Genomic DNA, 72,089 nt, shown 5'->3' with positions numbered 1-72,089 from the left:
AAACTATTCATAACATTACTGTTATGTGGCTAATAAGAACTTCCATTTGAAACTTAGCAGAAGCTTAAAAAAGGGTTTTATAAATCAAAAAACAAACAAAAGCAAGACTTCTTGGTAGCAGCATTTTTCTCGGTTGGACTCTGTTTTGTTAGATCCCAGAAGAGATTTGCAAGGCTCTTTTAAGGGACTCAGCATAAGCAACCAAGAAAAAAACAAAACAAAACAAAACAAACAAACAAACAAACAAAAAAAACGCATGGCTTTTTAAGAAACTCTGTTAACAATTTATTGGTGTGTATCAGAGCTGGCAATGGCAACTACCACATACTGCTGGTTGGCAGCACAAACCAAGACAGCGAGCACAACTCTCAGGTGCCTGCCGACATCTTAGCAGCTAACAGAGATATGACTTTCATTTTAGCAATGTTGTTGTTTACCTGATAAAAGACTTGTGGCTACAAAAGATAAAGATTTACAGTAAAGACAGATTCACGTTAAGAAAACCTCTAAAGGTTTACAGTGAGTTTTAAAATATGCATAGGCTTGGGAGAGAAAAAGAATAAAATGATTTTTAAAAAGACAGTGAGGAGCTGGTGTGGTGGCACATACCTTTAATTCCAGCATGGGGGAGACAGAGGCAAGCAGATCTCTGATTTCAAAGTAAACCTGGTATACAGAGTGAATTCTAAGACAGATAAAAGTTACAAAGAGAAACTCTGTCTCAAAAAATGAAAAAATAAAAAGTAAAAAAAAAAAAAAAAAAAACAGAGTAATAAAAAAGCCACATAAAGATGAAAGCACAGAACTGTGGATACTATATGCTATTCTGTTGTCTTTATATTGTTTGACTGCTGACAAAATACCAACAACTGATAAAGGAAATGTTGCTGGATTAATTCAATTTATATTTTTAAAAATACTTTGACTGCAAAATTTAAGTCGAAGGACAAGTTACTGGGGAAAAGGATTTCTAATTTTGTTTCCACAGAAAATGAAAAGCTTCCAGACTAACGTGACTAGAGCAAGCCAGACCCCCTGAAGCAGTGTCCCAGTTGATCCAACATTCAAAACAGCTTGGAGAAAGCAGCCTTGCAGACTACAGCAAGGATTTCTGCAACTTCTTAGGATCCACCCTGACAGCGCCCTTTACCAGCAGGAAGTAGTTTGGAAAGAACAACACCCAAATTCCCAAATATTGTTTATAAATGTTATCATTTAAATGGGGTTGGTTACAAATGGTTAATGATCACAACTAATATCTTTTAAAGGTAAAAAGGGAATTATGGTAAGATATGAATACTTTGTGTTGGAATGGATTTTCATTTATTGATACAATTTAAGTCAATTTTGTTATATGTATATTTCTCCTCTTGTTTAGGTATTGTGTTTATATAGCTCATTTAAAAATGTAATGTATAATGTAGTACAGATTATAAATAATTACATATGATAGTCAAAGCTTAGAGTTAAGTTCAAGATACATAGAGATGTATTTGAGATAGATAGGCATTCTTCAAACCTTACAAAGGCCTACAGAATATGGCATTTAAAATGGTTTAGAGTTTTTCTTGACATTGAGACATAAATGCTTATGGCAATACCACCTGCATCAGAAAAGAAGATGGACATCGAAGATATGGGTTATGAAGTTTGCATTCAATATGGTAAGACTAGCCATTTGGACAAGATACTGCTCTTGTCTGGACTGTTTGACTTTATGCTGCATAAACTGGACATGCAGGACCCACAGGAAATTGACTACTGATACAAGATTGACATTGCTACAGAGTTCCTGCTTCATGGAAGAGTCTGCCAGACAGTATACAGGACACAGAGAAAAGTGACTGACAAACTGCCAATAGAGGTAGACAGTTTAGTTTCCTCCTTTGCTGAGGAGTGTGCTAGACACACTACAGCCTATAAGCTAAAGATGGAACATTACAGAAGAACTTTGGGTGACTGACCAGGCGAGTTGTCCCTGTCATTTCTAGAGTTTATATATTATCCTTCTGTGGTCTTTGATGGAGTTGAAGACAAATAGTTATGGGTATAGTCTTCCTTAATTAGGATTAAAGATAAGTTACATATAGGACTTTAGACTCAAAAAGATAGGATAGATGATGAAATATTTTCTTTAAATTTTGCTAAATGTTAATGGACTAAAATTGTTAACTGTGATTCCTTTTTGATAACTGCTGTGTGATTTATTTTGCTATGTTAAGGTTAAAACCCTTCTTTTTATTTAGACAGAAAAGAGGAGATGATGGGAGATGTCATTCTTTAAATAAGTTTCTCAAACTGGGTAATGAATAAATCACTGTTGACCAATAGGAAAGCAAGATAGGTGGACTAGAAGACAAGGAGGATTCCAGGAAGTAGTGAGGAGGAGTCAATATGTAGAGACTGGAGGGAGCACGACACCAGCCCTACTCTCCAGTAAGATGAGACCACATGGAAATACTTAGATTAATAAAAATAGGTTAATATTTAAGACAGAGCTAGCTGTTATGAAACTAGTAACTGGCCAACAGCATAATATCAAATATAGAATCTGTGTGTATTATTTGGGACATGTGCCGTGGTGGGTCCAGACCGCCAGAAAAATCCATACTTGTAACACAAGAAAAGCATAATCAACACAGCACGAGGGTAAATGTATGCATTTTCTTCAATTTTAAATTTGTTAATAACATTCATGAATGCTTAATATTATTTTAGTACATCTAACCAGAGCAAATGCATAGTGTGTATCTTAGAGAATACCCTCACCATCATAAACATAGACTGATACTTACATTGAACTATGCTCAATAAATATTCACAAAATATAAATGGGAAAACCATAGAAAATTTGGAGATTTAGGTTCATTATTCATGATACTTACTATGCGAATGGATCCTCTTGTTTTGTTAAATACTCAAAAGAAATACCAAGTGATAAACTTGCATATTCTTTATTACATAAGTTTTTTTTTTTTTGTTTTTTTGTTTTTTTTTGTTATTTGTGCCAGGGAAGTATTCATGGCTTTTCACTATACTGTGTCACATCAAAAAGGCTAAAAGACACTTAAGAAAATGCTCCACATCTTTAGCTATGAGGGAAATGCAAATCAAAACAACTTTGAGATACCATCTTACCTCTGCCAGAATGGCTAAAATTAGAAACACCAATGATGACTTATGTTGGAGAGGATGTGGAGAAAGGGGGACACTCCTTCACTGCTGGTGGGAGTGCAAACTCATACAGCCATTTTGGAGATCAGTATGGCAGTTCCTCAGGAAAATGGGAATTAGTTTACCGCAGGACCTGGCAATCCCGCTGTTAGGCATATACCCAAAGGATTCACATCCTTGCACCAAAGACATTTGTTCAACTATGTTCATAGCAGCACTATTTGTAGTAGCAAGAACTTGGAAGCAACCTAGATGCCCTTCAATTGAAGAATGGTTAATGAAGATGTGGCACATCTACACAATGGAATACTATCCTCACCTAAATTTTTGTTTCAATTTTACATTAGTAATTCTCTTCAAAGATGGAGAAAATGTAATTGAAATATACAAAATTAAATAACACCATATAACATTTTCCTTCCTTGGAAGATCCCTCTTTTCCTTTGGGAACTTACTAAGTACCTAACCTCTCAGGTTATTTAAATTGTAGCACATATGTAAAACTTAAAAATTGGCACACACGAGAGGAAAAAAGCAGTGTGTGTGTGTGTGTGTGTGTGTGTGTGTGTGTGTGTGTGTGTGTGTATGTGTGTGTGTGTTTAATGTATCTGGTTGCCTCACTTAGGATGATTGTTTCTAGTTTTGCTCATTTACTTGAAATTTGATAATTTTACTTTCTTTTATAGTTGAATAATATTCTATTATGTGAATGTACCACAATTGCCTTATCTTTTTTTATTGGTTAATAAATTTCTAGATTGTTTCCACATTATGGCTGGAGGAGCTGATCATCACATCAGCTGTCTCCATGTTTTATAAATATTTGTTTGTTTTTCTTTTTGTTTTGTGTTATTTTTTTCAGGGGAAGCATGAAATTAGGAGAACTAGGATCCTGGGAGGAGATGGGGAAGAAGAAATTATATTGTATGCAAAAAAATTGAAATAAAAAATTTAAAAGGAAACTAAATAAAGAAAACTAAGAAAAGTATTTCAAACTTATTTTTAAAAGTAATTTCAAGGAAAAATACTAAGGGGAGTCAAAAATGAAATAGCACTATATGAAGTGGTTTATCTTTTCATAGAAAATTCACTATATTTTTTTAGAATTTAGATTATAACTAAATCGTATCATCTGTCCCTTTCCTTCCTCCGGACTCTCTCATATACTCCTTCTTCATTTTGTTTTAAATTCATGACCTTTTTTATTTTTAATTTTTAATACATATATGTAAATGAGTAAACACATATATTCCTAAGTACAGCCACCTGAATTTGAATAATGTTATTGTTTGTTTGTTTTCAGGGTTGAACTCTTGGTATTGGAAACTCTTATCTTGGAACAATATATTACTATTTCTTATGCTCTAGCATTCTATTGCCTTATTGCCTTTAGTGGCCTATAGTTAAGGCTTCCTGGACTTTCTTCAGTCTATACTTTAGCATGTCTATTGTTGTTCTTGCTCAGCAAAAATCATAGTCAAATTGGTGAGACTATGTGTGTGTGTGGGTAAATGATATAAAATCTTGCAAATGACTTTTAACAATTGAAAGTACTTTTCATTTAAATGTATTTAAAATAAAAAATAAATTTCTAAAGTCAATTGTTAATTATTTTTTTTTTACAAAAGACACATACAGTTTCAAAAAGTTTACTAAATTAGTAAACAGGAAAAAGACATGTCAGTACCAATAAATCGTGACATAAATGTGAGGGAAAACAAAGTGACTTACAGTTATACCAATATGTTAATACTATCTTCTAGGATTAAACCACATTAATGCAAATTGTACCGTTCAAATTGGCAAATTTATACCTAGTGTTCCATCATTGGGAAGGATATCAACTTGTAGATTGGATGACAATTCATGGTCCTTTATCATATTTTCTAATCACAATCTTTACATTTCTGTAAATTAATAACAGATTTTCACAGTTATCTAATATTTTCTTCTAGTACTTTGTTAATATAAGTTCCTGTATATTCAATGTGGGAATAGGGAACCAAATAGGGCAGTCATTGATGGGAAACTCAACCAATGACTAGGTGGGCCACTAAATTGTGAGATCTGAATACAATTGGTACTAAGAATTGGGAATCCTAGCCAATAAGTGGTAGTCCATCGGGACTGTAAATTTAGAAATCAGTCTTCCCTTTTGCTGTAGATGTATAACTAGTTTTGCTGATTTATTGTTATTTGCAATTCTACATCCTTTCCTGGGTCTAATCATTTAGAAAGGAACATGGGCAGCTGTATATTCATTTATTTATTTAGCAGTTTAGGTAAAATTGCCCATCCTTGTCATTATATTTTTGAATGAAAGACTTGTTGAACAGGTGAAAATGTTCTTGGCAAAAAGAAGATTCTAACCTTCTCTAAGACAGTGCACACTTTCAGTTATGTTAAAGTGTCATAACATATATGAAATGCATACTTATGGATGTGGTGGAAACCACTATGAATACATAGGCAGATTGATCAGGGCAAGATTTTTGTCATTTAGTGGTCCCTTCCCTCAATACATAACAAAAACTGACAATATGTATAAGTTGTTAATTTAATTTGAGGTTCTTGTTACACTAACTATATGACTGAAAGGAAAGAAAAGAAGGTTCTCTACAATTACAAGTTAACATGGGAAAGGAGTTGACCCTAGGGTAGAGAACATTCCTTCCTAAGTAGAATAATGTGTTATGACAGGAGAATATATTTATGAAGGTGTTTGACCTCTGTTTCAAACAAAGGGAAATTCTTCAGCTTAGAAGTTATCATTTACAATTTTATGTCAATAAAGCAAGGTAAGAATTATAATTTACTTAATTCCAAACACCATAGCGTACACTTAACTATTAACAAATTGTATTCCTATATCTTTTTATATTTTTAATATCAGCATTTGGATGCAATTACGAAAATAAATTAAAAGAAAATTTGAATTATTATTTTTGGTTAAGTTTTAAACACTATTGCATTTTATCATTTTTCTACTTTTTCTGTCATTTGGTGATATAAGATACAGAGAAAACATCATACACAATAATTTTATTATGAGAGACTAATTCACTAAAGAACATAGTAATCCCATGGTATGTGCTAAGTTATATTACATTATTACTTATTGTTAAGCATGTGTTTAAATGTTTCAGTACCACAAATTCAATACTACAAATGTAATACTACAAATGACATCTATAAAACACATATAATAAAACCCAACTATCTACAATAGAGAATGAAAATGTTATTTCTTACGAGAAAATATCTATTTTAAGGAAATTTCTTTGGTCAAATTTCTTTTCATTTCTCATTTTTAATGTGGATTTTGTTTATGATCTTTATGCTTTTGTTGCTTGCTTTTCCACATATCTATTGATGTGTGTACTTGTAGAAGTCAGATTTTGATGTCAGAAATAATTACTTAACTAGCTTACTTGTGGTCTCCGAAACAGTCCCAGAACTCAGGGAGATGACTAGTCTAGATATCAGATGGCTATAGATCCTGTCTGTGTCTTTAAAGAGTGTACTCATACTAGGGCTTCCATAACCACTGAACATTATCCTCAGTTTTGGGAGATGTGAATTCTGGTCTTCATGGGAACAAGGTACAAACTGAAAGCTGCAAGGATATAACCATGGATGCATCTTTCGTTGTACACATCATCACAACCTGTGGATTTCACAATGAAAGTCTTAAAATTTCCTTTGAATGAGGATTAAAGAAAAGCTTCAAATAAAAATCTAAGGATTTAAATACTTTATATTGAGAAAAATGAAGGAAATTTAACATACAACAACATAGAAAAAGTTTGTAGTGGAATCTCACTTTCTTTTTCTTTCTTTCTTTCTTTTTTTTTTTTTTTTTTTTTTTTTTTTTTTTTAGATTCTTTATTCCCACTTCCCTCTCCCTCCCTTCCTTTTACCCTTTCTTCCCCCTCACCTGCATCCTGACCACCCTCCCCTCACATCCCCCTGCCCCAATTCCACATGTAGGGTGATGCTATCCAAGGTGGGGTCATGTAAATCTGTCAAGTCGTTTGAAGTATGGTCTCAGTTTCAAAAGCAAAGTACAAAGATAAAATTTCCCTACAGTGTTCCAATGTTAATAATGCATGTATCTCAAAATTCTGCTGAAATATAGCTGAATCTAGTAAAAATAAATCTTGTTATGTGTTTATTTTAACCACATTCAAACACATACCAATACTCTTTTACGCTAACAATTTCATGTTGTTCATAGGTGTGTGAGTTAATATCAAGGTTTTTCAATTAAATTCCATTGCTCTTTCTGTCAATTTTTGAGCCAATACCAAGCTGTTTTCAGGACTATAGCTCTATAAAAGTGCATGAAGTCAGGGATGGTGATACCACCCTAAATTCCTTTATTGTACACGGTTGTTTTGGCTATCTTGGGTCTTTTGTTTTTCCATATAAATCTGAGTATTGTTTTTTGCAAGATCTGTGAAGAATTGTGCTGTGATTTTGATGGGGATTGCACTGAATCTGTAGATTGCTTTTGGCAAGGTTGCCACTTTTACTATCTTGATCCTACCTATCCAAGAGCATGGAAGAAGTTATGGTAAATTACTATTTAAAATAACATAAATATACTCATTCATATCATCCAACCAACATAAGAAACTTGTGGACTTAAAAATGTAAATGGATCAAACATATGGAATTTGTTTTATCTATAGATGAAGAGCAAAGTAAAACAGAAAATTCAAATATTACAATTACAAAATTTATTCTCTTAGGATTTTCTAATGTCTCCCATCTCCAGTGGATGCTGTTTGGGATATTTTTGCTCATGTATTTGACTATTCTGATCTGCAATAGCATTATAATGCTAATAACGAGAACTGATCCTGCTCTACAGACTCCTATGTATTTATTTTCTGAGCAATTTTTCTTTTGTGGAAATCTGCTATGTAACAGTCACCATCCCAAGGATGCTCCTAGACCTTTGCACACAAAAAGGGACTATTGCATTTTTTTCCTGTGCTATACAACTCTGTTTTGTCATCATGCTTGGAGGAATGGAGTTCCTACTACTGACAGTAATGGCCTATGACCGTTATGTGGCCATTTGCAATCCTCTGCACTATCCTCTGGTCATGAACAACAAGGTCTGTGTGCAAATTGTGGCTGCTTGCTGGATCAGTATTGTTCCAGTTGTGACTGGACAAACTTATCAAATTTTCTCTTTGCATTATTGCAGGTCTAACAAAATTAATCACTATTTTTGTGACATCTCCCCTCATATAGCAAGATTATCTGCAAAATTCTAAAACTGTCATCAGCTGGAGGAAGGTCAAAAGCCTTCTCCACATGTTCATCTCATCTTATAATTGTGGTTTTATTCAATGGAACAACTATTGTCACATATGCACAACCAAAGTCAAATCAATCAGATAGCATGGGGAAGATGCTCTCGCTTTTCTATACCATTTTGATCCCGCTGCTGAATCCCATTATTTATGCACTGAGGAATAAGGACATCATGGTAGCACTGAGAAAATTACAAAATAAGTTATTAATATATGGTAACATTTAAATTACACAAATACAAATCGTTCCTTTATATGTTTTGTATTTTATATAGCACAGCAGACTTGTTAATTTTATTTTTGCAATGTCCAATTAAAATAATTTATAATATATTTCATGTCAAGTGAATATTCTTTGATGAACTTCAGTTAAGTGGACCTATAGAAATCCAGAAAGAAATTAAAACAGCCTTTAATTTCAAGAGTCAACATTTTATGCAAGAAAATATTGGATAATGCACCCCCTAACTTAGAAGATTTTCCAAGTTGATATGTGCATGAAGAGAGAAAATCAGTTTTCTTTAAGGATATATTGACCCTTGGTGGTTCCACCCAGGCTACAGTGGATGCTCCTTTTCCAAAGAGCACAAATTTGGTATAAAGTAACAGAATAGTTCTAAGTATTAGAGGAGTTATGGTTGGAATTAAGTATAAAATTTTCAAATGTTCATGTAAAAATAATTTTCATGTATGCATTTATGCTGTATTTCTGAGTCATAGTTTACTTCTCAAACTCATATGTAATAAAAAATAGTCAACAAAGGACAATGTGCTATCAAAAAATAAAATTAGTGAATTTATTATGGTGAGAATCACAATTTATTATAAAATGCAAAGTTTCAAACCATGGAAGAGTTTCAATAGGTAAAAGCAACCATGGCATGTCATCAAGTACCCAATGTAGAAACATCCAATTCATGGTACAATGAAAAAAAAAATAAGTATTCCAAAACAATGTTTACAAACATTGTTCTTCTAAAAAAAACTTCCCTTTTAGTAGACTATTTCTACTTAATATGGAAAAATTGATGCAAAATAAGGTACAGAAGAAGGATTAGTTGGCAATGTCTTGATCCAATCACCAAGAAGATTAAGGGAGGAGGCTCAAAAACTCAAGACCAGATTTGGAATTTTATTGTAAGTTTGTGGGCAGTCTGGTATAGAGAAAACATTGTCTCCAAATTAAAATAAATAAACAGCTAAATAAATACAAAATAAATACAAAATACAATTTTAAGCAGTAAAGAAAACATGAAAGAATTACTCCCTTTCATATAATTTCCCTTCAATCTAAATACAGTAAGTTTATAGGTCACAAAATTGAGTGTATAGGATGAACATTTTCTGATATTGTTGAGGGCCATGGAAGTACACAGCAGGTGAAAACTCTTGTTCAGATGACAAGCTACCAGAGGAATGATTCCTCTGATGAAAGACAATTCCATCCAAGCAGCTTCTGCAGCAAAGTATTGCATCTGTCTGTAAATTCACATTCACTAAAGCAGATATGATGTCTCCCCAAACCTGCACTGTAGTGTGTGTGTGTGTGTGTGTGTCTGTGTGTGTGTGTGTATACATATACATATAAATATATATGTATATGTATGATTGCATCTCAATCTTATGAGCACATATATCCACGGATGACCAGTAATATGACTTCTCATTAGCCTTATAATTTTGCTATACAGAAAATGTACTAGGATATGCTTCATAACTAGATCTTTTGTCCCACAAGAACTGTAAGACAATTAATAGCCTATTTTGTTCCTTTATTCAGACTGTATTAGAAAACAACAACTTTCTCAGCCAAGGAAAACTACAGACAATTAGCTACTTCATATAATGTCAGTGTCCCAGGTGACTAACCAAGGCTGTTAACACAAAGCAGCCTTAAAAAAATAAAATTCTTGCAAAGTCAGCTGATAAAATAAATATGTCTCACAGTTTGTCTCACTGGGCCCTGTGCCCCTGGGAACTGGTCACAGTCTTACACAAGAAACTGTGAAAATGTGTATTGCTATGGTAAATAATTTTGCCCTAATTGCTTACCCAAGGAAAGTGCTACAGCCAATGAAATTTTATTCTTGTAACTATTTTTTACCACCCTAAACCTTTTGCAAAAATGTTTTTAAACAAGGTGGACAGAAAATCAGAAAGAATTTAAACAAAGGAGAACTAAAAAGGATTAGAAGATAATTAGAGAACAGAAAAAAAAGAAGATATAAGAGAATGACTGCAAAAGCACATGAGTAAGTTATTCTGTAAACACTCAAGTTAGAGATATTTTAGGTTCCTTTCACTATGCTATGACTTCTGACAAGAATTATGGAGGTATCTTAGGAGACTGACTCAGAAGATATTGTTATAATATAATGTATGTTATCTTCATTAAATTAGTATGAGGAAACATTTTTACTGAAATGACTTGGTAAGTCCATTATAACTTGGCCACAAACTTGAACCCAACAAGTTTTTATTTATATGTACTACTGATACACAATTTCCAGATAACATGTACTAACACAAAAGAAATGTTGATTCAAATATTATTAGCCCACATCATTATATATATATATATACGTATATATATATATATATATATACGTATATATATATATATATGTATATATACACACACACACACACACACACACACACACACACATACACACACACACAAGTTTTTTTTCTTAGTTCACATATTGATCCCAGTTTCCTGTCCCTCACTCTCTCCCATGCCCACTGACTCTCACAAATCCCATTCCCACAACCCACTCCACAAGGAAGGTGATACCTTCCAGGAGAGATTATCAAAATCTGTCAAGTCATTTGGAGTAGGATCTATACTCTCCCTCCTGCCTCTATGTTAAGGGAGTATCCTTCAATGGGGAATGTGTTCCCAAAAACCTTTCATGCACCAGAGATTCATCCTGGTTCAACTGTCAGAGGGCCCTTAGACTGCCCAGGACTTCTGAGACCCAAGTTCAGGGGGTCTGAGTTGGTACAATGCTGGTTTCCCAGCTATCAATCTGGGGGTCCATTATCTCCCCTTGTTCAGGATTCTGTAGCCTGGTCTTGCCCCCAGTTTTTATCATTCCTCCCTCTCTGCAACTGGATTCCAGGAGTTCTGCTCAGTGTTTAACTGTGCATGTCATCTTCTATTTCCATCAGCTACTAGATGAGGGCTCTATGATGGTGTATACACAGTTATCAATCTCATTTTCAGTGAAGGGCATATAAGGTAGCCTTTCCACTGTTTCTCAGATCGTTATTTTGGGTTATCCTTGTAGGTCTCTGAACATTTCTCTAGAGTCAGTTTTCTCTTCAAACCTATAATGGCTCCCTCTATAATGGTTTATAATAGTAACTCTTTTTTTTTTTTTGCTCTTATCTATTCATTCCCCTACTCAATCTTCCTGTCCCACATGTTCCATGTTCTCCTCTCCTCCCTTTCTATTTTTCCTAACCCCTTCTCCACACATTGCCTCCCCACCCACTCCCAATATTCTCAGGAGGTTTTGTTCCTTTCCCCTTCTGTGAGGGACTTTGTATGAATCTATTAGTTCATACTCTCCTTTTGAATGAGTCACTCTAATGTAGCCTTGGATGGACTTGAACTCACAAAGATCCATTTGCCTTCATTTCCTGAGTCCTGGGATCAAAGATGTGTGTCACCACCACTTTTAGCTAACTAGTGTGGTTAGCTTTGCATTTTGAACCTCAGGAACTTTTTTAGATAAAGAACATATCACCACAAATTTACCTCAATACCTAATTATACCACTCTTGGGTATATACCTAAGGATTATCAATCGTATTCCAAGGATGCTTGTTGAACAATGCTCACAGCAGCATTATTTGTAATAGCGAGTACCTGAAAAGAACCTAGATACTCCTCAACTGAAGACCAAGTAAAGAAAATATATCAATACATAGTGGAGTAATACTGTGCTGAAAAAAAAAAAAAAGCATCATTTAATTTGCAGGAAAATGAATGAGTAGAACTAGAAAAAACAAACAAACAAACAAAACCATCTTGAGTGAGGTAACCCATATTCAGAAATACATAGTATGTACTTACTCATATATAGATATGAGGATTAAAAAAAAAACTAACAATAATCCATAACTCCAGAGAAGATATGTGACAAGGAGGACTTTAAGGAGGACACATGGTTTGCTCTGAGAAGGGAAATTAGTTGAGAACTTCTGGGTAAACTGAGGGAAAGGGGAGTGATTAAGGGGAAAGGATGGTGGAAAATAACCCGAAGGAATGGAATGGTCATATAGAGACAGAGTGGAAGAGCAATGAAAGAAATATCTTGATGGAGCAAGCCATTACTGTGGTTAGGGAGTAAACTGGTGCTAGGGAAATTTCCAGGAATCTACTTGGATGAACCCAGCTAAGAATCTGAGTTATAGAGGAGAGGGTGTCTAAACAGGCCTTCCCTTATAATTAGATTGATGAATACCCCAACTGTCATTATAGAGCCTTCATCCAGTAATTGATGGAAAAAAATGCAAAGATCTAGAAATGAGCACCAGGCTGAGTTCCTGGAATCCATTTAAAGAGAGAAAGGAGGGAATATATGTAGTGAGATAGTCCTTCTGTAGCACTGACTACGCCCATTGGGGGGTGGAGCCATGGGCAGAAGTGACCTGTGGAAGGAGGTCGGAGGGGGCCAGGAAAGGCTCTCTTTCTGGCGTGACTCGGACAGGAGAGGATCGGGTTGAATTTCCTGGTTCATCTGTCTAGGTTGTAAGTTATTTCTCCCTGAATAAACATCTATTCGGCCTATTTGTTTATCCTGATCCTTATTTACCGCGATATCTGGTGTCAGAAGCAGATTTACCTGGGTTTTGCCCCCAGGCTGCAGAAGCCGCCCCCCTCCCCCACCTTCCCCAACGGGCAGGGTTTAACCAGGTGGACTCACCACAGCTTTGGAACATTTGCCTCTTCCTTACTGCAAAGGAGATCTTTGCCACTAAAGCAGACCTGAGAAGGCACTTACCGCTTAACATGTTTTGCCCATTTCTGCACGGGACTTTGCATTTGCACGGAGCCTCTCGGCGGCACCCGCCCTGCAGCACCCGCCGGCTTGCACGCTTTTCGTCTTGTGTTACAAAACTCCAAAAGTCCCCTTTTAACAAAATTCTGCTTGTCATAGTTTGTTAAGAACTATTTTACAGGAACCGGGATCAGAAGGATCATCTGCTGCCGGACAAGCCCCCCTTCGGTGCAAACCCGGGGCTCAGGCGCTAGGGCGCTATTTGGTGAAACACCTCCAGGCATAGCTACCACAAACTGAGATATACAACTAAAAGCATCAAAGTTCCAGGACAGCAGAATTACACCTAAGGTAATTGTAACATCCTTTGCAATTTAAACTGATATAAAATCTGAGATAAATTGTTCCATAACTATGGCAGATAATTTTACTATGCAGAACTTTAGGAATTATTTTACTTCATATGTAGAAGGGATTTTAGCAGAAGAAACTTATGACTGGACCAATATATACTTTTATTTTGTAATAGCAATGGGTTTCATCATTAACATGATATTCTTAAAGTAATGGTTTGAGATTACAGCAAACAATAAGGAACTTGTACAAACCATAGGAGACTTAGTAACAAAGATTCGAAACATTGAAAATGATAGAATTCAAAACATAGAGACAAGGGTTCAAAACATTGAAAATGATAGAATTCAAAGCATAGAGACAAGGATTCAAAACATTGAAAATGATAGAATTCAAAGCATAGAGACAAGGATTCAAAACATTGAAAATAATAGAATTCAAAACATAGAGAAAAAGATACGAAACATTGAAAATGATAGAATTCAAAGCATAGAAAATATAGAAAGAAAGGTTCAGAATATTGAAGATGGAGTTGGCGAGCTGAAAGGTACAATTTGTTTAATGTCAGATACCTCAATAACCAGAACAGAAACAATGCAATGCATTAACAAACTAGCAGAAACAGCCCACTCCTGGTCGGAGGAAGCTACTAATAAGTTTAAAAAACTGGAACATTAGATAGAAAGACTAGATGACAGAATCTCTTCCATGTCTGAGGATAATGGCAAGCTAGCAGATAGAACATTGTTTCTGGAAGGCAGTTTACACGCCATTCAGATAATATCTAAGGATGATAAGATTAAAAACATGAAATCATTTGTAGTTGGAGAAAGTAAGAAACTGACTGATGCAATGAAGTCTCTAGAAAGTTATTTGATTCAAGAAGTTCAGACACTCAAAGAAACAATGGTGAATAGGTTTCAGGCTTTAGAAGACCTTCAGTCTGATACATCAGAAGAAGAACTACAGGTAACAGGGCATGAAAAAGATTTAAAATTTTCCACACCATTTAGGGTCAGGGGAGCTTTCCCTGTATCTATTCATGAAAAGCCAGCAACGAAGAAACATCCAAAAGGTGTCGTTGCATATCAGTGGGAACCAATACGTATGAAAGATTTAAAAGGTATAAAGGAAGCAGTAGTCTCTTATGGCATGCACTCACCATATGTGAAGCAATTAGTAGAATCATGGGCATGGAATAACAAGGTAACCCCTAAGGATTGGGATCAATTAATATCAGCTGTCCTTGAAAGCTCCTCTCAATTAGAATGGAGGGCTTTATGGAGAGAGGAAGCAAAAACTCTTGAACTTCAGGGCTTAAAGAAAGGTTATAAAGCTCCCCAAGATAAAATTCTTGGTGAGGGTCTCTATGCTGACCCAGAAACCCAAGCTGCCTATGATGAACACATCTTGTCTCTATGCAGTACAGCAGCTCTGAATGCTTAGGATAAGGTTCATGAATTAGGAGAGAGGATAGAACCCTATACCAAGATAAAGCAAGGACCTAGAGAACGTTTTAGTATCTTTCTAGAAAGATTATCTAGGGCAGTACAATTAGAGATAGCAGACATAGATGCTAGGCGAATACTCATAGAATCTTTAGCTTATGAGAATGCGAATCCTCAATGCAAACAGGTGCTTTGGCCTTCAAAAATGCGATCAGCACCCTTGGATGAATGGGTCCTATATACAGGCAACATTGAGTATAATGACAATAAGACTGAAGCATGGATAGGAGAAGCCATATCTAAAGGTCAGAGAAGATATCAAGATAACAGAGTTCCTTACTATGGTGACTTAGAAGCTTGGGTAGGAGAAGCCATCCCCAAAGGTTTGAAGAGATATCAACATGTCAGATGTTATAACTGTGGTAAGATAGGACATCTAAAAAGAAATTGTAGGCAAAGCTTCCCTAGAAATAACACCCCCAGGAATGAATCAAACAGAAGGCCTCAGCCTCCTGGGTTATGTAGAAGGTGTGGCAAAGGCAGACACTGGACAAATGAGTGTAGATCCACCAGAGACAAGCAAGGAAACCCTTTACCATCGGGAAACTCCTTGGGGGCCTCTGGAAGGCCCCCACATCACAGGTGGTTCGAACATTCCCAGTCACAGTGGAAGACAATCTCCCACAGGACAATTAGAAAATTCTGTGCCTATTATAAAAACTCATACTGCTCTGGATGACAAACTAGTGACGGAAGTTGAATCAAACATGACAGAAGGAAATGAAAAACGTATATTTTGGCAAACTGCTATAAATAGTCATAGGCCTAGATTAATAGTTAAGATGAATAATAGACTGTTTGAGGGTCTCCTGGACACAGGAGCTGATGTAACTATCATATCTAATAAATCTTGGCCTCAAAGATGGCCCCTGCATGAGGTAAATGTTCAATTCTTAGGGATTGGAACCCTGTCTCAGGTAAAACAATGCATGAGATGGATTGAATGTATAGGACCAGAAGGACAGAGAGGGAGGTTGAGACCATATGTGGCTGATGTAGTGATAAATTTATGGGGTCGTGATCTATTACAGCAATGGAATACACAGATTAACATTCCTCCTGTATTAGATAGGAACCATAGACGACCTCATGATTGTGGAAAGAATACTGTTAAGTACTATACAAGACAGAGACCAAATATCCAGGCAGTACAAAAACAAAATACAAATGCTGAACAAACAGAGGAACCAAAAGCCCTACCTTTAAAATGGCTAACAGAGGAACCTGTCTGGGTAGGACAATGGCCTATGACCTCTGAGAAGTTAGAAGCTTTAGAAAGCCTGGTTCAGGAACAGCTAAATGCTGGACATATTGAGGAATCAACCAGCCCTTGGAATTCTCCTGTATTTGTGATCAAAAAGAAATCTGGTAAATGGAGAATGCTTACAGACCTGAGAGCCATCAATAAAGTTATCCAGCCAATGGGCTCTCTACAGCCTGGAATGCCCTTGCCTTCTTTGATACCCAAAGAATGGCCCATTATAGTTATTGATTTAAAGGATTGCTTCTTCACTATACCTTTACAAGAACAAGATAAAGAGAAATTTGCCTTCACGGTACCTAATTATAATAATTCTCAACCGGTAAAGAGATATCAATGGAAGGTTTTGCCACAGGGAATGCTAAATAGCCCCACCCTGTGCCAATATTTCATACAAAAACCATTAGAAATAATTTGTAAACAGTTTCCACAATCCATAATCTATCATTACATGGATGATATATTGTTAGCTGACTCTAAAGGAGAAATATTAGAAAAAATGTTTGAGAAAGTAAAGGAAGTTTTACCTCGCTGGGGATTACAAATTGCACCTGAAAAAATACAAAAAGGAGAGTCTATCAACTACTTAGGATATAAAATAGGTCTACAGAAAATTAGACCACAAAATGTACAGATCAGAAGAGATCGCTACCAGACTCTTAATGATCTTCAAAAATTACTAGGAGAGATTTCTCAACTGCAAACCATAATTGGAGTAGAAGGGCATGATTTGAAAAATTTGAAAATGGCCCTAAAAGGAGATAAGGACTTGAATAGTCCATGAATACTATCTGCTGAAGCTGAGAAGGAATTAGAATGGGTAGAAAAGAGGATACTAGAAGCACATGTGGACCGTGTGGATCCAAACCTAGACTGTATTCTGGTTATATTACCATCTAGAGAATATCCTTCAGGGATTTTGATGCAGAGAGAAGATATCATATTAGAATGGATATTCCTACCACATAAACAGAATAAAAAACTAAAAACATATATAGAAAAGATCTCTGACTTGATTATAAAAGGTAAATTAAGACTTTGTCAGCTAATAGGAAGGGACCCAGCAGAAATTATAGTACCTTTAACTAATGAGGAAATTTCTTCCTTATGGAAAGATAACGAATATTGGCAGAGAGCTTGCAGTAACTTTTTGGGAACAATTAGCAACAACTATCCCAAAACTGAGAGAATGAAATCTAAAAAAAAAATATTTTGGTTTCTTCCACGCATTGTAAGAAAAACACCTATTTCTGGAGTTCATACATTCTACACTTGATGAGAGATGTCATTCTGTATATGTTTCTCATACTGGTTAATAATAAAGCACTGTTGGCCAATAGGAAAGGAAGATAGGAGGGACTAGGAGACAAGGAGGAAATAGGAAGTAGTAAGGAGGAGTCAAGATGGAGAGTCTGAAGAAAGCAGCTTGCCGCCGGCTCCCGGTAAGAGAAATACATAGATCAGCAGAAATGGGTTAATAATTAAGGCAGAGCTAGCCGATAAGAAACAAGTAACCGGGCCAACAGTATTGTATCAAATACAGAGTCTCAGTGTGTTATTTGGGGCTGGCTTGGTGGCGGAACAAGAGCAGGTGGCGGGCAGGAAACCGTACACCTTACAAATGGCGCCGCAAAAAAAACCGCACAGCTTTTAAATAACTCTGCTAACAGTTTATTGATGTGTATGAGAGATGGCAATGGCAGTGACCACATCTCCAAGCCGGCAGCATGCTTTCTGGGTGGCAGCGCAGACCAAGGCGGTGAGCACAGCTTTCCGTGCTGTCAGTAAAAGTACCCGCCACCATCTTTGGTAAACCGCGGCTGACACAGCTATGACTTTCATTTTAGCAATGTTGTTGTTTAACAGATAAAGACTCATGGCCAGAAAAAGATAAAGATTTACAGTAGAGACAGATTCACATTAAGAAAAGGTACTAAAAGTTTACAAGTGTATTAAAAAAACATAGGTTGGAAAAAACAAACAAACATAGCAAAACATGGCAAAAACAAAAAAAAAAAACCCTTGGTTTTAAAAAGACAAAGAACAGCTGGGTGTGGCAGCACAGGCCTTTAATCCCAGCACTCAGGAGACAGAGGCAAGCAGATCTCTGTGATTTGCAAAGTAAACCTGGTATGCAGAGTAAATTCCAGGACAGATAAGAGTTACAAAGTGAAACCCTATGTCAAAAAATAAAAAAAAATAAATAAAATTAAAATAAACAAAACAATAATAAAGCCATGTAAAGATGAAAAACTCAGAGAGAATCTGGTTACTGTATGCTGTTGTGTTGTCTCTGCATTGTTTGACTGCTGAGAAAATAACAACAACTGATAAAGGAAATGCTGCTAAATTAATTCAATTTATATATTTTAAAAATGCTTTGACTCCAACATTTAAGTTCAAGGACAAGTTACTGGGGAAAAGGATTTCTATTTTTGTTTCCACAGAAATTGAAAAGCTGTGGATTCCTTCCAGACTAATGTGGTTTGATCAAGCCAGGCCCCCTGAAACAGAGTTCCTGGTGATCCAACATTCAAAACAGCTTGGACAAGGCAGCCTTACAGACTACAGCCAAGATTTCTACAACTTCTTAGGATCCCCATGACAGCGCCCCCTATCAGCAGGAAGTAGTTTGGAAAGAACGACGCCCAAATTCCCAAATATTGTTTATAAATGTTTGTTTTCATTTAAATGGACTTGGTTATAAATGGGTAATGATCACAGCCAGTTCTTTTTAAAGGTAAAAAGGGAATTATGGTATAGATATGATTACTTTGTTTTGGAATGGATTTTCATTTATTGATACAATTTAAGGTCAATGTTGTGATATGTATATTTCTCTTCTTGTTTAGGTATTGTGTTTATATAGCTCATTTAGAAATGTAATGTATAATTTAGTACAGATTTTAGATAGTTACCTATGATAGTCAAAACTTAGAGCTTGGTAAGTTAGGTTTTCTAGATATGCAGAGATGTATTTGAGATAGATAAGCATTCTTCAAACCTTTCAAAGACCTACAGAATATGGCATTTAAAATGGTTTAGGGTTTTTCTCGACAATGAGACATAAATGCTCCTGGTAACACCACCTGCATCAAAAAGGAAGATGAAGATGGACATTGAAGAAACTCGTGATGGAGTTTACGTCCAATATGGCAAGACTAGCCATTTGGACAAAGATACTGCTCTTGTCTGGAATGTTTGACTTTGTGCTGTATAAACTGGACATGCAGGACTCACAGAAAAGTGACTGCTGATTCAAGATGGACATTGCTACAGAGTTCCTGCTTCATGGAAGAGTCTGCCAGACAGTATGCAGGACACAGAGAAAAGTGACTGTCAAACTGCCAATACAAAAAGACAGTTTAAAGTTTCCTGCGTTGCTGAAGAGTCAGCTAGACACACTATGGCCTATGGGCTGAAGATGGAAGATTACAAAAGAACTTCGGGTGACCAGGCAGTGAGTTGTCTCTGTCATTTCTAGAGTTTATATACTATCCTTCTGTGGTCTTTGATGGAGTTGAAGACAAATAGTTATGGTTATAGTTTTCCTTAGTTTGGTTTAAAGATAAGATACATATAAGACTTTAAATTCACAAATATAGGATAGATGATAGAATAGTTTCCTTTAATCTTGCTAAATGTTAATGGACTAAATATTGTTAATTGTGATTCTTATTGGATAACTGTTGTGTTATATATTTTGCTATGTTAAGGTTAAACCCCTTCTTTTTATTTAAACAGAAAAGAGGAGATGATGAGAGATGTCATTCTGTATATGTTTCTCATACTGGTTAATAATAAAGCACTGTTGGCCAATAGGAAAGGAAGATAGGAGGGACTAGGAGACAAGGAGGAAATAGGAAGTAGTAAGGAGGAGTCAAGATGGAGAGTCTGAAGAAAGCAGTATGCCGCCGGCTCCCCGGTAAGAGAAATACATAGATCAGCAGAAATGGGTTAATAATTAAGGCAGAGCTAGCCGATAAGAAACAAGTAACCGGGCCAACAGTATTGTATCAAATACAGAGTCTCAGTGTGTTATTTGGGGCTGGCTTGGTGGCGGAACAAGAGCAGGTGGCGGGCAGGAAACCGTACACCTTACAATGAAATTCATAAAGAAAACGATTTGGATTCTTCCATGTATTGTAAGAAAAACACCTATTTCTGGAGTTCATACATTCTACACTGATGCAAATAAATCAGGTAAGGCAGGATATAAATCAGGAAAAATTAGCAAAGTGGTTCAAAGCCCTTACAATTCTGTACAAAAGGCAGAATTTTATGCCATTCTCATGGTACTTATGGATTTTAAAGAACCCCTCAATATAGTTACTGACTCTCAATACGCAGAGAGAGTCGTTTTACACATTGAGACTGCAGAATTTATTCCTGACAATACAGAATTAACTTCATTTTTTATACAGTTACAAGATACAATCAGAAAGAGGACTCATCCTATATATATAACACACATCAGATCCCATACGGGTCTGCCAGGTCCTCTAGCACAAGGCAATGATGAAATTGATCGTTTATTGATAGGAAGTGTGCTAGAAGCCTCAGAGTTTCATAAGAAACACCACGTGAACAGCAAAGGTTTAAAAAAGGATTTTTCTATCACTTGGGAACAAGCCAAGGAAATAGTAAGGAAATGTCCTACTTGCTCATTCTATAACCAAACTCCTTTACCACCAGGCAGTAACCCTAAAGGTATAAATAGGAATGAAATATGGCAAATGGATGTGTTTCATTTTGCAGAATTTGGAAAATTAAAATATGTACATCCCACTATAGATACATTTTCAGGGTTTCAATGGGCTACTGCTCTGAGCTCTGAAAAGGCTGATTCTGATATAATGCACCTTTTAGAGGTAATGGCCATTATGGGCATACCTGCACAAATAAAAACTGACAATGCTCCAGCATATGTCTCCAGCAAATTGAAAGAGTTTTTTTGAGTATTACAAGATAAAGCACATAACTGGTATACCACACAATCCTACAGGACAAGCAGTGGTTGAGAGATCCAATCATACTTTAAAAGAAATGCTCCATAAACAGGCAGGAGGAACCAAAACACCCAAACACAGATTACATAATGCTTTATTAACATTAAACTTTCTTAATGCTGATGAAAAAGGAAAAACAGCTGCAGAAAGACACTGGACAATAGAAAAAACTTCTGAACTAAATCAGCCAGTGTATTTCAAGGATGTACTGATCTCAGAATGGAAAGCAGGATATGTGTTACCTTGGGGTAGGGGTTTTGCATTTGTATCTACAGGAGAAGAAAAACTATGGATACCATCTAAGTTAATCAAGATCCGAGTTGAACAAGAGAAACATCTTAATGAAGAAAAATGACAAGTCATCAAACAAACTAGGTCCTATGAGGTGTGTGGAGGCCTCTCAAAGGTAGGGGAAGTGTTCTGTTCTTGTTTTTACAGGAAAACAGAGAAAACTTATCATCAAACAGCCAAAAGACACTGAACATGTAGGTGCCTACAGAAGAGAAGACAGCTCTTCAGAAACAATCACTTAAGGAAGCAGAATCTGATATATGGTAAAAAAAAAAATATATTTAATTGTAGTAAACTATTTCTATATAGAAATCTATTTCTCTCTACTATCTAGTATTCCTGAAGTCCCAAATTTTGTAAACCAATGCTGGCTTTGGAGTTGGATTTGGCTTTCCTTCTCTAAATTCAAGCATGTTGTTAAGATTAAATTCATGGTTTCTGCCTTAAATCAAGAAGCCAATTGGTGTAAGGCAGAAGAAAACAAAATCTGGGTACTCATATCTTATATGCAATTTTCTCTCTGAAATCCTAATTTTCTCACATACTTTTAATGCTTATTGTTGTCTTTCCCTAATGCATACCTTAAAACTTGAAAATTTTACTTTAATATTGATGTGTAACTTTTCCACAAGGAATAATAACGATTCTTAACAGCAGTCTTTGAACTCTCCGGAAAGAAGATGGGGCCCCACATAATCGTTTCCACTTGACTCAACCTGATGCATCGGAACTACAAACATCACCCTATAACTGGTTTGAGACTGTTTTGCTAGAGACAACTCATGACTAGCTAGCTGTAATGGTGCACCTTTTTATTACACCCTGGCCAGAGTTTCAAATACAACTACAGTCAAGAATTTTCTGCCACACAGTGACTAACTACATATGTCACAGCCAGTTCTGTTGAGAAATTTGGTTGCTAAAAATTTTCTTCCTACAGGATCCATTGGAGCAATCATCGTCCCATTTCTTAATATGACTACGCCCCCTTTCCCTACCCTTGGAATTTTGGGATAATAGTCATCGTCTTTGGGTTGGTTTTAGTTATTTGGGATTGGGTGATGCTTACACTCGGGTTTATCTTTTAGACAGGAATAGGGAATGGTTGGTAAAGGTATGGTTTAGATGGGATATAGGTAGATTAGCCTATTTTCTTGAGAATTTGTGTAAGAATGAGATATTATTTTACAGCTTACACTGGTGTGTATTCTTATGTGGTAAGCTATGTAAAATTAAGTTTATATTTTGTTATATTGTGTTAAATATTTCCACTTACAATGTTTTATGCACATTATTTTTTACCATATTCTATGTATGTATACTTTTCTTGTATTCAAGACATTTTGTATATTGATACAATTTGGGATATTTATCTTGCTGCCCTTTATAGTTCTACCTCTTGTCTTGACACTTATACTCTACCTCTATTTTAGGGATTTACATGTATGTATATGTAAATAGTTATATTGTTTAAGTATTTGTTCCTGCTTTACTCAGGAAAGTTTTAATCAGTCTTTTTAGCTAAGTTCCCGAGTATTACAGATTATCTTCACTCACATTTCCTGTACCTATGAGATTAGTCAGATATAGATGCTTAATCTTCAATCACTTCATAGACATGCAGAACATGGCATTTAAATGTTTTAATATTAGTACTCCATTGACATGAGACACTGTTGCTCCTGACAGCACCGTGCACTTCCCGAAAATATGTTGGACACTGTTGTTGCTCCTGCTGGAGTTCAATCTCGCCTCAGCTAATGGCCTGTTGGGCATAGAATTGCCCCCACCTTGACCACTGATTTGGACATGCAGTCCTATGTGCTTGCAGGAGACAAATATAGAAGACTGCTTGACCTTGCCAAGTCAGGGTAAGACAGCCATTCTATTTCCCTGCTGTTGTTTTGGTCTGTCAAGTTCTCTTGGCCTTAGCCAAATCTGGGTGTACCAACGTCGCTGTGAGACCTAGGGTGACTGTTCAGGTGGCTTGCTGTTTCTGTCCTTGCTGCACCTTTTGGAAGTTGTCCATCCGCATTTCCTGTCTACTCTAGTATTGTTAATTTCCTTATCAGGTCTTGATGAGGTTGAAGATTAAACTATCACAACTATTGTTCTCTCTTCCTAGTTAGATATATTAGGTACTAGACTTACGTTTTCCAGATTAGGACAACTCTATTGTAAACTCCATTATGCCCTCAACCTAGGACTAGATATGTAGGTCATTTTGTTCTCGATTTTCCTTTTCTTAGAGCACACTTGTTATTCACTGTTTTGTATATAGTTTTGTATTAAGCCTAAATCTTTTCTTTAGACTAAAAGGGGAATTGTAGTGAGATAGTCCTTCTGTAGCACTGACCACGCCCATTGGGGGGGTGGAGCCATGGGCGGAAGTGACCTGTGGAAGGAGGTCGGAGGGGGCCAGGAAAGGCTCTCTTTCTGGCGTGACTCGGACAGGAGAGGATCGGTCTGAATTTCCTAGTGTTCATCTGTCTAGGTTGTAAGTTATTTCTCCCTGAATAAACATCTATTCGGGCTATTTGTTTATCCTGATCCTTATTTACTGTGATAAATATATGACCATGGGAGGTCAAGATAATGATAGGGAAATCTACAGGGATAGATGAATCAAGCTCACCAAGCTCATGGGGACTCATGAACTGTAGATGGATAGCTGTGGAGCCCCTATGCTGAACTCAGCCCTCTATATGTGGGAGACAGTTGTATAGCTTGGTTTATCTGAGGGGCCCCTCAACAGTGAGACCAGCATCAACCTTTATGTGTGAGCTAGATTTTTGAGCCTATTTCCAGATGACTAGACATTAGAAAAACAAACAAACAAACAAACAAACAACAAAAACAACAACAAAACAAAATCAATAAAAAAATAAATGAATAAAAAATAAAAAAGAGCTAGGAAAATAAGTCTTCAAAAGAGCCCAGTAAATCTAACTTGCACACCCTGAATATTATAATTATGATGAAACATATGAAGAACACCCTGAGATAGCCTATACAGATATTATAGAGGTCCTAAAACAGCAAATATATAAGCCCTTTGGGAAAAAAAAAAAACAATGAAAGCAAACACACTGGAAGGGAATGAATAAAACTTTTGAAAATATGAAAATACAAATGAAATCAATAAAGAAAAATCAACTGAGAGAACTTTGGAGGTATATTTAGGAATGGTAATAATAATCATACAAACAGGCTTCACTAACAGACTACTGAATATCAGGTGTTGTAGATATGATAGAAGAAATAGCAATGTGGACCAAGAAAAAAATCTTAATTCTAAAAAACTTCTGACATGAAACAACCAGTATTTCCAAGACACTGTGAAAAGACCAAATCTAGAAATACTAGGTCTAGAGGAAGGAGAAAAATATAAGATCAATGCCCCAGGAAACATTTTCAACTAAATAGTTGCAGAAATTTTTTCCGAACCTAAAGAAGTAGATGCCTATCAAGGTACAAGAAATATATTGTGCACCAAATAAACTGGACCAAAAAGACAGCCCTTTTGACATATAATAATCAAAAAATCATAAACATAGCTAACAATAAAAAGAATACTAAAAGCTGCAAGAAAAAGTCCAAGTCACATATACAGGCAGACCTAGTGGAATTACACGTGAGTTCTCAAAGAAAATTTTAAAAAGAAGATATGCTGAATAGTTGGAGATTTCAGATGCTACCCCAGGTAACTATTGGCAGAAAAACTTTCAGTTATTATCTGTGAACATAATAAGACATCCATAATAAAAAAATTTAAGCTATATTCATCTACAGATATACCACTACAGTATATTTTGGAAGGAAAACTGTGCTCTAAAGTGGTTACCTACAACCATAAAAACACAGGGAACCAATATAAGAAAGCAAAGTCAAAAGAAAGGACACACACACACATACACACACACACACAATCACCATTACCAAAAAAGAACAGCAACCACAAAAACAAAATAACATGAATCAATAGTCAATTATCATGGCTACCTCTCAGTACAAGTGTATTTACTTCTCACTAAAAAAGGCAAAGACAAAACGAATGGGTGGTATAACTGGATCCATCCTTCTTCTGCACCCAAGAAACCCATCTTAACATTAAGAATAGACATTATGTCAGTGTAAAAGGTCCCAGCACAAGAATAGACATTATGTCAGTGTAAAAGGTCCCAGAAAATGGACCAAAGAAGCAACTGATACACACATTTTTAATACATAACAAAATAACTTCAAACTAATAAATGGGATATTCTGAAACTGAATAGCTTCTGCAAGGCAAAGGACAGTCAATAATAACAACAACAAAAATAGCAGCCTACAGAAAGGGAAAAGATCTTCACCAACCCCACATCGAACAGAGGTCTGATCTCCAAAATACACAAAGAACTAAAGAAACTAGTCAACAAAACACCAAATACCCCTATTCAAAAGCAGGGAACAGAATAACATGGAGAATTATCAATAAAGAAATCCAAAATGGCTGAAAGACACTTAAGAAAGTGCTCAACATCCTTAGCCACAGGGAACTGAAAATCAAAACAACTCTGAGATACCATCTTACTCCTGCCAGATTGGCTAAAATTAGAAATACCAATGTTAGCTTATGCTGGAGAGGATGTGGAGAAAGGGGAACAGTCCTGAACTACTGGTGGTAATGCAAACTCATATAGCCATTTTGGAGATCAGTATTGTAGTTCTTCAAGAAAATGGGAATCAGTCTATATAAGGACCCAGCAATTCTGCTTTTAGGCACATACCCAAATGATCCGCATCCATGCAACAAGGACATATCTTCAACTATGTTAATAGCAGCATTATTTGTAATAGCAAAAATTGGAAGCAACCTAGATGACCCTCAACTGGAGAATGGATAAAAAAGATGTGGTACATTTTCACAATGGAATACTACTCAGCAGAAAAACAACACACAGTGGAATATTGAAATTCAATGGCAAATGGATGTAATTTGACAAAAACATCCTGAATGAAGTAACCCATTCACAAAAGAGGATCGTGGTATGTATCTGCTTGTATACGGGTTTTAGACAAAGGATCACCAGCCTATAATTCACACTGACAGAGAAGTTAGGATACAAGGAGGAACCTAAGGGAATCATACAAGGTCCCTCACACAAGGTGAAAGAAGCAAGATCTCCTGAGCATATTGGAAGTGGGTGTTGGGGCAGTGAGTGGACAGAGAGTTAGGAGAAAGGGCAGTCGAGGAGAGAAGAACATGTGGGACCTGGAAGATTGAGTTAGGGGATGAATAGACAAGAGGATAAAAAAAAAAAAAAGATATCATAATAGAGGGATCCATTATAGGTTTGAAGAGAAAACTGACTCTAGAGAAATGTCCAGAGACCTACAAGGATGACCCCAACTAACAATCTGAACAAAATTGGAAAATCTAACTCATATTCCCCTCACTGATAGTGAGATTTATAACTAACTTATATGCCATCATAGAGACCTCATCTAGTAGCTGATGGAAATAGAAGCAGATACCCACAGCTAAACATTGAGCCAAACTCCTGGAATCCAGTTGCAGGGAGGGAGGCATGATAAGAAAATGTGAGCTAGACCAGGCTGCACAAACCCACAGTGAGAGCTGACCTGAACAAGGGAGAAGTCAGCATTATACTGACTCAAAGCCCCTGAACACAGATCTCAGTTAGAAGTCCTACGCAGTCTAAAGGACCTCTGACAGTGGAACTACGATGTATCCCTTGTGTGATTAAAAACTTGAAGAAAGAAATTGAGGAAGATCTCAGAAGATGGACATATTCCCCATGCTCATGGGACATTAGGATTAACATAGTAAGAAATGTCATTCTACCAAAAGCAATCTACATATTTATTGTGAACCCCATCAAAATACCAAAACAATTCTTCAGAGATCTTGAAAAGACAATTCTTGACTTTACATGGAAACACAATAAATCCAGAGAAACTAAAACATATATGTCCTCTGCCTATATATTATAGCTTACTGTTTAGTCATTTAATTTGAAGCTTAAGTATGTGAATGAATGGGTTTTTGAATTTTATTCCTTCTCTTGGGTCTTTTCCTTCTGTTGATAAGCCTTGTACTGCTTCAATGTAATGATTTTACTTTATATTCATATAATTTATTTTGTGTGAAAATAAATTTTGCCTGCGATAAAACTCTTTTTTGAAAAATATAGACCATTTATCAAATATTTTGTGCTTGCACAATTTTGTAATAGCTATTTATTGACATTATGAAAGGTTTCTAAAATATGCAAAAATAATATAGTGTAAAAAGGTTAACATACCTTCTTATCTTTCTGAAATACCTACTACTATTCAGTCAGTATCTTTAAATGCTAAAGGGTAAATCTTTAAATGTCTTCCCTTCTGCTGTGTGTCACACATTACTTTTGCAGGAAAAAAATATGGATATTGCATTATTTTTATATCCTTGCTGACACAGCATAATAAGTAGCTTTATATCATTTTCCAATCTTCCACACGACACTGAAAATGATTAAGATGCTTTTGAGATGGGGGAACTTCCAGAAGCAGCTCTAAACACACGAGACCTGCCTATCCACATGGGACCACCCATAATTTCCTCCTCCATGGTCTCTGACCCGCACTGCCAGTCCTCTACTGGAGTTCCTGCCCCCTCCCAGAGATCCACCTATCTCTGCAGGAGCACTCTGAGTTCCTGCTGGCAGGATCCTTGACCCTCATTGCAGAGCCTCTGCTAAAGAGGCCTCAGATGGAGAGTGCCAGGTCCCATCTAGATCTGCCCATAGGTGCAGAAACATCATGAGTATCAGCCCAGCCTTTTTCCCCCCATCACCAGGCCTTGGCTAGTGGTTGAGTCTGGGAACAATTCCAGTGGACTCTCCCCTACACCCTTCCCCGGGAATTCCATGGGTTGGCCTAATATCCCCCTGCCCCTGTGTCCTGTCCCCATTGATAGAGCTCTTGGAGCTCTGATACACCCCCACTCACACCCAATGAGAGCCTGCCCTCTCCCTACCCTGTGCCCTAACCTACACTGTCCCACCACTCTGGATGAGCACTGGGACAGAGGGTGGAGCCAACACCCAGACACTTCAGGAACTTCTGGGAGCAACTCTGAACACAGGAGACCTGCCTATCCACCGAGACCACCTGTAAGTTCCACCTGCCTGGTCTCCGACCCCCACCACCCACCAGTCTTCTACTGGAGCTTCGCGCCCCACCCAGAGATCAACCTAACTCTGCAGGAACACTCTGAATTCCTGATGGCAGGAATCTTGACCCCCATCACAGGGCCTCTGATAAAGAGCCCTCAGCAGGAGAGTGCCAGGCCTAGGCTAGATCTGCCTATAGGAACAAGGAACATTCTGAGCCCCAGTCTTTGGGATCATTGACCCACATCACCAGACTTCTGCTGGAGCCTGATTGCTGACCCCCATTGCCAGGACCCTGCCTGTAGAGAGACTTCCTAGAGAGCTTGGACCACCTGGAGCGATAGATATCGAATCTCTGACCCACCTAAGCCCACCCAAGTAGTACCATAGAGAGAGAGAGAGAGAGAGAGAGAGAGAGAGAGAGAGAGAGAGAGACCCCAACAACACCTACTGGAAGAAGCTATGGGAAGACAGCAATACAGGAAAACACCTAACAACAGAAAGACAAGCATGACACCACCAGAATCTATGGAATCTACACCAACTAGAATGGAACACAATAACAAAGCAGATGAAGGAGAAGAAAAATAAAACATTGAAAGAAATTAACAAATCTCTTAAAGAAAGTACAGAAAGCCAAGGAAACACAATTATAAAGGTGAAGGAAACAGTACAAGACTTGAAAACTTAAATAGAAACAATAAAGACAACACAAACCGAAAAATGTTGGAAATAGAAAAACTAGGCAAATGATCAGGAACTACAGACACAAGCATAACCAACAGAATTCAAGAGATGGAACAAAGAATCTCAGGCATGGAGGATAAACTAGAGGAAATAAATTCATTGACCAAAGAAAACCGTAAATCCAACAAATCCTTAAAACAAAATATCCAGGAAATATGGGACACCATGAATAGGCCAAAATTAATAATAATAATCATAGAGGAAGGTGAAGAAGACAAGCTCAAAGGTGCCAAAAAATATTCAACAAAATCATTGAGGAAAACTTTCCCAATCTGAAGAAGGACATGCCCATGAAAGTACAAGAAGCATGTCAAACACCAAGTAGACTGGACCAAAGAAAAAAGACCCCTCAACATATAATAATCAAACACCTAACAGAATAAAGAAAGAATATTAAGAGCAGTGAAGAAAAAAGGACAGGTAACATATAAAGGCAGCATATCAAAATTACACATGACTTCTCCATGGAAACTCTCAAGTCCAAAGGTCCTGGATAGATGTTCTACAAGTAATAAAAGTCCACGGATGCCAGCCCAGGCTACTATGCCAGCAAAACTCTCAATCACTATAGATGGAGAAAACAAGATATTTAATAACAAAGCCAGATTTTCACAACACATATCTACAAATCCAGCCCTACAGAAAGTTTTGGAAGGAAAACTCCAACCCAAGGAAATTAACTACATTCACAAAGACATAGACAACAGATAATCCCATTTCACCAGAAACCAAGGGTAAAGCAGGGGAAATATATTCACAATACCACTGTCAATAACAAATCTAAAACAAACAAGCAATAACAATCAATGGTCCTTATTACCCTCAACATTAATGATCTTAACTCACCTATAAAAAGACACAGGCTAACAGAATGGATACAAAGACATAATCCATCTTTCTGCTGCATACAAGAAACACATCTAAGCTTCAAAGATAGACATTACCTCAGGATAAAGGGTTGGGGAAAGATCTTCCAATCAAATGGACCCAAGAAGCAAGTAGGTGAGGCTATCCTAATATCTAACAAAGTTAGACTTCCAACCAAAATTAATCAAAAGATATAAAGACAATCATTTCATATTCATCGTAGGAGAAATCCATCAACACAAAGTCTCAATTCTGACATCTATGCCCCTTATACAAAGGCACCCACATTCATAAAAGAAATGCTACTAAAACTCAAATCTCATATAAAACTTCACACACTTATAGTGAGAGGCTTCAACACACCACTCTCACCACTAGACAGGGCCACCACTCAGAAACTCAACAAAGAAACAACAGAACTAACAGAAGTTATGTCTCAACTGGGTTTAACAGATATGTATAGAACATTCCATCCAAACACAAAAGAATACAACTTCTTCGTATGCTACATATGGAACCTTCTCTAAAATAGACCACATACTAGGTGGCATAACAAACCTCAACAGATACAAGAGAATTGGAATAGTCCCTTGTATCTTATCAGACCACCATGCTTTAAAATAGGAATTCAACAACACAAATAGCCGAAAGCCTACAAACTCTTGGAAACTGAACAATGTGCAATGGCACCACACCTGGGCCAAAGAAGAAATAAAGAATGAAATTAAGGACTTCTAAAATTCAACGAGAATGAGGACACAACATACCTGATCTTATGGGACACCTTGAAAGCAGTGGTCAGAGGGAAATTTTCTTTCTTAGTTGTGTCTTTGTGAGGCTTGAGTACCAAGGTTATTGTGGCCTCATAGAAAGAGTTTGTTAATTAACCCTCTGTTTCTATTGCAAGGAACAATTTGAGTATTGGTATTAGTTATTCCTTGAATTTCTGGTAGAATTCTGCATGGGAGCCATCTGGCTGTGAGCTATTTTTTTGTTTGGAAGGATTTAAATGACTGCTTCTATTTCATTGTGGGTTGTAGGTCTATTTAAGTTATTAATTTTGGTAAGGGATAATTATCCAGAAAATTGTCCATTTCCTTTGAATTTTCAGTTTTTGTGGAATACAAGTTTTCAAAGTATGAACTCAAAATTGTCTGGATTTTCTATGTGTCCATTGTTATGTTCCCCTTATTTTGTTAATTTGCATGTTCTCTCTCTGTTTTTTCATTAGTTTGATTAAGGTGTCTATATTATTTATTTTCTCAAAAAAAAACAACTCTTTGTTGCATTGATTTTTTGTATTGTTTTCCTTGTTTCTGTTTTGTAGATTTCAGCCTTCAAATTGATTATATCCTGGTGTCTACTCCTATGTGGTGAGTTTGTTTCTTTTTGTTCTATGGCTTTTGGGTGTGCTATTAATTCTCTAATGTGACTATCCTCTGTTTTCTTCATATGGGCACTTAAGGCAATGAACTATAGACCAATATCTCTGATGAACATCGATGCAAAAATACTCAATAAAATGCTGCCAAACCTCATCCAAGAATACATCAGAGACATCATCCACCATTACAAAGTAGGCTTCATCCCTGGATTGCAGGGATGGTTTAACATATGAAAATCTATCAATGTGATCTACCATATAAAAAAACTGAAAAAGAAAAGACATATGATCATCTCGTTAAATGCTGAAAAATCCTTCTTCAAAATTTAACACCCTTTCATGATAAAGGTCTTGGAGAGATCAGGGAAAACAGGAACATACATAAAGATAACAAGAGCAATATACAGCAAACCAACAGCCTACATCAAACTGAAAGGAGAGATAATTAAGGTGATGCCTCTAAAATGAGGAAGAAGACAAGGCTGCCCTCTCTCTATATATATCTCTTCAATATTGTACTTGAAGTTCTAGCTAAAGCTATAAGACAAAAAATGGAGACCAGTGGGATCCAAATTGGAAAGGAAGAAGTCATACTGTCTCTATTTGCAGATGACATAACAGTTTATATAAGCGACCCAAAAGCTCTACCAGGGAACTCCAGTAGCTGATAAACACCTTCAGCAAACTAGCAGGATACTAGACAAACTCAAAAAACTCAGTAGTCCTACTTTATTCAGACGACAAAGGGGCTGAGGTAGAAATCAGAGAAACATCACCCTTTACAATAGCCACAAACAATATAAAGTATCTTGGGGTAACACATACCTAACAAGTATAGACCTATATTCTAAGAACTTTGTGGCTCTAAAGAAAGAAATTAAAGAAGATACCAGAAAATGGAAAGATCTCCCATGTTCATGGTTGGTAGGATAAACATAGTAAAAATGGCAATCTTGCCAACATCAATCTACAGATTCAATGCAATCCCATTAAAATGCCACCACAATTCTTCACTGATCTTGAAAGGAAAATAATCAACTTTATATAGAATAACAAAAGACCTAGGATAGCCAAAACAATCCTGTACAATAAAAGTACTTCAGGAGGCATCACCATCCCTGACCTTAAGCTCTAGTTCTGAAAACAGCCTGGCATAAAAATAAACAGGTAAATCAATGGAATCGAATTGAAAATCCTGATATTCTTGGTGCACAAAAGGACCTCATGAACATATCCCCCATGGAGGGCTACTGCCTTAACCTAGAGACAGGAGAGGAGTCCTAGTCCCTACTTCAAATGACTTGACAGATTTACTTGACCCCACATGGATGGCATTGCACTACATGTGGAATTGGAGGGGAGGTTGGCCAGGGTGCATGTGAGGGGGCAGAGAGAATAAGAGGGAGGGAGGAAGGTAAGGAGAAAGAACTGGGATCGACATGTAAAGTAAAAAATAAATTTAAAAAAGATGTTTTTGAGAGTTTCATCAACTTTATTTTTATGAGAATATATATTTTGAATTGACTGGTCTTTACAAAGGTGAAGGAGAATTGTGCTCATTTAAAACATTTATATTACCTGTTATTATTTTATTCTAAGTTTTCCCATTATTTCTTTTAAAGCATTCAATAGATAGATATTATGCATATTATTATGTGATTGTCATTTCATGGCTATAGAAACATCATTCTTCTGTCTTTTACAGCTACTTGTGTAATAACAGCATTTTAAATATTCTCTCAAACTTACCCCATCCTGGGTGGTTGTGGTAATAAAAGTATCTTCTAAACTTGGTATCTAAATTTGTTGTATTGTCATAGATGGTAGCTTACACTGAAACATGACAATATTTTTAAAAGAATTTTTATTTACAGAAATATTGTTTGGAAGTTTATACAAGGAAAATAGCTCATATATACTTGAATATGTAAACAAGACAAAACATAGTGTACCAAATGATTATTAACACAGTTTCTTATAAATTTATGTGGACCTGGAGTATCTGTTACTCATTATTATGCCTGTGAAAATATATCTTGTTTCTTGTAATGACTGCTATAATAATTAAATGCAAATAATATCATAATTGAATTAAGGAGTCTCCTTTTCAAATACTGTTTATCTGAGGACAAGAAATAACTAACTCACTTAAGCACTTACCTGATAGGAGGACATGGAGTTTCAGAGGAGACTTCTTTTGTAGGGATAGGACTAGGAAGAGAATGAAGGGAGCATATGTGATCAAATTCTATATATATAATCAAGACAAATAGTGAATACACAAAAATAGAAACCAAAAAAAAAATAATGATGATGAGTGAGAAAGAAAGGGACTTCTCTACCTCTCCAAGATCTCCTGAGCAAATTAGGATGGGGAGGGGGAGTTAGGAAAAAGAGGAGGGGAGAAGAGAATGTGAGAAGAAATCATGAGGGAGCGTGATGATTGAGTCTGGGGAAAGACAGATCAGAGTAAGAAAAGAGATGCTATAATAGAGCAAGCCATTATAGGTTTAAAGGGACTTCTCTATACCAAGAAGAAAATTTTAAAAAGTAAAACTGTGGCATCAGGACCTATCCCAGGGGCATGAACTGCCTGTTCTCTATGGTGGATAACTTGCTCAGCCTTCCTACAGTAAGGAGGGTCTTGGTCCTACCTCAAATAGTTATGCTACACCTTATTGACTCCCCAAAGAAATTCTTACACTCTCTGAGCAGTGGATGGGGGGAGGGGAAGGGAAAGGATGGAGGGAGGAGAAAGGGAGGGGAAAGGATGAGGAATTGGGATTGGTTTGCAAAATGAAGAATTTTTTTTTTAAATAAAAAGTAAACCAGAATGATTGCCTAATAGAAAGTTTATTGAAGGCAACTTGTTACACAGGGGAAGCTGATCCCTAGGGCAAGTATCAGTATTCATATTTAAGAAGAGTTCATGTTGAAAGCAAGCAAAATAAATTTTCCAGAATTACTGTGACTTTCTGAAAAAAAAGTTTTTATGAATCTATAAATTAATAGTCACCAATCACCTGCTGCACATACTTACAGTCTTCATGCAAATATCTAAAGGTAAGATGTAATTTTGTTTGCAGTTTACTTAAATATGATTATAAGTTACTAAAAGTTAAAAATTAAAAAGTCATATGCATTAAGTGTATTATTTATTGATATTAATCATAGACCTTTCAGCTTTATTACTTATAAAAATACAGTCGATGTTGCAAGTAATGTAAATTTACTGAAAACTAATAGTAATAAAATGTAAATAGGAGAGACTATTTAAACCCAATTTCACCAATATTTGAATCAAAAGCATCAGCATATTGATTTGAGACATACACATTCTTTACAGTTATGAGATAAAGTACAGTCTTGTTTTACAAACTAAGAAAAAGAGCATGAAGAAAATTGGAAATGGATCTTCAAAAAGTGCTGCCTTTTTGCCTATGAGAAGATGGTAATATGAAGCAAAATGAGAATTTCTGCTTACTTTTGCTTTTAAGACCCCTTTACATATTTGATCACTTGAAAACCCAGAGCAAAGTTCAATTGTGCTTCTCTACATTAATTCTCTACATTAAAAAAACAGTATTATTCAATGAAAACAGAGAAGATAAATTGTACTCTAAAATGGTGACACAGTGTAAAAATGAACTCCCATAAAAAATTAAAAAAGAATAAAAAAATGCTATAAATGCTGATTTATTCATTAACAATAATAATTTAAATATATTTCACAGGAGGTGTTATAGAGGAAGTAAAATTTGAAAAATATATTGAAACAAAGTAATAAAACAACACTAAGAAAAATGGACCTAATTGCAATCTTAATATCATAACAATAAAATGGTGACACAGGGATGAGAGAAAATACATGAAGGATGCTTGATAAATCCTCAAGGAAGTACAATGTTTTATATTCACCTAAAGTTACGTCCACTGTTTGTAAACACACACACACACACACACACACACAAATTTTTGTTTATTATTTTGTGACACAATTTTTGTTTATTATTTTGTGAACTCTCTTTTTTCAAGCTTCTGTCTATATCTTTCCTGTATGTATATGTATGTTAAGTCATTGATCTGACAATGCCCCCCACAAAAAAGCATGGCCTAGTGCAATATGTTTGAAATGATAATGGCCACTATCATTGTGTACTTATAGCAAAATCTAATAAAATAAAACAAATCTTATTACCTTGATTTAAATGATTTTAATTATTTTATTTGTTAGTTTCAGATGTTTCCAGTCTCATTGAAACAATGTAAGTTGATATAATTTGAGTTATGTATGTTCATGTTCTTCATTTAAGTAAAATAACAAGACAATGTAACATAAGATGAATTAATTAACCACCTTTGATGTATTGTCTATAGATAAACAGAAATTTTCAACAGAAAAATCGAATGCCTCTTCTCTGATAGAATTTGTCCTACTTGGGTTTTCTGATGTCCCCCATCTCAAGTGGATTCTCTTTGGGATATTTTTGCTCATGTATTTGACTATTTTGATGTGCAACAGCACTATAATGCTAATAACAAGAATTGACTCTGCTCTGCAGACCCCTATGTACTTTTTCCTTAGCAATTTTTCTTTGGTGGAAATTTGTTATGTAACTGTCACCATCCCGAGGATGCTCATGGACCTCTGCACTCTAAAAGGAAACATCTCTATATTTGCTTGTGCCACACAAATGTGTTTCATCCTTATGCTTGGAGGTACAGAGTGCCTTCTCCTTACAGCCATGGCCTATGACCGTTATGTGGCCATTTGCAACCCTCTTCACTATTCTCTCGTCATGAATCATAGGATCTGCACACAGTTGGTAGCTGCTTGCTGGATCAGTGTTATTCCAGTTGTGATTGGACAAACATACCAGATATTCTCACTACCTTTTTGTGCATCTAACAGAATTAATCACTTCATCTGTGACATCCCACCTGTCCTCAAGCTTGCTTGTGGAGACACATTTGTGAATGAGATAGCAGTTTACATAGTTGCAATGGTGTTTGTCATGGTTCCTTTTGTGTTGATCATTTTTTCCTATTGCAAAATCATCTGCAGCATTCTGAAATTGTCCTCAGCCAAAGGAAGGGCCAAAGTGTTCTCCACCTGCTCCTCTCACCTGACAGTTGTAGTTCTGTTCTATGGAACTGCTGGCATCACATACTTACAACCCAAGCCAAATCAATCAGAAAGAATTGGAAAACTGTTGTCTCTTTTCTACACCATTTTTATCCCTACTCTGAATCCCATTATATACACTCTGAGGAACAAGGACATCATGGTAGCTCTAAGAAAACTGCTAAGTAAGTTAGTAGGATGAGGCAAAGGCTTGAAAAGTTTGTATCTGTTTATCATTACACAATATGATAAAACACATAATTTTATTCTGACATTATTTAATACTGATTGAATTTATATTAAACACCCAAATTTTATCTTGTAACCTTAATTTCATACTTCATTACAGAGCTTCCATATTTCGTTACAGAATTCATCAGCAGCCCTTGTCTGCTATCAAGACTTTCTTTTTCATTCTTAGCTAAATACTCTGCTCAGACTGCCAGAGCATCTCTTTAGCAAATAATATATTGTGATCTGTAAGGATAGGCAATTGTCACATTCTGAGATGGATATAATGTGACTTGCACATAGTTTCTTCTTTGATTCTGTGGCTAGGTTTTTTTTTTTTTTTTTGGTGTTGTTTTTCTGTGTGTTTGTTTTTAGTACAATGAATTCTTGAAAGGTAGCTATTGTAGTGGGAGTGTAAAAGGTCAGGCATCGGGCAAGGAATAGCTCAAAGGAAACTATTTCTCACTAAGGAATTGTTTGTTATTTGTAGATTTTAGGTGAGTGGGACATGTTCTCTAATCATTTATGCAAATCTCATTGCCACACCCCAATAGATAATCCTGATCTATACCCACACAGAGAGTATTTGTTGTACTAAGTAAGAAAACAAAACCAAAGTCATGATTCTGAGAAAGAAAATGATAGAAAGGAGACAGGATTGTTGGGGCTCAGAGTGAGAAAAAGTGAAGAGAGAGAAAAAAAAGAGAGAGGTGAAAGAGAGTGTGCAAAACTCATCCACATGCTCTGCAAGAAGAATCATACACACAATGTAACATAAATACATCATACACATGTAAAATTGATGAACTATGTTGACAGAAAACAAGCTTAAATCTTATTTACATCTTTTATACAAATTGAAGCAATGTTTCAATTCATCCTAGATTGTAACATTAGGAGAAGGCTGATAAAGGAACATGTTTTTGAAGCAATATTGATATTTTGTTTACTATCACAGGTCATGGATCTGATAGAAAAGAATAAAAATAGTGTATTGGCTTGAAGTAATTGCTATAGGAAAAGATTTTTCTGACCAGGAAACCAATATCACAGGCACTTAGAGACCACATGATGCTGCAAAGCTTCAGTGTGGCAATGGGTATTGTCATTCAGAAGTGGTTGGCTAGGGAACAGGAGATTTTTACCAAATACCTGTCCAAGAGACGGTATCTAAAATGTATTAATAATTTAAAAATATTATACATTCAGTAAACCAATAGACAGTCAAAATGGAATTCAGAACTGAGCAAACAGTTCATAAGATTAAACACAAATGATTGAGAAATTAAGAAATCTTCAACCCATACTATTGGTTGTTGCCCACAAACTGAGTGTAAGGTCTAATTACACCATGGAGTGATGAAAGATGTCATCCTGTAAATATGTTTCTCATAATGAATAAAGCACTTGTTAATGAATAATGCAGAGTGAATTCCAGGACAGATAAAAGTTACAAAGAAACCCTGTCTAAAAAAATTTAAAAAAAGAAGTAAAAGAAACAGAGTAATAAAAAAGCCACATAAAGATGGAAAACACAGAAAAACTGTGGATACTATATACTATTCAGTTGTCTTTAAATTGTTTGACTGCTGAGGAAATAAGAACTGATAAAAGAAATGCTGCTGGATTAATTCAATTTATATATTTTAAAAATGCTTTGACTTCTAAATTTAAGTCTAAGTACAAGTTACTGGGGAAAAGGATTTCTATTTTTGTTTCCACAGAAAATGAAAAGCAAAAGCGCTAAAGGTTTACACTGTGTTCTAAAATAGACGTAGGCTTGGGAGAGAAAGAGAAAAGGGATAAAATGGTTTAAAAATAAAAAGACAGAACAACTGGTTGTGGTGGCGCACGCCTTTAAACCCAGCACTCGGGAGACAGAGGCAAGCAGATCTCTGTGATTTCAAAGTAAACCTGGTATGCAGAGTAAATTCCAGGACAGATAAGAGTTACACAGAGAAACCCTGTTTCAAAAAATGAAAAAATAGAAGTTAAAGAAACAAAGTAACAAAAAAACCACTTAAAGATGGAAAGCACAGAAAAATTATGAATACTATACCTATTCAGTTGTCTTTAAATTGTTTGACTGCTGAGGAAATAACAACTATTAAAGGAAATGCTGCTGTATTAATTCAGTTTATATATTTTAAAAATGCTTTGACTCAAAAATTTAAGTCTAAGGACAAGTTACTGGGGAAAAGGATTTCTATTTTTGTTTCCACAGAAAATGAAAAGATGTGGATTCCTTCCAGAGTAATGTGGTTTGAGCAAGCCTGACTGCCTGAACCAGAGTACAAGGTGATCCTACATTCAAAACAGCTGGACAAAACAGCCCTACAGACTACAGCCAGGATATCTGAATCTTCTTTGAATCCCCCATGACAGAGCCCCTTACCAGCAGGAAGTAGTTTGGAAAGAACGATGTCCAAATTCCCAAATATTGTGTATAAATGTTTGTTTTCATTTAACTGGACTTTGTTATATAAAATAAAATAATAAAATAAAAAAAAATTAGATTGCAAGTGGAGCTATAATTACACAGTGCTCATATTTACAGTTTGGGAAAAATATATAGGGTTGCCTATATAGCTAAATATATAGCATAGCTATAAAGTGTATGAATATGGAAATAGAAAATAGAAATATGAATACTTGCTCTTGGTAGGAAAAAACAATGTGCCTGATTATCTTATGGCCACCTACTACTGTTCATTGAAACTTAGTTAACAAATATGCTGTGAATTATTTTTAAAAAAAATATAATAATTGATAGCAATAATATAGCAAAAATAAATATGTCTTCAAAGGAATGATGATAATAAGGATTTTCAAATATATTCTATTAATAGGCATGCTAGTTTAGTGCTTTGGAAGAGAAGGCAAGAGGTGAATATGATAAAAAATCAGAGTCATATAAAGTCAACTACAAAATGGCTCTCATCAAGTTTACTGTATAGAAATAGAAGAAGAGCAGTTTGATATTGAGCATATTCTTATACATATACAGCATAGTCATTGACTATGGTGGTTAGGTTCAGTGATTTCAGCTTTCTATACTCATGTACATTTCATTTAAATAATATAAGAATTTTAAATTATTGTAAGCTCTGTGTGTGTTCAGATTTATATGATTAATACATTTAGGTATCAGTCTCAATATTGATAGGATTTTTTCTTATTTTCTGTGATAAATATATTAGTTGAATTTTGGAATTTCTTTTGAAGAGTAGCTCTTTACTTGAGGCAAGAATTTTTGTTTTTATCCTATTTGTTAACATTGACTATGCATAATATAAAACTTGCTTATTTTTATGTACATAATTATTTAATTTGATAATTTCTTTTTCATTTGTATTTTATATATGATTAGTAATTGTTTAAAAATGAAATATTAGATAATTTCAGGATTCTGCCTTCTAAAGAATACTGTCTATAATAATATTAACTTTGTTATAGAATCAACTTTTAATAAACATTTTATTATTACTTCAAAGACTATTTACTTGTCTAAATCAATTGTTTGAAATGTACACATTTTATAAATTTATCTTAAATTTTTTATATAATTCTCATTTACATTTGTGTGATTTTGTGGGATATTCTATTCTCTAGCAATAGAAGATCTGTCTATTCTTTTGATGACTTAGAAATCCCTTAGTATCAGCTAACTTTGGATATGCATCTAACATGTTCATGGTTGGCATCTGTCAACCTGAGCTCTGCCACACCTGGTCAGATGTGAAGACTCACTACTTGCTCCTATTTCTCTTTCCATCCCCATTTTAGTGCTTTCTAAACTTTTAATTAAATTTACCATCAAAATTGTTAATAGTCATTATTTAATGAATAATATGATGCAGTAATACATTAGAGAGCTAACAACTCCAGTGAAGATGTTTCCAAATAAGTTTTATTTAATTATTTTGCTTGTAATATTTTGAGAATATTATTGCCCAGGTTAGGAAGTTTATGTTATTGTTATTATTATTTATTTATTTTTCTTATTTTACATATTGACCCCAGATCCCTCTCTGTCTCTTTGTGCCTCAACTCCACCCTCCCATGCCCCCAACCACCCTCCCATCCCATACTGCCCCCTCCACTAAGGTACATAATGTTAGGAATAATTGTCACTCTCAGGCCTGAAGTTTAGAATACACAGATTCCTGTCCTCATTGATTTTCTATTATTGCTGGTATCTTAAACCAGATTTTCATTTCATTCTAATAAAGATAATTTTGTTTTTTAAAACCATTACAGTCTACCCTGTAAATACAGAATACAGAACTCATTACAGTATACTGACTGGACCAAAATAAATACATGCTCACAGACTCTGTCTACTATGAGTTAAGGCTATTGATAGTGTCTCTATCACAGAGAACTTCATATATAACTGCATATTTTGCCAAATTAGGCAATTATTTTGGTATCAATTTTGGACTATCTCTCACTGTGTTGTTCAGTAAACTGTCTATGTCTAGGAAATAAACCACACTGTGTTTTCAAATACACTGGGGGATCAATTTACATATTAAGGTGGAGTAACATTATCTTGGAAAAAATAAAACAGGCAAAAAAGGAAGCATTAAATAGATTAGCTGACATAGATATTTAGATCTATAGACAGATTTCTAGTGAGAGACAGAGATACATTTATTTGAAGAGAACTTTGTGGTCTAGAGAAACAAAATCTAGAGAAACAAGATTATAAACGATTGATGATACAACTGATTTGACATGAGGAGACATTTAAATCATGGGTAAAAGTCAACATTAATCCATTAATCTTCATTAGTAAGGTAAATATGATTTATTTTATACTGACATCCACTATATTTCAATATCAATGTATTCCAAGAATAAACAGCATACAGTAGAAACGGAATTATTTTAAAAGTTAATGCATGTTTTGTTAAATAAATATAATTTATATAGCAATCGGTACAGTAAACACAGACGTTAAACCACTTCCAAATTGAAAAATCTTTACTCATAATAATCTTGTGAAGCATAGGTAATTTCATAGAACACTTCATTTTGAAGCAGCATATTTTAATAAATTAACAAAGAAGTGGCATTTCTCCTTATCCAGTCTTAATCATGTTTCAATCATAGTCTTAGAGTTAAACAGCTCATGTAATATATTCACAATAAAGTGAATCCAAGGACTCATTATTTTTAAACAATCATAATGAATTCATGTATATAAGTATTATATAATACAATGAAAAATATTTTAAGATCACTTGATTTCATAAATTCATTAGAGGAAGTGTAGTGTTTATATATAGCAAAAGAAAGTTGAAAAGCTTTATCAAAATTCTGAACTGTGGATGATGTAGAATATTATTACAAGTTACTTTAAGACTTTGAATTTATTCATATAGGAGAAACAAAATAGAAATTCCCTGGAATATTTTTTTTTACTGCAAACATGTTAGAAATTAAATATTTACTTAAAAACAGTGTTATTTGAGTAAAGCATGGTAAGTTTCTACCAGAAGATACACCAATTGCCAGAATGTCATTTGAGTAACTAGATTTATTATAGCACAACTTTAAACAGTGTGAATAGATGAAAAATAATTATTAGTGAATTATATCATTCATTGACACTTGAAAATATGATGTAGGAGAATTTTATTGTTCTTATCCTTGATATTAATCACCTTTGTCTTGAGAGTAAAACCTTCTCTTGAACAGTGTCTTTTTAGTAAAAAGTTGAATGGCACCATGAGCATCAATCAGTGCAGAGTAGAATTTCCTAAAGAAAATTCTTGACTGAAGTAGTAAAATAAGCATGGGCTTTTCCTTGCAATTCATTTAGGATCTATGTGATAAATTCCACACTAAAGCATAGAGAAAACTTCAACAAAAGGATCTCATTGAAGTACTGATATTGGAGCCTCATCAAGGAGACCTAAAGAGAAAGGAAAAAGAGTTAAAACAGCTTCCTGGCTATATTACCTTCAGGCAGACATTAAAGGTTTCACTAAAACTTTATCAAAAAAGGGAGATGATACTCATTTCCAGAATAAATCTTAAACAAAGGGGGAAGATTCAGAGAATGTTCTTGACTAAATTTTGATTAAAACATTTAGGACAAAATGGTTAGAAAATGAAATAGAATTAAACATAATATTTGAAAACAAATATAGCTAACATTCATAGAAATGTGCACTATGACTAACTACCTCAAAATTTTTGCCTGTATTAAGAGAAGTAATGAACACACTATCCTATGTAATTTTATAGCCATTAGACGATTGGATAGCTTAACGAATTATGACCAAATTATATCACAGTGTATATCATATACAGTAGGTGAATATAGAAGAATAATTCTACCTCAAAACATTTCAGTATTGTTAGTAAACTTTTTTTGTCTAGACAAGGTCCAATACACAGTGCTGTAGGGATGAAAAATAAATCACTGTGAGGACTCTGAGATCATCATAGATCAAATTTCTTAGGGGGCATCCTCTTCAGGATTTTGTAAAAGTTCAAATTTAACCACTACAAAGAATGAGGTCCTCTTTGTCACTCTACAAAAATATTCCCTGTGAACATAACAAATTTGTGGCCCTAAAGAAAGAAGGGTTGAAATATGACAACCAATAAGGCCATCAACTTAAATTTTAATAAGAAGTGTGAAACTGCATTAAATTATGACGATAATTGTTATTGACTTTATAAAGTAATGAAAATTTATGCTATGCCTAGCACACAAAACTATACACCTGTTGTTTGTTTATATAGTCAGTTATCAATTATATTTAAGCTCATAAAGAAACCCCATACCAATTTATACTCACAAACTTAGGGAAATAATGACCAATTCAGCAATTATCTGTCTCTGAACACACACACACACGTGTGTGTGTGTGTGTGTGTGTGTTCATATAGATATATATAATGTATTATATATGTATGTGTGTGTGTGTGTGTGTGTGTGTGTGTGTACATATATCTTTGCTTCTTATAACCCCACACTTTATGCATGGGCCCTCTTCACTTAGTGCCTGTATTTCCTCCATTACAATTGTGCCTACATCCCGATAGGGAATATGTTCCAAAACTTGATTTCATGGAAAACTTCAGAGACCCATTATCAGTCAGAAAGATACTTCTTTTAACCATGATATCCCAAACTTTTTTGTCATTATTGTTAAATTGTTTGTCATTATGAAGCAAAAAAATATGAGGTATGTAAATTATAAAATGAAAGGAACCTTGAAAATTAATAAAACATGTTGCAATACTCAAACTAGATAAGAGGGAATATTTTGAAAGTTTTAGCCATAAAACTATTATGATAAAATGTTTGAAGAAATAATAAACAATAGTATGTATGTATTGAAACTCACTAGGCTAAAGCATTGGTTTATACAGTTTTATATTTTGCATATTTTTGTTTTTTTATTGAAATTAGGCTTCTTTCATACAATATATTCTCATTTTGGGTTTCACTTTCTGAACTTTTCCAAAAACAAGTCCACAGCTTTTTCTTTCTCTCATTAGAATTCAATAGTCATCCTGAAAAGAATATTAAAATAAGTATGGTAAAGTAAAACAAGCATACTAGAATAGGACAAAACACACAAGCAAACAAAGGGAAACAAGCCAAAGAAAAGTATAAGCACATATCACAGAGATACATATATTCACACACCAAAATTCCAGAAAACAGAAGTGAAAACCATAATATATATGTAAAAGATGTGTAAGGTTTAAAATAATGCAATGACAAAGCATTAGATACCAAATACCACAGACTTTGTTTTGTGCTGCCCATCGACGTTGAGCATGGGATCTGCACTATAGAGCAGTTTGTATACCCAGTGAGAATGCGTTAGAGAAAGTATTTTTTTTCTTTTGCCAGTGGTTATTAATTTGAGACAATGGATTAGGATAGGGACAATTTTAATTTAAATTACTAGGAGATGTTTAAAAATTTATTTGTAAAATATTAATGATATATTTCCTCCCCCCAAAAATAACAAAACTCAAATGAAATAAAAACAGGATTTTCTTTTAAACAGCATTTTTAAAATTCTGTTTTATGTTTGCAAATGTTTTTCCAGAATATATACATTTCAGCCTAAAGCTGAAGTTACAGACAGTTGTCAGTTGCCTTGTGGGTGCTGGTAATCAAATCTGGGTCTTCATTCAGAGTTTTGTAGTGCTGAGCCTATTTTCTGGCCCAATAAAAGCATAGTCAGGATATACACAGATAACGGTATCAGAGATAATACAAATCAGCTAATATAGTTATCAGAAGTAGCTTCCAATTGTTGCATGAGCTGTGGACAGCTAACATTTAAGTTTTGAAGGCATTTTAGGTAATATGTAAAGGAATAATAAATAAGTTTTAAAATAAGTGAAACTAAAATTCATAAGTAGCAGTACTTTTACAGTAGATACAATTGGTAAGATAATGAATATTAATCAGGATGACTGATCTTTGATAAAATCCTCTTACCCTAAAGTGAAAGTAAGCAATCAAGCTCTCTGAATCTTCTTCACAGATGGACCACCAACAAAAACCACAGGGAGGAAATTTAACCAATCTTCAGGAATTTGTTCTACTAGGATTTTCAGATGTTCCTTACCTCCAGTGGTTTCTATTTGGACTGTTGATTGTCATTTATTGCTTCATCTTATTGGGTAATGGAACCATTGTAATAATTACAAAAGTTGACTCTGCTCTTCAGACCCCCATGTACTTTTTTCTTGGCAACTTTTCTTTTTTAGAGATATGTTATGTATCAGTTACTCTGCCCAGAATGCTCTTCAACCTTGGGACCCAGAGAAGAACCATCTCTTTCATTGCCTGTGCTGCACAAATGTGCTGCACTCTTATCCTGGGGGCCACAGAGTGCTTCCTGCTAGCTGTCATGGCCTATGACCGTTATGTGGCCATCTGCAATCCTCTGCACTATCCTCTACTCATGAACCAAAGGGTGTGCTCTCAGTTGGTGATTGGCTCCTGGATCAGTGGAATTCCAGTACAGATAGGACAGACATCACAGATTTTTTCTCTTTCCTTTTGTCATTCAAACCAAATCAACCACTTCTTCTGTGACATCCCCCCAGTACTTCACCTGGCCTGTGGGGACATCTTTGTGAATGAGATGATGGTTTTCCTAGGTGCTGTTATATTTGTATTGGTTCCATTCCTGCTAATAGTCTTCTCCTACAGTAAAATCATTTCTACTGTCCTGAAGTTGCCATCAGCCACAAGTCAGGCCAAGGCATTCTCCACCTGTTCATCTCATCTTGCAGTTGTTATTTTGTTTTTTGGATCAGCTATGATTACATATTTTAGATCTAATACTAGTCATTCTGGTCAAACTGACAAAGTGCTTTCTCTTTTCTATACCATTGTGACTCCTATGTTTAATCCCATGGTATACAGTCTAAGAAACAAGGATGTCACAATAGCATTAAGAAAAATCTTATGCAAGCAATTTACTGAAAGATAATATAACTTATATTGTAAATATGGCTTTGTATGTGTCTGTAATTAAGTCTTCAGCGATATCTATCTTTAACTATTTATCTTATCAGTTTCTACACTAATGATAACTACAAAAAATTCTTTGTAATGTTGAGAGAAATTTATTTCTTCAAGTATGTCTTGAGATATATATATATATATATATATATATATATATATCCAAATTAAATACATTTCATCTTTACATCTATATTTATTAGGAACTCATTCCAAAAGATCATTTGATACAATTAACTTAAGTAGATTTTTGTACCACCTATTCTAATATAATAACTACATTAAATTTTATATACCTCATTTATACACAGATACAATGGTTTTACAACTATGTAGTAAAGTTAATTTCAACTGTGTGTAAAGACTCTGACTGCCATGGTTGATGAAATGTATATTATCCCTGGAAGCCACATTATTACTGAAGCATTCATACTATTTCAATTTGTCCTCAAACTTTTAAACAAGTGATGGGGGACTTAAATTCCTATTAAATTCACAAACACAAACAGACAGACACACACAGTCACAAGAAGACACATACAAACACACACACACAAAAATAACACTACTCTAGAAACAGTTCCATGACATGCCTAGAAGAAGGATTTTCTTCTGTGTTTGAAAAAATATTCTGTCTACTTAGTTTATGACGTCATTTAATTCCACCATTTTATGTTTTGTCTGGGTAATCTTTCTTTTGGCAAAAGCGGTGTACTGAGACAGCCAGTCTCACTGTGTGAAGGGCATTATGTGGTTGCAGCTGCAATCATGTTCCCTTTATGAACTTAGGTGACCTAGTGTTTGTTGCCTAGATATTTTCAGTTGTGACATGTTCTTTGTGGATTTTTCCTTTGATATTTGTTCTGATTAGTTTTAGTTTGAAGTCTATTTCCTCCTCAGATACTAAAGTGGCTACAGCAATTTGGTTTTATTGTGACTATATATATATATATATATATATATATATATATATATATATATATATATATAATTTTTTTCTTATTTTACATATTGATCCCAGTTTCCACTCCCTCCCTTCCTACTTCCCTCCCTCTCATGACCCCCAATCCCACCTCCCTTACCATTCACCCCCCTGACTCCACAGCGAGGGTGATGCCTTCAAAGAGGAATCAACAAAATCTGTCAAGTCATTGGGAGTAGGGTTTAGGCCCTCCCTCCTGCCTGTAGGCCAAGGGAGTATCCCTTCATGGGGAATGTGTTCCCAAAGTCCTTTCATGTACCAGGGATACATCCTGATTCCACAGTCAGAGGTCCCTTAGACTGTGCACACCTTCTAACTGAGAGTCTGAGTCAGTCCAATGCTGGTTTCCCAGCTATCAATTTGCGGGTCAATGAGCTCTCCCTTGTTTAGGTCAGCTGTCTCTATGGATTTCTGTAACTGGATTCCAGTAATTTGCCTCAGTGTTTAGCTGTGGGTTTCTGCTTCTGTTTCTATCAGCTACTAGATGAGGGCCTATGACATCATATAAGTTAGTTATCAATCTCAATATCAGGGATGGGTATATAAGATAGCCTCTCCATTGTTGCTCATATTGTTAGTTGGGGTCATCCTTGTAGGTCTCTGGACATTTCTCTAGAGTCAGTTTTCTCTTCAACCCTATAATGGCTCCCTCTATTATGCTATCTCTTTTCTTGCTCTCATCTTTTCATCCCCTGACTCAATCTTCCTTGTCCCACTTGTTCTCTTCTCCTCCCCTTCTCTTTCTCTTAACTCCATCTCCACTCACTGCCTCCCCACTCCCAATATGCTCAGGAGATCTTGTTCCTTTCCCCTTCTGTGAGGGACCTTGCATGAATCTCTCACATTTCTTGTATCCTAGTTTCTCTGGCGATATGAATTTTAGGCTGAATCATTTGGTCTATGCCTCAGATTAGAATTGTCAGGTCCTGTGGTAGACTTTTTCCATTTTTCTGAGGAATGTCATATTTATCTCCTAAATGGCTATACAAGTTTGCACTCCTACCAACAGTTGAGGAATGTTATTTTGACATTGTTACATAAAGTTTAAACAAAAGTAAATAGAAAATGTGATCATCAAGGATGTAGAAGTCAGTAATAACTACTTTTAAAATATTCTTTATTTTTGAAATTAAATATATTTATACTGTTTTCTCCTTTTGCTTTCTTCCTTCCAACCATTTCTCTGTTTGTCTGTTTATTCATATGAATTCCCTCTATTCCTTAATTGTTTTAAAGACTTTCCACATTGTTTTATGCCTCTGAACCTGAGATAGAATTTTGGGAAAGTTAAAATTAAATGCCTCTTTTTACATCTGTTCTTCTTCGTTAGTATTATTAATAACTGGGGAGAGGTTGTTATTGGAAGTTGAAGGGATGCATCACCAGTTAACAGCTCTTGTTGCCTTTCTTCAAGATGATGGGTTCTTTATTCACATGCCCACACAAATTTGCTTAACACCACTTTTAACTTCAGCTCCAGATGTTCATGTCTCCTCTTCTGCCCTCAGTGAACATATGCACACATTTATACATATAAATGAAAAAAATAAACTTTAAAAAAATAAATATATTTGCCCTCTGAATATTAATGTTTACTGTTAAGTCAAGTATTACTCAAAACTGTTAATAAATATGAAATGTGTCAAGGTTCATGATGAAAAATAATGATCTTAAGGTGCTTATCTTCATTTCTCTTATCTAAAACATTAGGCCTGCATTAATATTTTAGGATCTGGTGGAATATTCTCATATTCTCCTATGCTAAAATTTGACACATCAACATGTATTTGTACAGGGGCATCTATAGAGCCTAAAGAAAGTATTTATATTACTTCATTATTAACCTGAGGCGTCCTTGGTGGGGCACTAAGTAGGAAGTAAATGGATTTTTGGGTTGGTACATGTGAACCCACTTGTTGATTTCTTACTGAGGAGTCTCAGTTGTCTACACAGAGTAAAATTCAAAATGGTACTATCTATTCTTAACTTCACTGCTGTCATTTTGTATCTGCATTTTTCATGAATGATTAGTCCTGGAAATTCTACATAACACTCAGTTCACACACCCACATTATGAAATTGAGCCTTTCTGTTCCTTCTCTTCTTCCTATAGCTATTAGAACAATAAAGTGAATGCAATGAATGAGGGTTTAGAACTGGGAAACAGGCTGAAGGTATCAGTCTTGGGCAAAGATGTCAGGACCTCTTGTACATTTACTGTCATCTAGATGATTACCCTATAAATCCAGATGTTTGTCAATATTCTTAATATAATATATAAAATGTGCATGCAGTGAAGTGCACTGGTGGTTGACACTGATCTCAGGAATGGGAGGCAGAAGCAGGTAGATCATCACAATCCTTAGAGCTTATGGATATACAAAGGGAGAGCTAGAGCATCCAGACTATCAAAAAGACTCAGTTGCCCAACAAATGAACAATATTACATAAACTAGTAACCAAGTTCTGATGTTTTCATTGTTTTTAGTTCTGTTTTGAGAAATAAAAATATTCTTCCAACTCATTTAGTGTTTCATTTACTTATTTACTTAGAACAAAGTTTTACTATAAAGCCCTAAGTGGATTCAAATTTATCATCTTCCTGCCACTGCTTCCCAAGTACTGGGGTTGCAGTTATGCACCCCATTCGTAGCACTCATAATCACAAAATAGAGAAAATATATTTAGACTATAAAAGTGGTTTTCTCTAGGTATCTTCGTTATTGTTTTGTTTTGTTTGCATTGCTTATCTCCATGATTCATTGTGAAATATATTTCTATTTTTTACTAACTTTTTTATTTAAAGTTGAAACAAGCTTGTTTTGCATATCAATCCTAGTTTTCTCACCCTCCTGTCCTCCCCTTCCCCTCATCCCATACCCTTTCTGCTCCCCAGGAAGGGTGAGGCCTTCAATGGGGAATTTTCAAAGTCTGTCATATCACTTGAAGCAAGGACTAGGTCCTCCCCCATGTATCTGGGCTGACAGAGTATCTCTCTATGTGGAATGGGCTGCCAAAGTTCATTCATATACTAGGGATAAATACTGATCCACCACCAGAGGTCCCATAGACTGCTTAGTCCTCCCAATTAAAACCACACTCAGGGAGTCTGAGTCCTATGCTGCTTTTCCCAGCTATCAGACTGGAGTCCATGAACTCCCCCTTGTTCAGGTCAGCAGTTTTTGTGGGTTTCTCTAGCCTGTTCTTGACCCCTTTGTCCATCATTCCTCCCGCTCTACAACTTGGTTCCAGCAGTTCTGCTCATTGTTTAGTTGTGAGTGTCTGCTTCTGCTCTATCAGCTACTGTATGAGAGAGCTCTAGGATGGCCTATATAGTAGTCATCAATCTTATTATTTTTGAAGAGCATTTAAGGTAGCCTCTCCAATATTGATTATATTGTTAGCTGACATCATCCCTGTAGATCTCTGGACATTTTCCTAGAGAAACATTTCTTTCAATTAGGAAGTAGCTTAGGAAGGAATTTATTCCCAGAGCAGAGACTATATTCTAATCCATAATAATCCAAGAAAACCAACAATGATAAGAGTAAAAATAAACAAAAAATGCTGAAAAAATTTCTCTACATACCCTGATAGCAAGAAACATACTTTCTAAACATTTTAAAAATATGTAAGATGGATGTGTATCTTTTTAATATTTTAGAAAGTTTGCAGGGTGGTATCTGTAGCTTATATGTTGCATTAAGAAAACCAAATGAAGTAACATGAATTGCACTTCTGAATGTATCATCTCCAAGCATGGATCACACAGAGATGAGGGCAGAGGACAATGCCTCCACAGTGACACAATTCATCCTTCTGGATTTCTCTGACCTTCCCAACCTCCAGGGGTTTCTGTTTGTAATGTTCTTCTTAGTTTACTTAATTATCCTAATTGGAAATAGCTTCATAATTGTGATAACCAGGCTTGATCAGGCACTACAGAGACCCATGTATTTTTTCCTGGCAAAGTTTTCTTCTCTGGAAATCTGTTATGTATCAGTCACTCTTCCTAGGATTCTGTTCAACATTGGTACTCAAAATAGAAGTATATCTGAACTAGCTTGTGCCACACAAACATGCTTTTTCCTTATGCTGGGAGCCACTGAGTGTTTCCTTCTGGCTGTGATGTTCTATGACTGCTATGTGGCTATCTGCAACCCTCTGCACTATCCCTTGATCATGAACCCAATGAAGTGTACTCAGCTTGCAGCAGGTTCATGGCTCAGTGGCATCCCTGTCCAGATAGGACAAACCTATCAGATATTCTCTCTACATTTTTGCAATTATAACCAAATTAACCACTTCTTCTGTGACTTACCTCCAATTCTCAAGTTGGCTTGTGGAGACACCTTTATTAATGAGCTGTCTGTCTACTTAGTGGCTATTCTGTTTGCTGCAGTCCCTTTTATGTTGATACTTGCTTCTTATAGCAAAATCATTGGCACAATTCTGAAGGTGCCAACAGCCACAGGACGAGCAAAAGCCTTTTCCACATGTTCTTCTCATTTGCTTGTGGTGGTTTTTGTTTTTTGGATCAGCTACTGTCACTTACTTAAGGCCCAAGTCCACACATTCTCCAGGAACTGACAAACTGCTCTCTCTGTTCTACACGATTGTGACCCCCATGTTCAACCCCCTGATATATAGTCTTAGGAACAGGGATATGATTGCTGCACTTAGAAAATTATTATTTAAAATATAGCAGAATGGCTATCTGCACTGTTGTCTAAAGTACTTTAACTACATGTGACACAAGGAAACTTTTAGCTCTGTGCCACAGGGTGCCACTTTCTATCTACTTCTACACTGCCTTCTGTATCCCTCTTTGCTAATCTCTAGTAATTGATGTCTAACTTGGACATCCAGCAAGTAGTTGACTCTTAGGCCAGTAGAACACTTGTTTACATATGGTAGATTTGCAGATGATTTCTTGGACAGATTTGAAGATATTTCCTTTGTTATTTCGATATTCCCTCCCTCCCTGATTCACTTGTGTTGTACAGACATCTTTGTGAATGAGATTGTGGTCTTCCTTGCTGCTATATTTTTTTAAGTTTTAAAAATATTAAATTTATTAATTTGACACTAATTATCAGTTCTCCTCACAACACCTCCTCCTGCTCTGTCTTTCTTCCTCCAACTGCCTTTCCTCTCCACTCCTCCTCATAAGTAAGAGCTCTCATGAGGAGTCACCATAGTCTGACACAATCAGTTGGGACTGGAGCGGGCCCCCCTCCGATGCATTAATACTGAGCATAGAATCCCAGCATAGGGAGTGAGCTACAACAAACTAGCTCATGTACCAGGCTTATATGGTAATCTTACTTCCACAGGTCCCTTGGCTAATCCAAGCTTCATGACTGTCTCCCACATACAGAGGGCCTCGTCTCCACAATTGTAGGTCTAGAGTTCATGAATTTCCACAATCTTGGTTTAGCTGTCTCTCTATATATCTCCATCATGATCTTGACATAGATTGCTCATATATTCCATATATTTTTCATGTTTCAATTTATGTTAATAATTTTCTATTAATGTAAAAGAATGTCTACAGTCTTAAAAAAATTGCCACTGACTCCTTATTGCCCCTAAATCTGCTGCATCTGTTAATTGAATCTGGTTGATGTGGTATTGATATTGTGATCTTAATATTTATCCTCAAGAGAAAAAGAATACAATAATGACAGTGAGGAAGTTATAATGCAAAGAATTAACTAGAATTTAGAATGACAAATTGGAAGATGTGGTTTTATATTTGTTTTTTGTATGTGTGTGTATCATTTCCAGGAGCATTCTCATTTAAGTGTGTGACTTTTGTCTTGTTTTTACAATGGTAATTACTTCCAAATAAAAGTTTATTTGTTAATGGTGAAAGACAGTTCTGTATTACTACCAAATAACCAGTATTAACTTTCAAAAATACAGTATGTATAAAAGAAAGCTATTGATCAGGCATACTAGTATAGTGGTTTAGTGTCCATGATGTAAAAGCAATGGCTACAGGAGGATTTGATAATTCTAATATCAAAACATAGGCATCAAGCAGAGTACACACTGGGAATGATTACAATCTTCTAACCAAAATCCTGTTACATTACCACAAATTATGTAATTCTCTTTTACAAGTTAAGTCAAGGTGGGCTTTAAAAAACAAAATAGGTATATTACTATTTTTGTCAGCTTGCCACAAACCAGTTTCAATCATGACACATGTGGGGTCTTGTTTAAGGAATAGATCTATCAGGGGGAACCTGGATTTGTCTTTGGACCATTTTATTCACTTCTTATTGATTTATGATGCTCCATTCTGCTGTTTGTCATGCTACGTTAGCCCCATGGACATGGGTTTTATATAAGTAGATGAGCATATCATCGGAAATAAATCAGTTAACAGTACTTCCTGGCTCCAAGTTCCTGCATAAGTCCCTAGTCTAAGTTTCTTCCTTGATGAACTATTAGGTGAGCTGTCAGACAAATACAGCTTTCTCTCCAATAAGTTGCTTTGTATCATGGTCTTTATCACATCTACAGAAAACAAGTGCATACAGTAGACATGGACATTAGATTAAAGATGTGTGCAAAAACATAGATGTACTCATCTACCTATTTTGGTTTAAAATTACTCTCCAAAGAGATCATTTTTAACACAAGAGCCCAAGGTTTCTTGTCAGTTTTTGTAGTGATGAGATTCTTAGCAAGGACCTCATACAAACTATAAGGTTTATTCTAGTTACTTGCATGCATAATTACTTAAAATTCTCATTGGGGCATTTCTAATTCATTAGACTATGTATTAAGTATAGTGCCAAAAAAGTATAGCACATGTTTGTTTATAGGTGAATCTTTCTGTATGGTAAATGATGCTATTATATAATATAAATGTTCTAAAAATGTAACTATGAGAAAAATCTAAGAAAACAAATAATAAGAATATTGACAAGTAGCTTTGCAATGAATATTGACAAATTGTTTATTTAAAATTCCCTGTGGAGATATAAAATACATAAAAGTAGTGAAGAAAACTGAACTTTATAAAAAAAAAAAAACATACTGTTTTTTGATAAAAACAGTCACATCATATATGCATAAAAATAGAAGTATGAATGATGATGAGAACATCAGTATGCATTGTGCCTATGTCAGCATCAATTACCTTCTTACTCTTCCTTGTTGTCACTGATACTCTGGCCCTGACATGGAGCTATATAGGCACATGTTGACACACAGAGAGATATCAGTGGCAATTTATTTTTATCTCAATATTCTTTTTTCTTTTTTTCTCTCTATTTCTTCTTTGGTTTGTTTGTTTGTTTGTTTTAGACAGCTCTGGCTGGTATAGAACTTACTCCATAGACCAGGCTGCTAACCATGAACTCAGAGATCTGCATGCCTCAGCCTCTGCCTCCCAAGTCCTGGAATTAAAGGCATGCACCACCACTGCCTGACAATATTCACTCTTCTTAATAATCACAAAACTGAAAAACAAAACAAAATCTGCAAAAGGAATATTTTTCATGAGTTTCATTTTACTTTATCATTTCATTTATATATACTTATGTCAAACTTTAAGCTGAAGACAAGTAGGTGTCTTCAAATAGAATGTAATAATGGGAAAGGTACTTATCCCCAGAGGTGAATATCATTTCCTATTTAAACAGCACTACTGTGTGCCTCACATTACAATTAATGCTTGCAAGCGTTATGCATGTTAAACATAAAGTAAGATTTTAAGACTTAAAAACTGTGTTCACTTATCATTTTCTTTTACTAACTCATAAAGGTAAGATTTATATTTAACTTAGCTATAAAACATAAGCTCAAACTACACTTGACTCATATCAAATATACCTATTATTTATCTCCCTTTTTAAGGACCACAATGACAGGGATTTGAATAAAGTAATTGAAAAAGGATTTTGTAATTTTTTTCAAATCTTGTTTCAATCATTTACTTTTCTGCCATTTTACAATAGATCACAGAATAACAACGTAAAATATGCTTTAGTATAAAAACTAATATATAAAAGAAAAAATATCAATATGTGCTGATATTTATAAATATGTTAACATATTTTATACATTTAATGGTATTATTTCTTATTTAAGAAACTTTTATTTCAGTTATTCATCTGTTATTTATTTATATGAATTAGTTGAAGATGATAGTTTAATGAATCTAAATTTAAGAGGATCAAAAATGAGCATTTTATAAACATTATCTCTATCTACTATAGTCAAAGTTTTAGCTAGTAGTTAATGATTAAATCCAGTAACTAAATATTAAAATATTATAGAATTATATTAATTACATGTGTCTTTAGTGACTTTTGCCAGGAGAAAAACCTTTCTGAATTCATGTTACTAAATATGCCTTTTCAACTTTTATCCCCCCCCTTTTTTTTTTTTTGATAAATTTGGTCAGAGAAATGGAAACCCTATATACTCTTCCATGATAAATGCATTAGTTAACATTAGAGTAACTGTAGAAAAAGCAATAATCTTTCAAAGGAAATGAAAAATACATATCCACGAAGTAACTGAACTAAACAACAATATATATATATTTACAAAAACACTAGGGGTGTTCTTTAATCTTAGAGTATGAATTGTGTGTTCTAAATGTTTTCAACACTTGGAACAATAGCAATAAAGCAAATATTTTACAGAACAAGATTTGCAGACACTAGAGCTCAGGGAATAATATGGTAGCAAAATGTTTGCCTACAATGTATGAGGCCTGGTTTGCATGTGCAGCATCACAGAAAAACTAGATAAGTTGAACTGAATAGATTAGTGTAGTTCCAATACCTTTTAAAATTCAGTTTTAAATGGCCATTTCCAAGAATGTGAATGAAGCAAAATTTGAGATGGTCCCTAGCCAAATCAGAAAACAGAACAAAAATTAACCAAACAATTTCCTACAACGATAGAAGTAAGACCCTTGTTAATGCTTTCTAATGTTTTGGAAACAGGACTAAACTTTTATTCATAAATCAATTACATCAGGGCTTTTATATTTGTATATTTTCAAACTTCTGAGAAGACAGTTTTTGAGAGAAATAATTATATGACCAAATGCAGCATTCAAAATGTTTATGAATCTATGATGAAATAATTTGAACAAAAGTTCTTGTCTTTTTCAGTTGCTGTCTGTATAATTATTTCTAGATTTAATTAACTAGCCGAAAAAGAATTTTAAATATTTTATAATTTATTTTTTAAATAAACTTATGTTGTAGTTTTTGTTCTTGGAACCACAGTTTAGTAATGTTAGGTTTTATATGGCATTTTCCATTCATTTAATATATATTCATTCACAGCATTTTCTCAATGTAATATTTTTTATTTTTTATTTTTTATTTCATTAAGTAATACTTATTTTGTAATGTATTAATATTCAATATGAGAGATTGCAAGGACAAGGAAATACTTTTTGGTTTTGCTTGAATTATCTCTACAGATGCAAAACACAGAAGTCAGGCTAGAGAACAATGCTTCTACTGTGACACATTTTCTCCTCCTGGGATTTTCTGACCTTCCCAACCTCCAAGTGTTTCTACTTGGACTGTTCTCCATAATGTACATAATGATCTTCATTGGAAATAGCTTCATAATTTTGATAACTAGAATTGATCCTGCACTACAGAAACCCATATAATTTTTTTTCCTGGCAAATTTTCTTCTCTAGAATTCTGTTATGTATCAGTAACTCTCCCGAGGATTTTGTTCAACATTGGTACTCAAGACAGAAGCTTGTGCCGAGCTGTGCCACACAAATGTATTTCTTCCTTATGCTTGGAGCCACGGAATGCTTTCTCCTGGCTGTGATGTCCTATGATCGCTATGTGGCTATTTGCAATCCACTAAACTATCATCTAGTCACGAACCCAACAAAGTGCATTCAGCTGGCAGCAGGCTCCTGGTTCGGTGGCATCCCAGTCCAGATAGAACAAACCTGTCAGATATTCTCGCTACATTTTTGCAATTCTAATCAAATTAACCACTTCTTCTGTGATTTACCTCCCATTCTCAAGCTGGCTTGTGGGGACACCTTTATTAATGAACTGTCTGTCTACTTAGTGGCTATGCTATTTGTTGCTTTTCCTTTTATATTGATACTTGCCTCTTATTCCAAAATCCTTGGCACCATTCTCAAGTTGCCAACAGCCACAGGAAGGGTAAAATCCTTTTCCACATGTTCTTCCCATTTGCTTGTGGTGATTTTGTTCTTTGGATCAGCAACTGTTACTTACTTGAGGCCAAAGTCCAATCATTCTCCAGGAACTGACAAACTGCTGTATCTGTTCTACACGATTGTGACTCCCATGTTCAACCCCCTGATATACAGCTTTAGGAACAAGGATGTGATTGCGGCACTGAGAAAAATATTACATAGAAAATAATACTTGGATCTCTGGAACAAATGATTTAATAGTTTTTTTACACAATTACGGAAGAAATGGGTCAATTTTTATTCAATTCAGTCTGCATTCAACGAAATATAAAAAGAACACAGTATTTTAATTTGAACATACAATATGAATCACATATTACATGGTAAAATTTTGAACATAATTCACAATTTTAAAACTTGTGATAAATTAACAGATGATACACCCACTGTAATAAATCATCTAATATATTTGCAGGTATTTTCCCATTCAACATTCACCACAGCTACAAGTAGTACTTTAATATCAAAGCATGTTGGATGAATTACTAAATGAATTAATAAAATAGTTATTATTAATATGGCTATGAGTTCTGGTAACTTTGGATATGGCACAATTTAAATAAATATGAAAGAAATATTTCAATGTAATATATATACATATAAATATATATATATATATATATATATATATATATAGTATTTAGTCTTAATTATAGTAAAAGCTGGTTTTTTGTCCCCAAGTGCTATTAGATAGTGCACAAGGGTACTCATGATGTACTTTGTCTGTGGCCATTCTAGTTCCAATTAAATTGAAGAAGGAAATAGTGTGGAGAGCTGTAGTAAAGGGCACCTTACATTCTCCAGTAGCCTAGGCATGCACTATCACATGCACAAGTCAGCACTAAATATGTGCATGTACATATAAGCATATGCAAGCATGCACACAAACATACACACATGTACACACACATGCACACACACACACACACACATCTCAACATCATAATGTTTTAGGTTATTATTTTCTGTTGCTCCTTGTTTATAACTATTCTGAGCCACGTCTGGGTAGTAGGCTACAGGTATGTACATCTTGAACCTACTTACTAATAGGTAAAATAGAATTTGAGTACTAAATGTCTCATTTTATATGAAATATAATACCTCATGTAATGTCAGTAAACAATTTATGACAGTTTAAAATAGATCAAAGGATGAACATTTAATTTATTAAGAATACATCCCTGGAATATTTTATAAACTCATTCAAGTCATTTTCATAGAATACTTGAAGAAATCTGTTACTTGTCAAATGAGATAATGTACTTCTGTGTAAATATAAGCCAAGCATCCTAATTATTTATCTTATTATTTGAACAAGAAAATAAAAAAAGTGCATTCCATGAATGGAGTAATACAAATAACAAGGGAAAATAAGTCTTCTGGGTTTATTACCATTTTTTGATTGGAATTAAGCAATAATCTAAGAGAGTAGACATCAATGGTACTGAACGGGACGTCAATGTGAAAACAGTGAGCTCCCTTCTTCCTCCAAATGGATCAGAATTATAATAACATCTTTGAGAATATAAAACGATATGTATGATAGCCTCCACAAGGTAGTGTTATTCTTCTACAGTCTATAGTTTCACTCGGGGTGTCAAGGTCTTTCAACATAATTCTCACTGAGATAAGATAAAACAATGGACAAAGTTGACCAACAGCTTTTTCTTTAGTGCTGCAAAACTGTGAAAGTCCATCATGAAAATAGATGAAACCCAACAAATCAATATTAAAAACACAAATAATCTAAGAAAATTGAGAGAATGTTATGAGTAGATGTTTCTAGGAGACTAAGATGTCTGATAGGTACATGGAAAAAAAAAAAACGTTCAACACATAGTAAGAAAAACCAAATAACAATATGTTGTGGTGTCACTATTTACCTGTTAGAATTACTACTATCAAAAAGATGAAAGTGATAGGAAGTGTGGGTGCTGATGTTATAGAGAGAAAAATCTATTGGTTAAGAACATATACTAACTGCTCTTCTATAAGCATGAGTTCAAGTCCTAACAGACAGTTAAGGTTGCTCATAACTGACTGTAATTGCGGATTCAGGCAGATGTTGATGCTTCTGGCCTAGGCAGTGGAATAACCAAATGAAAACAACATGATCACACTAAATAATATGATCTGGAAAGTCAAACTTAGACACTATTGTAAAATGAAGGGCAGAAGGAGCTGAGGTAGGGAGATTTAATCGAACGATGGCAAGAAGCAATGAAGCAGAAGGGCTTTATTGGCCATCAGGATGAACTTCAGAAACTAAGTATCATAATGCTTTTATTTCTTTATAAATAGGAAAACTTATAAGTGTTTACAATGATTTGTTTAAATATGCACATATTTATCAACATTTAAATAAGGCTAGACTTCTAATCCATAAACCCAGATAAGGAAAATATACAACCTCACAAACTCAAATTAGAGGTCACTCAAGAGTAAGTAGCCAATTAGATCCAAATCTGTATGTCTCTGACTTTTACTGCCCAATATTTCCTTCATACTTTGATGTCTAAACTCTTTGAACCTGTAGTATTTCATGGTTCTCTCCAGGTCATTAAGTACTCTACATGAAATAAAACTTTGGAAATTGAATTTGCTTAAAATCACATAATTTTTCAGTGAAAACATCAAATGTCATAGTATATTATTGATTTTTAACTTGGAGAATATTACTTCACATTATTATAAGAATGTTCAGCTAAAGCAAAACATCTTGGCAAAGTACAATAACTAGCTTATTACCTTTGATGAATATAAGTTGAATTAAATGTGGTTAGCTCTTTTGTTTTCAGATAGCAGCAGAAGAGCCAACGCTAAGAGTACTTAAATTTGACAAATGAGGAAAGCACACTCAGTGACTAGAAAGGAAGATTACTTAATATTGTCTAAACTGTTAGATTAGTCACTATGTTATAGTTTATGGTCCTCTTGACAAGTTACAGTTTCTGAATCCATCATCAATTATCAATCAACTGGTTGGTATTTCTATGATTTGTATGTGTACAAGTTTGGGTGTGTGTATCTTGGATATTGCTTCTCAGTGGAAACATGTGACCAAATATCTTGTTCTGTAGATTGAATCCAATCACCTGGAACACTCCAAGTATGCTTATATGTCAAGTTATACAACCCAGAAAAGCACCTGTCTGCGTCTCCCTAATCACTGGAATTATAACTATGTTCACTGCACTTGACTTTCTTACATGAACTTTACCAATGTAACCCAAGCACTTACAATTGTGCAGACAGTTCACTGTGTACTGAGCTTTCTCTCAAGCAAAATTCTGAATTTTAGGTGCCTATAGAGAATTTTATTTTCTTGTTTTTAATCCAGGCCATTCAGTTCATTTCTTAAAGTTTTTGTGTCCTTTACCTACTGTTTTATTATTTATATTATACCAGTGTAAAGCATGTCACCACCATGTTTGTCTAAGTTGGATAAAATATCAGAACAAATTGCTGATGCCTCTTTGGAACTCAAACATCACATAACTAATATATTATCCTAATCTTTATTAAACAAGGGCAAATCTTAGTGATTGTCAATGAACTATGCAGAAAAGTTTGACATCTTCTGAAATGAACACATAAGAATATATATGTTGAGACAGGAAAGGTGGCTCATCAGTTAATAGCACTGTCTGCCCTTCCAGAATTCTTGAGTTCAATTCCCAGCAACCACATTCACAACCATCTCTAATGAGATATGGTGCTCGCTTCTGGCACATAGGCATACATGCAGGCAGAAAGAACACTGTACACATGTAAAAATACATTAAAAGAAAAGAGTATGTATGCTTTCAATTGTATGTATTACAAAATAATTAAACAATTGATAATTCACACAAGTCTTACAGTATTTCATTCATTCATCTTGTATGTAAGTCTAGGAAAGACCTTTAACACCAGGCCTTTATACATGCAGGTTATAGAACAGTTTTTAGCATAGACTTTGCAAAGGAGACACCTTTTCTTGTTATAACTACCATAATTATCACACATTGTTAAATATGTGTGATATTTTTAATGTTTAATGTTGGATGTTTTATTGAATAATTTTGTTAGTTGAAGTTTTAAAGTTGAGGAAATTGGTCAGTAGTTAAATTATTACTAAATACAGTATATATAAAATTCAAATTTTGAATAATATACCATTTAAAAGAGATGTGTTTGTCTTTATTGTATTGTACAACATGAATCATTACATGCTAATAAAGGAAAGAGACTGGAAATTGAAAAGAATAGATGGATATAAGAATGAAATCTCTAAAAATCAAGATATGAGTCAGTCTTAGATGTAAATATTAAAATCCTTGAAAATTAAAAAATAATTAAATCCAAAATAGTTATTCACAAATGTCTAAGGAAGGAATATAAGTGATTTTATAAATGAAAGGAAAACTTAAACAATGATACATATGTACAACTAAAATAAAGATAAAAAATAAAAGTAGTGATAGTCTTAACCTTTACTCTTTTTTTCTTCTTTATGTTTTGGTGATCTTGAACATATTGTAAGCTCTGTGAATGTTCATATTTATATAAATAATGCTGTTAGCTATCTGTCCAAATATTTACAGGACTCATTTATTCTCTTCTGTAATAAAATATATTAATTATATTTCTGAATTTCCTTTGATGTGTAAAATCCTATTACTAAGAGTATGAAGCTCCTTGAGACAGGAATTTTGGTTTATTCTTATTAACCAAGTTTGACTGTGAACTATGTGCAAATTGTTTATTTTTTTAAGAGAATTTTATGCTTTTTTAACTTTTTTTATTCTAAAAATTTAGATGTGATTAAACTTTATAGTAATTATTCAAAACTAAACTAGTCAAAGGGCAGCCTTCCCAGGAGACACAGCTTGACTCCTAGGCTATTAGACCTGTCCACAAGGCAGATCAAACCCCAGGAACAAGTTACAAAAGCCACTCTAAAATTTCCAAAGTCCCAACTTCCCCACTCCCCAAACCTAGTTGTCCTCAGTTTTACACTGAAAAAATCTATCAAGCTAAAGATCATTCCCACTGTAGTAAGTCCGAAGTCCAGCTAACATTTGTGTTCTATCCAGAAGTGCTTGCTGGAGCTAAGGATCTGATTTATGAAGGTAAGGGCAGTTGGAACTGTTTTGTATGCACTAATTAGAAATATTGAGCACTGCCTCCCCTATGGTTTGTTTAAGGAACAACAAATTCCATGAGAACATCCATTTGTGAAAGCTGGTACTTGGAAGTAGGAGTTTCTAATGTCTGAAGGTATTTCTGGATTCACGTAGGACCTAATTGTATTTCCCATTAAGTTCATTACATAATATCAATTAACTGATAAAGTTTAGGATTGTATGGGTGCATCCTTGTTAATTAGACAAAACATCTATCAATCTTGATGAGTAGATGGCTGTTCCAATGATGGTAAACTAGTGCTGGACCCTAACTTTTAAAGACTCTCTCATTTCTTTATTCCCTTAGAAAGGTGTCCACTCTTGTCTTCGACACAGTGGCCCTAAAAGGCTTAGCAGAGCTGGAGGGCAGAGTCCATACTCAAGAGTAACCCGAGTCACACTGGGGTTAGAGTAACCAACTCTTATCAGGAAACAGGGCCAGAAATGAACATGTTCAGACAAGATTCCAGGCAACACAAAAACTGTGATCACCAACTTAATCACCAACTCAGGAACCAACGAATTTTAGCTGGGACTGTGTAAAAACCATGAGAAACCAAGACAATCTAAACTACAACAATGATAAAAGCAGACCCTAAAGACACCTATCAGCTTTTCAGTTTCACACACACACTCATACCTACACACACACACACACACACACACACGTCAATATCCTGAGTTTCATCAGCTTTTCTCTCTAAAATAATTTATACAAAACATGAAAGCATACTAATGGAAAAACAGAGGCAATGTAACATGAAGTCTAGAAGAACACCCCACTAAACTAGAAAAGAAATTCCTCAAAAAAGAAATAAAAATAGAAAGATTTAGGAAAAAAATTAAAGATTGAAATCTTATACTTTCAAGTTTTCTTTGACTATTCTTTTGAGAGATGGCATGAAGTTGTTACATTTTTCTAATAATCATTTAGTAGAAATCAAATCCCAAAATGTGTCTCTTCACATAAGCACACACACAAAAACATGTCTTTAGAAATCATGGCCCCATTGGCAGTTATTCTGAACACAGCAGAAACCAAAAGAATTAATATTCATTTTTTGTTTGTTTATTTTTGAGACAAGATTTCTCTGTGTAGCACTGGCTGTCATGGAACTCACTCTGTAGACCAGGCTGGCCTTGAACTGGCAGATGTCTGCCTGCCTCTACCTCCCAAGGGCTGGAATTACAGGTGTGTGCTATCATGCCCAACATAAACTAGCATTCTAATCATGATCTGTGGCCAAAGCATTTTATTTACTAACTTAGTTGTCAAAAAGAATCCCCCCCCCAAAAAAAAATGTGTTATCAGAATGTATCATGGTAGTTTCAGTGCTGATGGGTTGCATGTTGTCTGTGAGGTTGTGTGGGTGCTCAAGAAACAAGTCTTTCAATACACTCAACTGTTTTGTCAGCAACTTAATTTTGGCTTTACTAGCATTCACAAAAACTAAAATGTCAGTACACAGTAGACAATATTTTTAGGACACAAGATAATGCTAATCCAATAAAGCAAAGGACACCAAAGTTCAATCCCTCTCTCTCTCTCTGCCCTTTAAAACAAACATGGGAGAAAAAAACAAAAGCAAACAAACAAACAAAAAACACACACTTCTTTCCTTCCTAAGTGCAGTTTGTATTTTGAACCACCTCTTTGACATGACCTGAATAATGGGGTTTCTTTACTTTGCCTGAAGTCATCTTAAAAAAGATGTACTTTTGGGACAATCAATACCAATTATACAAACACAGGTTTATACTCACTATAAAACGGAGCCAAATTATTATGATTGGTTTCTGAAGTCCTAGAATTTACAATACACAATTTAGACTAAAATCCCAAATCCAGGAATAGAGATGGAATTCTGTTTTTCTTAATCCAAGGTATTATCCAATTAAAACCCCAAATCTTCTATATGACCTTTCATGTTCCCATTCCTAGAAAAGAAATATTTCTGGGAAAGTCGGGATTTACTAAGACTAGTAAGGTCCAGGAATTTTATTTTAACCAAAAACCCTAAGTTTTCTTTTGGTTTTTCAAAGATCCATTAAAATTAAGACCAGATAAATTACATGGCTAGTCAACAATTCAATGATGAGCCTAGAAAATAATTTCCGATGGAACAAGACCAAGCTCAACCATTGAACCCCCGGTGCAGGGTGGTCACACCTCTAATGTTCAAGCCACACAGCTGTGGCGTCTGGAAGGAGATCTACTGCCCTGTGTTATCAGAATGTGTCGCAGTAGTTTCAGTGTTGATGGGCTTCACATTGTCTGTGAGGTTGTGTGCATGCTCAAGAAACAAGTCTTTCAGTACACTCAACTCTTTTGTCAGCAACTTAATTTTGGCTTCCAACCGTTCGTTCTTTCTCTTCTTTAAGCTGGTTCACACTTTGCAGTGTATCCTGAGCTTTCTGCTTCCTTTATAACTGGCTCTTTTTCACAACCATATTGTTCCGCTCTCTGCACTGGCGATGTTCATCACTATTCCAATCCATGGATGAGCTCTTTTTTGTTTTGTGTGATTGGAGATACGCCTTTGCCTACTCCCCCAGGCTCGGCAGGCAACTGCTGTAAGCCACTGGCATGTGCCTGAGCATGAATGACACTTATTCTATTCATTCTTGGAGTAGTGGCTGGCTGCAACAACTTGCTTATTTGGCGAGTTCCTTTGCCAACACAGAACAGGTAGAAATCAGAGCAGTGTGATCAGCAGAGGCCACACTCAAGTGTCAAAAAATCTTCACATGTACCTGCACCTCTGTCAGGCCCGCCTGCCCCTGAGCGGCCTCCACTCTGAGCGGTCCCACAAGGCCTAGTTATTTTTCTTGTAATATATTTTGACAAAATTGTTTTTTTCATTTATTGAAGTTTCTTAAGCTAGCTAAATGTTAGGAGTAATCGTTACTCTCAGGCCTGAAGTTTAATATTCATGGATACCTTTCCTCATGGATTTTCCATTTTTGCAGCTTGATGTACTCCAGATTCTCCCTTAGCCCTATGAAAGTTTGCTTTGTTTGTTAAAGCCATAATACAAGCTACCCTGTGAATACAGGCACAGAACCTATTATAATATACTGCCTGGAGAAAAAAAATACAGTTTCCTCATGATAGAGAATATTACAACTATAAATATTGAAAATCAAAAAAATTGTCAAGATGACAGTTTTAGATTATCTCTTACAGTGTTGCTAAGTAACTGTCCATGTCTAAAAAATAAATACCAATGATCATTTATTCCAGTAGGGGCCCAATTTACCAGTCAAGTTTGATTAAGTGTTATCTAGGAAGACATAAAATGAGGCCAATAAGCAAACACCAAAAAGTGTTCCTGATGTAAAAATTTAGATCTGAAGAGAAAATTCTAATGGGGACAGAGCTATTTTTATTTGAAAAGAGCTTTAATGTCTTCACAAACAGACTTCCTTAACACAGAAAGCTTGACGAGACACGTGGTTCCACTTAAATAAGGTAACTAAAAGTAAAAACGTTCAAGATAAGGTAAATACTACTTATTTTATACTGATATCCATTTTAGTTCAATTTAAATTTATTTCACACTTTACATTTAATGTGTTATAGAAAAAATAATTTAAATGTAATTCATTTTTTATTAAATAAGTATAGTTAATATTGCTACTGTTATACTAAGCATAGATGTTGAACTACTTCAAAATAGAGAGATCAAAACCTATGATAATTTTGTGAAACAGATAATTTATAGGAAACTTCATTTTGAAGCATCATATTTTAACAAATTAACGAATAGAGATATACATTCCTTTTATTCAGTCCTAATCATCTTTTAATTGGATAAAACAACTTAGATGTTAGATTTATAACATCTAAGAAATCCAAGTACTGACTTCGGAGACCTCTCGGAGCAACTCTGAACAAAGGAGACCTGACTATCCACTTGGGACCACCTGTAATTTCCACCAGCTTGGTCCCTGACCCCGCCTCCAGTCCTCTGCTGGAGTCCCAGGCCCCTCCCAGAGATCCGCCAATCTCTGCGGGTCCACTTGGAGTTCCTGCAGGCAAGATCCTTGACCCCCAAATCCGGGCCCCTGCCAAAGAACGAGGTCTCAGCTGGAGAGCGCCAGTTTCCAGTGAGATCCCACTACCCTGCAAAACCTTCTCAAGTTCCAGCCCAGCCCTCATCCTCTTCTGCCTGCTATTGGCCAGAGGTGAGTCTGGGCCCAATCGGGGCTGCCTGTCCCCTTCAACCTCTTTTCCCCCCTCCCCCGCCTGAACTCCCTGGATTGGCCCCTGATCCTGCTGCTCCTGTCTCCGGTCCCCTTTGAGAGCACCCTTGGAGCTCTGATACACCCCCACCCATCCCAACCTCCAGCCTACCCCCCCCTACCCTGTGCCCTAACCCACCTAAGGTCCTGACGCTCTGGTTGAGCACTGGGACAGAGGGTGGAGCCAACAGTCCACCCTACTTCGGAGACCTCTCGGAGCAACTCCGAACAAAGGAGACCTGACTATCCACGTGGGACCACCTGTAATTTCCACCGGCTTGGTCCCTGACCCCGCCTCCAGTCCTCTGCTGGAGTCCCAGGCCCCTCCCAGAGATCCGCCTATCTCTGCCAGTCCACTTGGAGTTCCTGCAGGCAAGATCCTTGACCCACAAATCCGGGCCCCTGCCAAAGAACCAGGCCCTCAAAGAAGATATGAGAAAATCCCTTAAAGAAATAGAGGAAAAAACAAACAAAAAAGTGGAAGAAATGAACAAATTCCTTAAGGAAAGTACAGAAAGCCAAGAAAAAACAATTAACCAGGTGAAGGAAACGGTTCAAGATTTGAAAACCGAAATTGAGAAAATAAAGGCAACACAAATGGAAGGAAAGCTGGAAATTGAAAAGCTGGGCAAAAAATCGGAAACCACGGACAAAAGCATAACCAATAGAATTCAAGAGATGGAAGAGAGAATCTCAGGCGCAGAAGATAAACTAGAAGAAATAGATTCATCGACCAAAGAAAACCATAAATCCAACAAATCCTTAACACACAATATCCAGGAAATGTGGGACACCATGAAAAGGCCAAACCTAAGAATAATAGGCATAGAGGAAGGTGAGGAAGCCCAGCTCAAAGGTGCTGAAAACATATTCAACAAAATCATCGAGGAAAACTTTCCAAATCTGAAGAAGGACATGCCCATGAAAGTACAAGAAGCATACCGAACCCCAAATAAGCTGGACCAAAGAAAAAAGACCCCTCGACATATAATAATCAAAACACCTAGCATACAGAATAAAGAAAAAATATTAAGAGCAGCGAAGGAAAAAGGACAGGTAACATATAAAGGCAGACCTATCAAAATTACACCTGACTTCTCCATGGAAAGCCTCAAGGCCAGAAGGTCCTGGATAGATGTTCTAAAAGTATTAAGAGAACACGGATGCCAGCCTAGGCTACTATATCCAGCAAAACTCTCAGTCAATATAGATGGAGAGAACAAGATATTCAATGACAAAACCAGATTTTCCCAATATGTATCTACAAATCCAGCCCTACAGAAAGTATTGGAAGGAAAATTCCAACCCAAGGAAGGTAACTACGCCCACAAAAATGTAGGCAAAAGATAATCCAACTACACCAGAAACCTAGGGTGAAGCAGAACAAATATATTCACAATACCACTGCCAACAACAAACCTAAATCAAACAAACATCAACAATCAATGGTCCTTACTCACCCTCAACATTAATGGTCTTAACTCACCTATAAAAAGACACAGATTAACAGAATGGATACGAAGACAGAATCCATCCTTCTGCTGCATACAAGAAACACATCTTAGCTCCAAAGATAGACATTACCTCAGGGTAAAGGGTTGGGAAAAGATTTTCCAATCAAATGGAAATAAGAAGCAAGCAGACATAGCTATCCTAATATCTAACAAGCTAGACTTCAAACCAAAACTAGTCAAAAGAGATGAAGACGGTCATTTCATATTCATCTCAGGAGAAATCCATCAACACAAAGTCTCAATTCTGAACATCTATGCCCCTAATACAAAGCCACCCACATTCGTAAAAGAAACACTACTAAAACTCAAAGCTCATATAAAACCTCACACACTTATAGTGGGAGACTTCAATACACCACTCTCAGCACTAGACAGGACCACAAATCAGAAACTCAACAAAGAAACAAAAGAATTAACAGAAGTTATGTCTCAACTGGGGCTAACAGACATCTATAGAACATTCCATCCAAAGACAAAAGAATATATCTTCTTCTCTGCTCCACATGGAACCTTCTCTAAAATCGACCACATACTAGGAGACATAACAAACCTCAACAGATACAAGAGAATAGAAATAGTCCCCTGTATCTTATCGGACCACCATGCTTTAAAATTGGAATTCAACAACAATACAAATAGCAGAAAACCTGCAAACTCATGGAAACTTAACAATGTGCAATTGCACCACTCCTGGGTCAAAGAAGAAATAAAGAAAGAAATTAAAAACTTTCTAATATTCAACGAGAATGAGGATACAACATACCCGAACTTATGGGACACCTTGAAAGCAGTGCTACGAGGGAAGTTCATTGCACTAAGTGCCCATATGAAGAAAACAGAGGATAGTCACATAAATGAATTAACAGCGCAACTGAAAACCTTAGAACAGAGAGAAGCAAATTCACCCCGCAGGAGCAGACGCCAGTAAATAATCAACTTGAGGGCTGAAATCAACAAAATAGAAACCAGGAAAACAATACAAAAAATCAATGCAACAAAGAGTTGGTTTTTTGAGAAAATCAACAAGATTGATAAACCTTTATCCAAATTAACGAAAAAGCAGAGACAGAACATGCAAATTAACAAAATCAGAAACGAAATGGGGAACATAACAACAGACACAGAGGAAATCCAGACAATTTTCAGGTCATACTTCGAAAATCTGTATTCCACAAAAATTGAAAATTCAAAGGAAATGGACAAGTTTCTGGATAACTATCACTTACCAAAATTAAATCAAGAACAGACAAACAACTTAAATAGACCTATAACCCGAAATGAAATAGAAGCAGTCATCGAAAGCCTTCCAACGAAAAAAAGTCCAGGGCCAGATGGATTCAGTGCAGAATTCTACCAGACATTCAAGGAAGAACTAATACCACTACTCCTCAAACTGTTCCACAAGATAGAAACAGAAGGTTTATTGCCAATCTCTTTTTATGAGGCCACAATAACTTTGGTACCTAAACCTCACAAAGACACAACTAAGAAAGAAAACTACAGACCAATATCCCTGATGAACATCGATGCAAAAATACTCAATAAAATAATGGCAAACCGAATTCAAAAATACATCAGAGAAATCATCCACCATGATCAAGTAGGCTTCATACCTGGATTGCAGGGATGGTTTAACATACGAAAATCTATCAACGTGATCCACCACATAAACAAACTGAAAAAGAAAAACCATATGATTATCTCCCTAGATGCAGAAAAAGCCTTCGATAAAATTCAACACCCTTTCATGATAAAGGTATTAGAGAGGTCAGGGATAACAGGAACATACCTAAACATAATAAGAGCAATATACAGCAAACCAACTGCCAACATCAAACTGAATGGAGAGAAACTTAAGCCAATTCCTCTAAAATCAGGAACAAGACAAGGCTGTCCTCTCTCTCCATATCTCTTCAATATCGTACTAGAAGTTCTAGCTAATGCTATAAGACAACAAAAGGAGATCAAGGGCATCCAAATTGGAAAGGAAGAAGTCAAACTGTCTCTATTTGCAGATGATATGATAGTTTACATAAGCGACCCAATAAACTCTACCAGGGAACTCCTACAGCTGATAAACACCTTCAGCAAACTAGCAGGATACAAGATAAACTCAAAAAAATCAGTAGCCCTATTTTTTTCAGACGACAAAGAGGCAGAGAAAGAAATCAGAGAAACATCACCCTTTACAATAGCCACAAGCAACATAAAGTATCTTGGTGTAATGCTTACCAAACAAGTAAAAGATCTATATAATAAGAACTTTGTGACTCTAAAGAAAGAAATTAAAGAAGATACCAGAAAATGGAAAGACCTCCCATGCTCTTGGATAGGTAGGATAAACATAGTAAAAATGGCAATCTTACCAAAAGCAATCTACAGATTCAATGCAATCCCCATTAAAATCCCACCACAATTCTTCACCGACCTTGAAAGGATAATAATCAACTTTATATGGAAAAACAAAAGACCCAGGATAGCCAAAACAACCCTATACAATAAAAGAACATTAGGAGGCATCACCATTCCTGACTTTAAGCTCTACTACAGAGCTATAGTTCTGAAAACAGCCTGGTATTGGCATAAAAATAGACAGGTAGACCAATGGAATCGAATTGAAAATCCTGATATTAATCCACGCACCTATGAACACCTGATTTTCGACAAAACAGCTAAAATTATACAATGGGGCAAAGACGGCATCTTCAACAAATGGTGCTGGCACAATTGGATGAGGGTGTGTAGAAGACTGCAGATAGACCCATGTCTGTCGCCATGCACAAAACTCAAGTCCAAATGGATCAAAGACCTCAACATCAATCCAGCCACATTGAACCTCTTAGAAGAGAAAGTAGGAAGTACCCTTGAACAAATTGGTATAGGAGACTGCTTCTTGAACATAACTCCAGGGGCACAGACACTGAAAGAAACAATTAATAAATGGGACCTCCTCAAACTTAGAAGCTTCTGTAA

At 35.4% G+C, this 72,089-nt stretch overlaps 3 protein-coding genes and 2 pseudogenes across 3 annotated transcripts; all 5 read left to right on the top strand.

The window, feature by feature from the left end:
- The first annotated feature begins 7,846 nt into the window (after positions 1-7,846).
- Positions 7,847-8,728, top strand: LOC127222029 (olfactory receptor 10AG1-like; annotated as a pseudogene).
- Positions 8,729-36,443: 27,715 nt separating this feature from the next.
- LOC127221845 (olfactory receptor 10AG1) lies at positions 36,444-37,421 on the top strand (the record flags this gene model as incomplete). The annotated part of the gene is made up of 1 exon (XM_051183827.1): positions 36,444-37,421. A coding segment is annotated over one exon (978 nt), but the record flags the coding sequence as incomplete, so codon positions are not given.
- Positions 37,422-45,981: 8,560 nt separating this feature from the next.
- On the top strand, positions 45,982-46,938 carry LOC127221844 (olfactory receptor 10AG1). The gene has a single exon (XM_051183826.1). The coding sequence runs from the start codon at positions 45,982-45,984 to the stop codon at positions 46,936-46,938; it is 957 nt and encodes a 318-aa protein (XP_051039783.1).
- Positions 46,939-51,711: 4,773 nt separating this feature from the next.
- LOC127222027 (olfactory receptor 10AG1-like) lies at positions 51,712-52,657 on the top strand. Its single transcript, XM_051183942.1, is given in 2 exon segments — positions 51,712-52,476; positions 52,478-52,657. Coding segments are annotated over 2 exon segments (945 nt in total).
- A 4,758-nt stretch (positions 52,658-57,415) lies between these two features.
- LOC127222026 (olfactory receptor 10AG1-like) lies at positions 57,416-58,358 on the top strand (annotated as a pseudogene).
- Positions 58,359-72,089: the final 13,731 nt, after the last annotated feature.

The sequence above is a fragment of the Phodopus roborovskii genome, unplaced genomic scaffold, assembly GCF_943737965.1.
Source record: "Phodopus roborovskii unplaced genomic scaffold, PHOROB, whole genome shotgun sequence".
NCBI lineage: Eukaryota > Metazoa > Chordata > Mammalia > Rodentia > Cricetidae > Phodopus > Phodopus roborovskii.
This window is presented reverse-complemented; position numbering and strand designations above follow the sequence as displayed.

Coding starts and splice junctions, on each gene's coding strand:
- LOC127221844 (XM_051183826.1), top strand. CDS start 45,982: ATGGACCACCAACAAAAACCACAGGGAGGAAATTTAACCAATCTTCAG.